This window comes from Molossus molossus, unplaced genomic scaffold (genome assembly GCF_014108415.1).
Source record: "Molossus molossus isolate mMolMol1 unplaced genomic scaffold, mMolMol1.p scaffold_m16_p_11, whole genome shotgun sequence".
In the NCBI taxonomy this organism is placed as follows: Eukaryota; Metazoa; Chordata; class Mammalia; order Chiroptera; family Molossidae; genus Molossus; species Molossus molossus.
Genome location: NW_023425346.1, coordinates 65,740,675 through 65,812,763, shown reverse-complemented (window position 1 = coordinate 65,812,763; position 72,089 = coordinate 65,740,675).

The following is a 72,089-nucleotide window of genomic DNA, read 5'->3' as shown; positions in this document are numbered from 1 at the left end:
GCTTCTGTCTATTTTATTCTCTTTATTTGTCTTAAACTAAATTTAATTTGCACTTATTTATATTTTTAGGTTTGTGGGTATGGTTTTTAAAAATATTTTTAAAATTTAGTATAATTTCAGGTGTCAAAGCTTGATATATATTCCAATAGAAATATATGAATTCTCCTCATGTTAATTACATGAACTAGTTTTTGTTTCTTTGTTTGTTTAGTCTAAAATTTCCCAGACCAATTACTCCAAACACTAGATAGAAGGTAGATCTTTCCTGAACATGACTGAGAAGATTAAATATCTCTACCTATGTTTAGGGGACAGGGACCATGTAATGCATTTTACACAAATAAGAAAATATAATTCATTAACTTAATAGTTTCTCTCAAATAAAGTAATTTGGTCGTAAGGTTATTTCATGCTGTAATACAGTGTGTGTTGTCTTCTATATGTAAAACTAAAATGTCTCCTTTTCAGGAGTAGAAGCAATGATTTTTTATTCCAGGAAGAAATAAAAAACTGTTACTACTTCAAAGGAGCCTTGTCAATAAAAATTCTAACAGACTCAGATGGCTTGAGAACCAAGCCTTCATGAGTGGGGTTCTGCTCCCCTTTCATTCATAGGTGTCTGGCTTCACCATGAGATGAATCATTGGGCTGAACTTAATAAAAAGATGGTACACTCTCAAGCATGCAGAGATCAGGATTGAGCCATTTACACTTTGAATCTAATGACATATTATTTTTTTCAATAAATCAATAGAAATGCAGCTTTACCCTAAGGCAAGAAATAGGTGTTTCTCCGTGTGAAGTTAATTGGCTCATGTGGCACAAACTGCTGATATTGCCATGATTTATATCAAGGAAGATAGGAGTCAATTTCCCTGCATCATATTTCTACTAACAAGTGAAAAACTAAACAAAAAGATAGTGTCTTTTTTTTAAATTGCTAATTGAGAAGAACATACAAAAGAATGTCTGTAAATTCTTTCTTATAAAGAAAATTTTATATGCAGAGGATTTTAAACTTGCAATAGTTATTCATTAAGAAACAAGATTCAGGTAGATAAAATAACATTTTTAAAAAGAGATCAAGTTTGAAAAATCATATAGAAAACATTGATATACTTAAAATAGATATTTGGGGATAGTTAAAAGAAGAAAACAATAGCATTTTATCTGTTTTACTGAGATTAAGCAAGTTTTAATAACTTCCAAAATAATATATCAGATAATCTTTCTGAATACAACTACAACTAAGTCATTAAGATTTTGCCTTTTAACATGGAACAGACGGTGAGGGCTGTTAGAGGGGAGAGGGTTTGGGGACTGGATGAAAGAAGGTGAAGGGATTAACCAAAAAAACATAACATAACACATAGACAGAGACAACCGTGTGATGATAGTCAGAGGGAAAAGGGGGTGGGGAGTAGGTGGAGGTGGGCAAAGAGGGGAGACTAGGGACAGAAAGAGACTTTGCCCTGGCCAGGGTTTGGCCAGCTATTAGAGTGATGGCCTGCAGACCAGGGAGTTCTGGGTTTGATTCTGACCAAGGGGCACGTACCTTGGTTGTATTTCATCCCCAGACCCAGTTGGGGTTGTGTGGGAGGCAACCAATTGATATGTCCCTCTCACATCAATGTTTCCCTCTCTCTTCCTCCCTCCCTCCCTCCTGCTCTATCTGAAGATAAATGAAAAAATATCCTGAGGTGAGGATTAAGAAAGAAAGAAGAAAGAAAGAAAGAAAGAAAGAAAGAAAGAAAGAAAGAAAGAAAGAAAGAAAGAAAGAAAGAAAGAAAGAAAGAAAGAAAGAAAGAGACTTAGCTTCAGCCCCTGGGTGTGCGATGCCATGTGCAGGTGACGTTTTATTGAGTTGTACTTGAACATGTACAGTTTTGCCAACCAGTGTCACCCCAGTAAATTCAATTTAAAAAAAAATTGCCCTTTAATGTAAAATTAAAAGGATGTCTTGACTCTGGAAGTACTTAGTAATGAAATCTTGGAAACTGGGATAGTTGTTCTGTCCAGAAAATACATAATATATTAATTCTAAGCATTATATTTCTCTCACTCATATAGTAAATTAGTGTTCTCTACTAATTTAGAAAGAATAAATCTTATAATCAGATATTTTACTTTTAATAACAAGATTTTGGCTTAGTATTGCATTATGGTAGGAAGTCTGAATTAACATTTGAAAAACTATCTCTGATTTTTAATAGTTACAAGACTATAAAAATGAAATATTTCATTAAGTCTACTACTTTACACTTGACATTTGATGGATATCATTCACTTCAGATTCAGATATTTATAGACATAACACTACCCATTTATTAAATTTTCTGATAATCCACTAATAGAGTATCACTTTTTTGTATTGCTCTTATGAATTTTTTGACTTCTCATTTAAGAAAAACAGCATCTCCTAAAATTATATGTTTTTCAATTAAAGTTGAATATGTGTGTGTGTGTGTTTACATGCATATGCATATGCACACACAAAAATTCTTTTCTAAAGTGTTTCTTAAAAACAAATATATACTATAATGATTAGAATAGTAAATGCTTTAAACATTTCTCAAGGCTACTGTCATTAAGACGTCTGATGTGAGCTCAGTATGCCTCTATCACTGTAAATCCTTAATTTTAACATATAATTGAATGTATTTATCAGCTAAAGTAGTTGAATTTCTCTTTATTTTATCTAATGCTTAATTCAATTTATTCAAGAAGTAGGATTTTGAAAAATACAATAAAGAATAAACAAGAATTTCATTTACCATCATGGCAAAAAAATTAAGATACCTAGGAATAAACTTAAGCAAAGAAATAAAGGACCTAGTCGCAGAAAACTACAGGTCATTGAAAAAAGAAATAGAGGAAGATATAAAAATGTGGAAGCACATACCTTGTTCATGGATTGGAAGAATTAACATAATTAAAATGTCCATATTACCCAAAGCAATCTATAGATTCAACGCAATCCCCATCAAAATACCAACGACATACTTCACAGAACTAGAACAAATACTTCAATAGTTCACATGGAACCAAAAAAGACCTCGAATAGCCACAACAATCCTGAAAAAGAAGAACAAAGTTGGAGGGATCACATTACCAGAATTCAAGTTATACTACAAAGCCACTGTAATCAAAACAGCCTGGTACTGGCACAAGAACAGGCAGATAGACCAGTGGAACAGAACAGAGAACCCAGACAATGGACCCAAGGCAATATGCTCCATTAATATTTGACAGAGGTGGCAAGAGCATACAGTGGAGTAAAGACAGCCTCTTTAATAAATGGTGTTGGGAAAATTGGACAGCTACATGCAAAAAAATAAAATTAGACCATCACTTAATACCATACACAAGAACAAACTCAAAATGGATAAAAGACTTAAATGCAACTAATGAATCCATAAAAATCCTAGAAGAAAATGTAGGCAACAAAATTTCAGACATCATATGCATCAGAATTTTCACTGATACATCACCTAAGGCAACAGAAACAAAGGAGAAAATGAACACATGGGAATACATCAAACTCAAAAGCTTCTGCACAGTGAAAGATACAATCATCAAAATGGAAAGGCAACCCACAGTATGGGAGAGCAAAATTGCCAATAATATATCAAATAAGGGGTTAATTTCCAATATATAGAGAGTGTTCATACAACTCAACAAAAGGAAAACAAAGAAGCCAATTAAAAAATGGGCAGAGGAAATAGACACCTCTCCAAATAAGACATACAAATGGCTAAGAGACATATGAAGAAATGCTCAACATCACTAATCATCAGAGAGATGCAAACTAAAACAACAATGAGGTATCACCTCACACCTGTCAGAATGGCCACCATCCACAAATCATCAAACAACAAGTGTTGGTGAGGGTGTGGAGAAAAGGGGCACTAGTATACTGCTGGTGGGAATGCAGACTAGTGCAGCCACTATGGAAAACAATATGGTGTTACCTCAAAAAAATTAAAAATTGAACTTCCATTTGACCCAGTGATCCCACTTCTAGGAATATACCCTAAGAAGCCTGAAACACCAATCAGAAAGAATAGATGTACCCCCATGTTCATAGCATCAGTATTTACAATAGCTAAGATCTGCAAACAGCCCAAATGTCCATCAGTAGACGAATGGATGAAAAAGCAGTGGTGCATATACACAATGGAGTACTATGCAGCTGTAAGAAAGAAAGGTCTCTTATCCTTTGAGATGACATGGAAGGACCTGGAAAGTATTATCTTAAGCGAAACAAACCAAACAGAGAAAAGACAAGTATCATATGATGTCACTTATTTGTGGTATGGGGTAATCCCAGAGACGTGGAAGTCAAGTACAGACTGACAGTCCCCAGGAGAAGGAGGAGTGGGGGAGAGATAAACCACAGAACTTACATGCATGTATGCATGAATATGGATATGGACAACAAAGTGGACAGGGTGGAGAGGGGAGGGTAGAATCAGTGGGAGAAAATGGAGAAACATTTGTAACAATAATAAAGTAATTAATTTAAAAAAATAAAATTAAAAAAGAAATAAATAAAAGAATAAATAAAGCCCTGGCCGGTTTGGCTCAGCGGTTAGAGCGTCGGCCTGCGGTCCGGAGAGACCCGGGTTCGGTTCCCGCTAAGGGCACTACCTCGGTTGCAGTTTGTCCCCGGCCCTGGTTGGTCGTGCGGGTGGCAGCCACTCGATGTGTCCCTTCACGTCGATGTTTCTCTCTCTCTCTCTCTCTCTTCCTCTCTCTCCCTCCCACTCTATCTGTACAAAAAAATGGAAAAATGTCCTCGGGTGAGGATTAAAAAAAAAAAGAAGAAGAATAAATAAGAAAATGTAAAGTAACAGATCCCATCTCAAAATAATAACCAACATTATCTTTTGGTTTGGCTCTTTATTAACATATATAATTATTATATAAAACAATCTACCTAAATTTATATAAAATAAAATATATAATTACAGAGGTGGTAGACAGAGAGCTAGAGCTAGAATGCAACTTGGTGTCACATAAGTACAGCAACAAGGTTGGAACTAGACCCAGCTTCATTCTCTCTTTCCTGCCTCTTTCTTCTTTCATTTCATTGCTGTTGCTCTTCTCCTTGCTCCCCTCATTGTTCTTATTTTTATAGAGCAGTATGTGGTCACTCAGCTACGTTATAGTCCACCAACATACAGAAGTGAACTGGCTCTGTGACACAGTTCAGAATTCTAAAGAAAGAAAATCAAATTGGCTCAGCCTAAATAAAGTTTCTACAAGAGTTTTAATCAATTCTGTCACAGACTGCAGGGCAGAGGTATGAATTTGAATCAATTGTGTCACAGAGTCAGGGGCAGAGATATGAAATTAGGCAAGTAATTTATACTTGCCAGTCTTTATTCTGACTGAAAAAAATGAGAATCATGATCATTCCTCATATAATTGTTCTGCAGACCTAATGAGATTATTCTTATAAAGAATCCAGCAAAAGACCTGATTAGGCGTTTTTCCTAAGAAGAATACAAATGGCCAACAGGTACATGAAAAGATGCTCAGCATCAATAATCATTAGGAAAAGACAAATCAAAACCACACTGAGGGATTACTTCACATCTGTTAGAATGGCTATCATCAAAAAGACAACAAATAACAAGTATTGGTAAGGACAGAGACAAAAGCAAATCCTTCTTCAGTGTTAGTAGGTATATAAATTGGTTCAGCCACTAAGGAACAATGTATGGCTGTTCCTTTAAAAATGAAAAATAGAACTACCTCATGATCCAGCAATCTAATATAAATTAGATTTCAATAAAACTTTTACAAGAAAAGGAAATGATAGAATTTAGGACAATGCTTGGCACAGAGTAAGCACTAATTAACTATTAATTCTTATTACTATTAATTTAATTGTGTCTACTAATGTTGTTTTTAAGACTCTATTCTCTGAAATTAGACTCCATGAGGAACTCACGTTTCAGCAATATCATTTTCACTTACTAAAGATCACAGCAAAGCCTTGGAAAACTTATATATTCTGTCTAATCACTGACATTTATATCTATAGACTGAGGGCAATGATACAATTATTTAGTGGAATAATGTTTTATTATTATTTCTCTGATTATAGTTTCTTGACTTTCTTCTGAAAGGGTAAACCTTTTGCATCCTATCTCCTTAAATGCAGAGAACTATGTGCCTTTATAATTTGCCAGAAGTTTCTGGTATTTTCCATCCGTGGCCTGAATGGATAAGGGTGGCAGAGAAGACAAATGGTGAGGACATTCATCACTGTTGTTGGGACAGAGGGCAGAGTGGACAGGTGCGTCATGTCTGTTCATGGCATGGCTCAATCTATCGAGTCAGATAGCATTCTAGAAAGGCACAAGAAATTAACTACCTTTGTTCAAGCTTTCTTTTTCATGAGGTAAAGCCATACTTTGTTAACTCTGGTTAAACTTGTCAACATCCTGCATTGATTGCTTTAAAATTACTGTCAGTTGTGGCATAACGCATAATGTTTAGTCTTGATGCTCAGTGATATGTGCCTTTTGCTCTTCATTTCGCTCTCCTGTACTTTCATGTTAGCGAGAAGTTGCAAGAGGAAAAATTAGCAATTACTATTCAAATTCTACTTCAAAGTGAACCATTTAATGCATTTTAAAGTCATTACTTCTTAGCTAGTGAGTTTCAAATAGATAAATGTCAATGATTATTACAATTTTAAAACTCTACGTAGGATGACTCAGTCAGTATATTTTGAATATTTTAAAAATTTGACTGAGTTTGTATTTCTATCATCAAATCGACAGCTCAGAATGCCTTATAGAATTAGGTTTTTAAGTGATAACATTTAAAGAGAAAATAATCATCAACACTAAATGAAAAATAATGAGTATAATATTCATATGGGGGGAAATGTGTTTTTTAGTTATATTTAGTTAAAGGATTCAGAAAAAAATCACCATGGTACGTGGTCAATTTTAATTCACAGAAAATTCCACAAATGCTTTGTCATGTTGTTGTTGTGAGGATGTATTGGATAAAGTGGGTCAAAGGTGCCGAGGTAGGCTAAGTGAGACTCCCAGGGAAAAAGGTATTATCTGATTTGTACACACATAACATTCATCAACATTCTGTGTGGCTGCTGCTGAGCTCCCATCTGTCAGATATGAACAGAAAGAACAAAGACTAGAGATCTGAGTAATTCAATAAACATCTTTTAACTAGCTGGCAAGAGAAATAAAAAAGAAGAGCAACCTTCTTTCCTGTTATATGTTATTGATATATGTTCTACCTGGCCCTATCACATTTTATACAAAATGCTTTCACTCACTTCACTGTCAGATTCCTAGATGATCTCATTTCTCCAAAGTTCTTTGTAATAACTAATATATATTTCAAATACATGTTATGGCCTCTAATCATTTGGCAATGTGCATTTTTAGTGGTTTAGTATATTTGAGTCTTCAGTGAATATGCTTTCAGGCATTAAGATAAAATTATTTTTCAAAAAGATGTAATTATTTGGTAGAGATCTTGGGAAATGCAGTATTGGTCTTCTATGTTGATTCAAGCAGAAGAAGAATAGGCTTTTCTCACGATATGAGTTAAATTTAATATTTGCATATACATCATACATGAAAAATAAATTCTTCACTCAAAATGTGCTATTAGAAGAAAAAAAAAAGCTCAGCAAAATAGTATGTGGGAAATTAAGCTGAAAGAATTCTCTCCAATTTCAAGAAAATTAATGATAATGTGCCACATGTATTTAGATTCTACATTTTATATTCTAGTGTCACTTACAGTGGGCCAATGAGCAGTGTAGAAGTGTTCTGCTTTTAACATATTTTATGACAGCTAAAGTAGCATTGATTTACTCCTGTATCTTACGTGAACACCTGAAATGTTTATACAAGGCATACTTTATGTTAAGACTGAATACAGAAGAAGTGTTTTGACATAAATGGAACTAAATCCATAAAAAATTTCACACAGAAAATTAATATGCCTCTGAGTTATGGCCCATTGTGTTATAAAAAGTGACTTGTTCAGATTGAATTACTCTTCTACATATGAAATAGCAAGAAGTTAATGTTTTATTCAGTAAGTACAGAAAATTTGCTGTATCAGACACTTAGCCATATACTGGGACGGCCAAAAAATTAATAAATTAGATAGATATAGACTTTATTTCCTCAAGGAGCTCAAAGTTAAGTAGAGTGAAAAGTTGAATTTACTAAAATAGATATGTGGAAAGAAACATATTACATGACTGTAGTAATATAGTGGAGGATTAGAAATATATAGTTATCTAACTATGGGAGTTTTTAGTTTGGAATCCTTTAAGAAGCAATTCTTTGCCTGTATCATGAACAATGATTATTAGTCAGGTAAAAGTTGAGGATGAGTTTGGGGCAACATAGAAACATGTGTTTAATATCTACAAGCAACAGAGCTTTGCGTTTAGAATCTATGAGCAATTTCATTGTGGTTGAAATGAATTATATTAGGCAGGAAGTGATAATAATTGACTTGTTGCATCAGAAAAATGCATGGAAGTCCTCACCTTATATGTAATAGTAATATACTAAAGAGTTTGAAATAGAAAGGTAATGTGGGCATTGCAGCCAACTCTACCACTGCCTCATTCCCATGCCCTTAGCCCAAACTGTTGGTCACCTGTGGCTTCAGTCACAGTTTCATTACTCACTAAATGGTTTTCTACCTCAAGCACCTGCTTCTCTCTGTTGGACAGCTTTCCCTGGCTATAGGACTGTACTCAGCTTTCACAAGGGCAGATGGATATGCCAGGAGGTTGACTCACCATATAAGTTATCCTCTAACAGTGAGAGATGAGAATCAGTGAATGAATTTCCCAGCTTTCGTATTCCTCAGCAGGGTACTTCTGAGATGTTATACAACTCTTTTAGAAGGTTCTCAACAGGGTTGAGCCCCAGTTTTTCAATGTAATAATCTGCTTATTAATACATCATTTAGTAACTTTCCTCCATCTCCTATCTCAGTTCACTTCATAATAGTGCTTCCTGGGATCACCTTCCATGTAAACTATTTTCACTCGAGAAAATTCAAACAAAGACAATTAGGTTTATGTTTTAGATAAATTTTTCAAGTAGAGGAGTTAAGGATGTCCTCTTGGTTACTAGGGTAAATAACTAGATAGAGAGATTATGATTCCAGTTTTAAAAATTTTTTGTTAGCTATGAGTATAAAATAGATGGATACAAGAGGAAGTTGGATATGTGAACCTAAAATCCATGAGTCTGAAATACAGATAGTAATGGTGTTTAAGATCTTTAGAGTAAATGGGGTCACCAGAAGAGAATGAGTAGTATCTCTTGGGCAGGGAAAGACAAGGCATGAAATATACATTATCTAAGCAGTCAGAGGAGGAGAGTCAACATCCAAATAGACAGTCATCGAAATTTATTGTTTGTTTTGGCTAATAAATCATTGAGGACCTAGCCATGGTACCTTCAGGATCTGAAAGAAAAATAACTCAGACTATAACAAATGAGATGCAACAAAGTAGACAGGATGATTATTTAGGACTCTCTTTGACAAGTTTTTATGCAAACATATACAGTACAGGAGTATTAGGTAGTCACCAGAATGCTTGCAGGGTCCAGGAGTTTTTTCTTAAGATGTATTTTCTTAAGGTATAAATTTGAGCTGCGAAAATACAGGAAAAGAGTCAGAGAATGTATGACTAATGCATAAAAGATGGAGATGATAGAAGTAGAGGGGTTATCCAGGAATACCTCATCATCTGACACCACAGGAAAGGTCATGAGCAAAGTCATAGATAGAAATAATATTTGAACTTGGGAACAGAAACCTGAGAACACCCATGAGTACCTCAGTTTTAAATTGTTTAATAAATTAACAATGGAAGCAGAAGTTAGGGAATTATTATGGACTTAGAATGTCTATATATATATATAAGTGACTGTTGACCAAGAACAGTCAACCCTCCCAAGAGTCTCATCTCTGTTTTTCTAATGCTTCTCCCTCATCTCATACCTATAAACTCATATGTACTACCTTACAGATAATCAGTGGGGGGTAGGGTACTGTGCTTGTTGAATTAATTGGTTAATTGAATGTAATTTTTAAGCCACAAATCGACTGCTGTTTCACTACATTCTCTCTCAGGCTTTCTCGGAAGGACAGTTGTAAGAGAAATAATTCTGTGACAGAGGTTTGGTTTATGCATCTGGCCATCCACCTGTGTGAGTGAGAATTGGCTGAAATAAGAACATACATAGCCCTGGCCAGTTTGGCTCAGCGGTTAGAGCGTCGGCCTGCGGTCCTGAGAGACCCGGGTTCGGTTCCCGCTAGGGGCGCGTACCTCGGTTGCAGTTTGTCCCCGGCCGTGGTCGGTTGTGCGGGTGGCAGCCACTCGATGTGTCCCTTTCACATCGATGTTTCTCTCTCTCTCTCTCTGTTCCTCTCTCTCCCTCCCACTCTACCTGAACAAAAAATGGAAAAATGTCCTCGGGTGAGGATAAAAAAAAAAGTACATACACACCTTTGGGTAATAATTAATACTTAATACTTTGGTCAGAGACTTTGAATAACAGAGATTAGAAGTCCATAGAAAAGGACATCTGAATAAAATTATAAAATGTACCTATAGGAATGAGGACAAAATATGAGGATCTTTGTAGCACTCAGAGGAGCTTCCACTGCAGAAGCAGTGCTCAGCTATCAAGTGGTAGAGATGATGTGCAGTAGATAGTTACCAACTAGCCTCTTTCCTCCACCATCTTAGTGGTTGCACATAAAAGGAGTAGCCATAGTGGCAGATACACACACTGTGCAAGAGAAAATATGAGGGCTTTTTCTCACTAAAGCTGATGTAGCCACTAGAAATATCCACCCTGTCAGCAGTGGGCACTAAGGGCTCTGTGGCCCCGATGTACCTTGATCTGTCATGGAGGCCAAGCAGCCCTTTAATATTGAGTTGTTTCCTTAATATTCATTTTATCTTAGAAGGAGCAATAATTCATCCTTATCAGGACTAATATGTATTTGGGTGTAGATTTGCTTTTCTTGTTGGCAGGACTTTAATCAGCATCAATATATTTGAGGGTTCACAGCATATTGAATTTATTAGTGTGGTATTCCACATGATATTGCCTTAGACTAAATAACTCATTTTATAATAAGGAGGTATGGCAACAGGTACAGAGTCATGGGCTCTAATGGTCTTACCTATCATTTCAGAATGGGGAATAAAAGTGGTATCTACCTTCTCTGAAAATACACACACACACATCCATATAACTGATTTTCTTTATTAAAAAAATTTATTTCAGTTCACAATATGTCTTATATCCATCTGTTTGGGTTGTCATAGAGAATGAAAAGCATTCAGTAAAATCTGAATTTCAAATAAACAACAAGTAATATTTTAGTGTAAGTATATTCCCAATATTGCATGGAGAATACTTATAAATACTTATAAATAAATTAAAAATGTTCTTTTTCTGAAACTGAAATTTAACCAGATGTTCTGTATTTTCTTTTATAATTCTAGAAACCCATGCATTCTACCTACTAGAGAGACAGTATCATAAAATATCATTCCAACGATTCATCTGGTCTGCAGTAAATGGAGTAGTGAAGAAGATTTAACCAAGTATTAAAATCAGGACGAACTGTTTTCATGCCAAGGAAAGCAATATATGGCATATGAGGAATGCAATAAAATGAAATAGAATGTGTATCTTTTTTAATAGTCTAAGGAAAAGTAATCTGAGATGGTGTTTTTTTGGAGAACAAGAAAGAAGTCAAATTTATTTCCCATCTCAAAGATTACGGTAGCCTGAAAATTTAGCATACTCAACTCTTCTGCAGAGGAAATTCAGGACTGACTTATTTCTAGGTTTTCTTAGAGTGTTTTGATATTCCAGATGACTATTAAACCACTAAACAGAGGTCCCTGTGGACAAATTTTCAAGGAAACTAGTGGGAACTCGGATTGGGGAAAGAGTGGTGGCCGGGAAGCATGCACATGAGGAGAGAAACCAGCAGGGCGTTTCTCATGTGTAATCTGTGACCAAAATTACAGAAATATTAGGCCAGATGTGGTAAATGGACTTCAAAATTCCAAAGAGAATTCTAATAGAATAGTGCCATTGACAATAATGTAAACTGAAGTCAGAAAAGTTAGAGATCTAGAAAAATTAGAATGTGTTGTTCTGGTCTCTCGATGATGTAGATGGCCTTGGGCAGAGCAGCCCTTGAGTCAGGCTTTGCCTGAAGGTGCTGAGGTTGGTGCACATAAATTCCTAAATTTGTAGAGGCTCTATATGCAAACACTGTAATCCAGCACTGGACCGGACTCTAGCTTCATTAATTTGATAGTAAAATCAGTGCAACATATACTAATGTGTTTACTAAATTATTTCCAGTACTCACATTGATTAAGAAACCATTAAAAAATATCATCTTGGTTGTGTAACCTCTTTAACATTCTCATCTTGTCCTTTCAATATGCAAATCTGTGTATATTAGATACCAATACACAGTGTGTAAAGTAGGTTTACAGTTCTTCATATGAACACCAATACAATAGTAAGTAAATAAAAATACAAGAATAAACTGTTTTATGTCCTCACAATTTTAACCTACTTTTGTCCCACCCTGTATATAAATCAATTCTGTTTCTATAGTGCCCTGATATCCTGGAATCATAAAAACGGAAGAAACAAAAGATACTTAGAGAACTTCTCATCTAGCCTTTAAATTTCCAGATGAAGCAGAAACTCAAAACTAAGTAACTTGTCCAGAGTCCAGCAAAGGCACTGAACACACTAAATGCTACTCAGTGAATCCCCAAAATCTACTTCCTTCTCTACCTATGGAGTTCCTCAGCCCCGCTTTGTTCTACATCGCAGATAGTTCAAGAATTGACATTTGGCCCTGGCCGGTTTGGCTCAGTGGTTAGAGCGTCTGCCTGTGGTCCAGAGAGACCCGGGTTCGGTTCCCGCTAAGGGCACGTACCTCAGTTGCAGTTTGTCCCCAGCCTTGGTTGGGTCGTGTGGGTGGCAACCACTCAATGTGTCCCTTTCACATCGATGTTTCCCTCTCTCTTCCTCCCTCTCTTCTTCCTGCTCTATCTGAAGATAAATGCAAAAATGTCCTCGGGTGAGGATTAAGAAAAAAAAAGAATTGACATTTGTTGTTGTGACTAATAACACATTATCTGCTGCAAGACTTTTGTAGAACCTTAGATAAGTTACTTCATTCTTCTGGAGGAAAAATGATTGTCACAGAAATGAAATGTAATAAACCTTTATAGGTATACATGGATTCTAAAGAAAAGTACAGGAGAAATACTAAATCTCCTTAAGTTTAAGTTAGAAAACATTTTATAAGTATCCATTTAACTGATGCTTAAGAATGGTTTAGAGCAGGAATTAGCAAAGTCCTTATTTTTCTGAGGCTCACATGCTTCCAGCCAGGAGTAATTTTTACATGTTTAAATGGTTGGGGGGGAAAAAGAATAATGTTCTATGACATGTAAAATGTATGATATTCAAAAATGTCATTGTCCATTAAAAACAACAACAACAACAACAAAATTCACTTAAACACATAGTCACTTAGGTATTGCCTATGGCTATTTCTATGCTATGCCGCAGAGTTGAATGTGTGCAGCAGAAGAAACTGTACGACCCACAATCTAAAGTGTTTACTATCTGACCCTTTACAGAAAGTTTGCTGAATGCCGGAGTAGAGAAATGCTCCTCAAAAAGCCAGTCTGTGACAAGGTCAGGGGCTTGTGCTGTATGTGAATTAATTATATATATAGGGTCATGCTGTGGAAAATAAAGGAGGGCAACTGAACCATGAGTTTGGTCATGTGGTAGATTCACGTTCTGACTCAAACTCTTTATTTTATCATAGATAAAGAGCTCACAGTCTGAGGATCTCCTGGTGGCTGAGGATCTGAGCATTTTGAGAACCACTTGCTGGATCTGAGAGCTGTGGACATGAGTTCCAGACAGAAGGGTGTGTGCCTCTTAACGTTATTTGAGAAATAATTATAATTATACTACTTGTGTTTGCATGTAAATGGTTTTCTTTGTGTTTAAAATGTAGAAATAAGCTGTAAAATATGTATTCAGCATATGTAAATGTTGAAAGTTTATAAGAAGCAGGTCCAAGTAGAGGAAAAATTAGTAATATAATAAGCAATATTACTAATTTGTCCAGCCACAGTGTCCTACAGGCTGTCCATCAAAGAAGGAGGTAATTTTGAAATAAATTGTATGCAGGGTGAAAAACATGCCACCAATTTCAAAACTAGCTATAGGGCTTTGTATAATCAATTATCCTCAGAGATTTTAGCAATTATGCCCGGTAGCCTCAGCTTGTTCTAACATGTCATTTTAAATCATCCTTATGAATTTTTGAAACTCAAAGATTGGCCCAGCTTGAAATAGGAGACTCAGTCGTTAATATTTTGACCCTTAACAGTCTCAAAATTTACAGTGGCATTGATACTAAAAGGGCAATAATCCTTCTTTTGTTTGTTAATAGTATTTCAATTATCTTCTTATTTACTGACAGAGTAAATAGATACAGCCGTAAAACATTAACGTTTACTGCTTATATTGAAAAAAAAAGACAATGAAATTGAAAAGTGATTGCTTCAAAAATTACCTTTGCTATCTATTTATAGGGAACTCTGATTCTGAACCACAAAGACAGCCACATTAAATACCACATATTATATACTTCTCTCACATTGTCAAATATTGCTTTGATTTAAAGGTCTTCATTAATTTTAGTAAGCTCTTATATTAAATCATCATTTTTCTCTTTCAAATTTTTAAAGCATTGCAGTGTTGCCATTTTATTCTATACACTTCCTCTTGTAGATTAAACATACAGAATTAATTCATTTTTTCGAGTTTTTAATTGTATGTCTTTCAAAGGATATGACTCATTATTATATGCTTAAGAGTAAAGCATTGCCTGAAATAGATATTTTGCAACATTTCATTTAGGTACATTTCATCATATTACTGCATGCTACTTCACTGTATCTATTTATTACTAGTCTTTAATGAAAGTATTTTCATCCTCTGCAACTATAAGATGTCCATAGAATCTGAAGGCTTGTCATTAGCAAGACAAATAGTCTGGAGCCAGGTTAACAAACGTATACACTAAATATAGAAGAGATAGCAAGGATGTTAAACTGCTGATGTTTGTGTGTGGAAGATTTGTAGACATGGTTCAAAGGCGAAAGAGAGGAGGTGAGCCAGTAGAAGCTGTGTCTGCCTCAGGGGATCCTTTCATAACATAACTGCTCCAAGTGGATACAAAACATGGCCTTCCATTGACTTCTTCTGCACACATTCTGTGAATAGCACAACCTTTGAAACAGCACGTTAAGTATGTCTGTTGAACATAATGCTGAGTGACAGAAAGCAGACCAAGAACACATACCATAGGATTCCATTTACTTGTGGTTCTATAACAGAAAACCAAATACCTAATCGTGAAAAATATTTTTTTAAAGAAATGATTGCTGCTTAGAGGAACAGACTATGGAAACATGAGAAATCATTTTGAGGATATGAACATATTATTAATGGGGTTGTGGTTGAGTGAATATATATTTAAAAAAACATTAAATTGTATTCTTAAGATCTGTATATTCACTATTTGCAAATTAAGTTTTATCTTAAAAAAATCAAACTTTAAATCAATATTGAATGCTAGTTAAAAGCTTTGATTTTTATAGTGTTATAGGATAGCAATTGTTAAACTAATATCTGCACATTGTAGATTTGAACAAATGAATACATATATTGAGGATAGTAAAAGGGTTCTCGCTGTTGTAAAAAGCAATTACAAATATGGAAAGTGAAAAGTCTAGATTGCAGCATATTAATGGTCAAAATTGGAGTAGACTCGCTGAGAGACTGTTAGTACTGAGTACATCCAAATACCATTCTCCACTAGATGAACCATGGATTTTGAAGGGAGAAGACTGATTCCAGAACTGAGGAAGGGAGAAGATGCTTATATTGGGGCTCAAAGTTGACTTCAGTTGGAAGGTGATATTTAATCTGGGAAGTTAAAGATGGACAGGAATTAATGAACTAATAGAAAGAGCATTTGCCAAGGCCACAGGTAGTGGTATTCAAGAAACTTTGTGTCTCAGTACTTTTTACCAATAATGTGAAGATCTCTGCTCTGGGACCCAGCTCTACGGAGAACCAATTCCTAATTCAGAATATGACGTGTCACAGTCTGAGCCTATTATGTTATGAGTGAGTCATGTTAGTATTTCTATTTAAAGAAAACTGTTAGGTGTTTGGAAGTGTGGATTTTAATGGAATAATAATAATAATACACTGATATTTATTATCTTCAAACTATAAATGGGAGCCTGGAGCACAAATAAGTTAATTTGTTTGTTCCTAGGAACACAGTAAATGGTTAATATAGGAAGTGAACCCAGCCAATTTAATCTAGAGTCTGTACTCCTGACCAGTGGACTACACTGGCTCTCGTCCATGTGAATTCACTTCAGAGAGGTGTTTTTGTTGTTGATTGTTCATGGGGAAAGAGTTGGCTAGATCACTGGTCTTCATTGCTACTCACATCATTTTCCCTACAGAATGTGTACCTTCCAATTGTTTTGATGCCTATGAGGGGGGAAAAAGTGTTTAGTGTGAGATTACATGGCACAGTTTCTTTTCTTAGGATATAACTGTTTCTATGCTACTATAAACATCTAATCTTTTTTTCAAGAAAAATCTATAAACAAGTAACTCCAAAATGTAAATACATATGAATTATTATTTCTTTTAAAAATGGAACCACTTCCTAGATTATCTTGCCCTCAATATCTATCATAATAAGTGAGATACTATACATTTTTTTTTTAGTTTATCTTCCTAGAATTGGCTTCAGAATTTGTTCTTTTTTAAAATGTGATCTTAAAAACATATGCTTGCTCCAATTTTTAAAATGTCCTTTAAAGTTTAATATATATTAATATATAATTATTATATATACTCTTTATGTTGAGAATAATGTGTTTTGGATCTTTTCATAAACATAATGTTTCAGCAACATGTCAATGTTAAGAAACTAATTTTTCAGTCTATTTCCCATATGCAGTTTTTGGAGGTAGTTAACTGATCAGTTCTCAGCTGTAATTTTGAGCTCCACTGAACTGTTATGGATGTTCCATTTTAAAACAGAACATATGTGAACAGAACAGTTCCTGTTATGCTTGACTGGTGCCCCTGATTGTGCTCTAAATTCACAACTATGCCTCTAGTTATGAACTAATAACGTTGATTATTTAGGTAAAGTCACATCTTTGAATCTAATCTTGACTGTTTAATTGAAAAGCAACTAAAAAAGCATCTGGCACTCTGCAGTGTCGTCATTTGTTTCCTTCAGTTTAGAGTGATCTCATAGTGTAGGCTGTATGAAATCCATGACATTAACCTACCCGGCCCACATTTATGTTAACAGACAATTGTTTACTGACATGAGAAAATGTGAGCTTATTCTTATGAAATGCTGATATACTTTGAATAAATTTGATGATGTTTAAAAATAGTTTTAGTGTAAAAAAATGCATCTTAAAAGCCTAATCCAAAGTCAGATTTATCATTTATTCCATTTTTTTTTTCTACTTCTAAAAAACATAAAAACTTTACATGGAAAAGCATGATACTGTGAAAAACAACATAAAGCTGTCTTCTCAGGACCTGAATTCTAGCTTCAATATTTGCCAGATATATCTGGCAGCTCATTTAAGGTTTTCATCCTTGGTTCCCACATTTGTAATAGAGGATAATATAATAACTTAAAACTAATACCTGCATCACAGATTATTTAAGATTTACATAAAATCATATATGAGGAAAATATTCTATAATGTGATCATCAATATAAATGCTACTTATTGTTACTTAATTCTGATAAAAGAATCCTTACTATGATAAAGTTAGGGTATTAGCAGATATAAATTCTTAACAATCCCCTAAAATTGCCTGCTCATGGACTTTCCCCAAGTACCAGCATTTTGGTCACAATCCTAATCTTATGATTCAAACTTTCTTACAAGCAACTTCTGCTTTTCGTAGTCACATGAGAATGTTGTTCCGGGCCCATTCGTCCCTTTGGCAGATGCAGTGCCATGTACAATGCTACAGTGCTGAATGAGGCATTCTAAAATGTGTGAATAATGAAGCTGGCAGAGTATTCTGGTCAGGGAATGCAAATCCATATCAGGAATTTGTGAGCAGTTGTAGGAGGACACAAGTGTGTCTACTCCATTATAGGAGCAGTATAATAAAATGAACCTGCTACCAAGTAGATATCTGACCCACCAGGAAATAGTACCATATTAGCATTTAATGGCAGATATGGCCAGATTAGCCGTGACCTAGAGAAAAACCAGTGGACCCATGCGGAGGCAGCATCACTTTCACCGTGGCTACTTGATACATGTTCTCATTGAAAAGACACTGGGATAGCAGAGAGAAACAACACTAACTGATGTTTCTAGGATGGATCATCTTGTCTAGCTAAATATTAAACTTGTTTTTTCTCTATGGATGCTGTCTTGAGGACAATTAAAAAGGACACAAAAGTCTTCATACTCTGCACATTCTGGAAGGCTCACCCATATCATCTTGTCCCCATTGACTCCAATTTTGCTTTCCCCAAGTCCCTGAGTAGCAAGCCAATCTCTTAGCTACTAAACACGTCATTTTAGAACCATACCTCGGGCCACATGAAATAAACAAGAAAATACATGACCTAAAGACCTCCCACAGAGAGGATTTTATTTTATCAGTGCCTTGAAAGTCACTCTGAGGTGAAATTTTTGTATAGAAACAATTTATCTTGACTCATTGTAACCCATCCTATGGGCCCAACCATGACTTAGTCTGAACTTTCTCCTTTATTAAATAGTCACAGCAAATTCACTAAAAAGTAATAGCTGGGAATTGAGAAGAAAGCAGTAAAAGTGTAGGATCACATTTTATAAAGGTTCTGAGCAACTCAGCCTAGTCTGGAATGTGCTACTTCTCTGTTATAATGGGATTATTCTGTGCAAGTCCAATATCATGGTCCAGTGGTCACACGGTCAACTTCTCAGCCTCTAACAGCCTCTGGCAGTAATCCCAGAACTATTTTTCAGACTTTTCAGCAGAGGATGGTATAGATTTCTCCAAAATCATAGTAGTCTCAGCTGAGATTTTTTTGGCACAATGGGGCTTCCCTGAGGATGGAAGCATCATCTCTGTCTGCCAGGGTCACTTCTGATTACATTGTTCTGCTAGGTCATAAAGTCAAGTTATAGGTAGAATTGTGCCAGAGCCAGTGAAGAAGCAAAGCCATTTCTTTCTGTAGATATCACTTTAAACTGGCAGCCTTAAGAGTTCCCAGTAAAAACGTTAATAGAGCAAATATGATATGTTACCTATGAAATTTAAAGAGGCTACCATGTATTTATTGTTCCATTTTCATGGGATTCAGCATAATGTGCATTCCTTTGTCTTTCATTTCCAAAAGTATATTTCCGTATGCCCCAAACCAGGCCCCATAGAAGTGCTATGGCAAGTTATGAGGACAGCCACGGTACAGGTGACTAAAAATAAAGCTAGAAGAAAAAAAGTGGAAATGTTCTCAGATGTATAATTATTCTCTCCTCTTGGGTGGAAGCTTTCTACTGTTTATTCTCATGCATTTAATTAAAAGGACTTGGGTTACAGTCTCTCTCCCAAGATTGGCTGCATCTGAAGGATTCTTAAGAATGTTTTGTTCAATTTCCAATACTGTACAATTTATCAATTTTATGGCTGGGCATCAGGCACTCTTGTTTTAGCAGTAAAAGAAAAAAAAATCAATCTCTTAAAGTTTTACTGCAGTGATAGCAGTTAATATTACTTATAAGACTTCTCCAATCATTTTCAAGTACAGTGCTTTGTTAAGGATACTATCGAAATACCCACCCTACTAACATGGAATTACGTGGTGCTTCTCTGGCAAGAGAAGATAGGAAAACTCTCTGGTTCTCGATTTTTCTTTTTTTTTAGTATAACCAAAATAGAAGATAGTAGAAGCTTCATTTGTGTTTTATCACACAATAAATATATTTCTTCATGAAATATTCTGAGTAGAAATATAATACAAACAATGAAGCCATTAACAAATCTCTAGACATTTAAATTAGTTCATAATTTAATTTATTCATTATGACTATCATGAATTTACCAAGTATGGAAACCTAGAAACAAAGTCTTATTTTTTTACTAATTAATGTATTGCCATTGTTTGTGTCCTTCTGTAAATAAAGCATTGATATATTTTCAACCTGATATTTTCAACTATCATTGAAGCATATCTACATTAATATTTTTTTAATGTAATAAATCTACATGGGCTAAATTTACTCATTGATTTGTCAGATTGAAACCACGTGATGGAGTTTGGGTTTACTGTCTCGCAATATTGAAGAATGAGTTCATCGACCAAGGGTAAGTGAAAGAAAGTTTATTTGAAAATTAGACAGACTCCCATCCCACCAGTGTGGCTCAGTAGTTGAGCATTGATTCCTGCACCAAGAGTTCACCAGTTCAATTCCCATCAGGACGCATGCCCAGGTTGTGGGCCTAATCCCCAATGGGGAGTGTAAGGAATCGGAGGCGCCGCCGAATAAAACAGAGAAGAGACTGGAGAGCCAATCAGCCGAATAAACAGGGATCAGGCTTTATTGGGTACACTCCGGGCGGGTTCACAGACTCCAGGGGTCAAGTCCTAGAAGCCACGCTCAATGTAGGGGCTTGTGTCTTTTATATCTGCCTGTTGTAGCTGGAATTTGTCCCTTAGGGTTTGGCCCTGCGGGGGCTATGCATGGAGCCTCTGGAATGTGAGTCCATAAGAGCAAGATGGGAGTTAATCTACAAGCTCGAGGCAGGCAGTTCAGGGTGGGAGGCAAGGCTGAGCAAGCGAGACAATGGTCGAGCACTTTGCCTGGAGCCAGTCCCCAGGCTATCGGACACGGAGCATGTGGGAGGCAGCCAATCAATGTTCTCTCTATCAATGTTTCTATCTCTCTCCCTCTCATTTTCTCTTTCTCTCTAAAATCAATAAAGAAAAAAATAGAGAGAGAGACAGACTTTCTGCAGCAGGGAGGGGACACAAGTGGGTTGTCTGGGGGTTCTGTTGTCTAGGAATAGATATATACTTTGTTAGCCTCTGATTGGTCCTTTCAAGGAATTCTGCCTTAGAAACAACCATACATTTTAAGCTTGTATTTCCCACCTGACTGGTTCAGCCCCAGGTCATCTATAGGGCCTTACTGGCTTCCCTTTTCATGAAAATTTCAACTTCTTACAGACTATTAGTGACAAGGAGGGGAAATACCCTTGGAATAACCTTATGCTTGTTTCTCCCCCAAATCCAGTCGTTCAGCAATCCTGTTGCCTTGCTCCCAGAAACAGTAGGTATATTAATTAGAATAGGTCAGAATCATCAGCAGTATATTCTTTAACAGTAAATTAAATTCCTTTGCAAGCCCAGAAAAACAAACTATGCACTCAATCACTGTTCACCTCTTGCCTGAAACCAGCCCTTCTGTTTTTTGTTGTTGTTATGTAATTGACCTGGAGCTTCTAATTTGCATTTCTATAAATGGGGGATGGGAGTTTCTGGCCTGGGATGCACAATCTCCCATGTTGATTTTTGTTTTATTTTGAGATCTGTAGAGTCCTAATAAACCTCCAGATACACTGAGTACTGGGTTGCCTGCCTGAGTGCTGAGCCCCAAGTCATCTCAAACTTCCATGTGTCTCAGCTGTCCCTTCTCATGGTCCCGTCCCTCACTGCCTAACCTGTTGCTATCTCCATAGTGTTATCTAGACTTTTCCCCTTTTGTGTTAGATCTATTTGTGTACAGCAGACACTCTTAGAATGTGTATATTTTTATGATGAATTAATTTCCTAAGGGGAAAAAATGAGAGGCGAGAAAGAAGATAATGGAATTTAGAGTGAGCCATCTATAATCAAACATGAAGAGAGTTAAATATTAGAGGCGAATTCTGTTCTTGCAAAATGGGGATAAGACATACCTGAAGTAAAATTAATTTTGATGAAAGATGGAGAAATTGTCACTGTCGCTGACAATTTGGGAACTTGACGATTCTGGTAAAATAGCATGATTAAAGCTGATATTAATCCTCAAAGTACAGAAAAGAAAAAGAGAGATCATCTCTATTAAAAAGTAATCTCCCTTTTATATAAACATTTCCCCTTGAGTGTTTGTGTTTTATTGTTGTTGTTACTGTTGTTGTTTTAGTTTTTGTTCCAGCAAGTATCTCAAAAACACAATTTGGTTATATCTAAAGTTCTCCAAAGTGACTATTGCAATTTTCAATTGTCCTTGGCTGCAGTCATGTTAGAAAATAAAGGCAAAAAGGAGACCACAAAAGCTAGTGCCAAGATGTAACAAATTTACCAGCAAACAATCCATTAGAGGCTTGCTGACAGTCAGAAGCAAAAGTATCATCTCTTGCATGTCTTTGCTCCTCGACCTGAAGGTCAAGCTGCTTCTGCTGCTGACCTGAGAAATCAGAAGTTTTCTTGGCAGGTGAATTTGTGAAGACAAAATATGTTTAAAAGTTAACTTTGTATACATAAACAAGACCCAAGACTGAGAAAAGTGATAATATTTTGTTGATGAATGACCCAAGGCAAAGTTTGTTCTAAAAAAAGACAATGTCTAAGGAGAGCTCTTATTCAAGTTCAGTTGAAAAAACATTTATCAGACCTACAGTGGTCTTCAACTTCACTAATAAACAGTAACACCAACAAAAAATTAACAGAAAAAAAAGAGGATGATTCACAGCCAATCAGATTAGCAAGGAATTTGTGGTCCTTCATCTTTAAGAAGGAAACAAAAAAGAATCTTGAATGGCTCAACGAAATATTTGGAGCTAAGAGTCAGTATTAACGTCTCTTACTGTCATCTGCAAGTTTGCCTCCAGTTGGTTTCACACAAGACAAGCACACTGTAGTTTTAAGTCAAGAGTATTAGTTGTGGCAACCAGGGTCTCAACTAAATCTCCTTGGAAGCTTCAGGATTACCAATGCCCACCAACAAAGACTATCAAGAATACACTTTTATCTAGGTAAAGTTAAAATTAGATTTATTTAGCTTGCTGTAAAGGAGAAAGCATCCAAGCGGAAATTTAGGAGCAATACATTAGGGGGGAAAGAGGGATCTTTGCAAAGAATTTAAGTTTCTACAGATGATTCTCAAGAGATTATGAAAGCAGGGCCCAGTTCTAGATTGAGGGCTATCAAGAAGTGGAAGCAATTCGGTGATGCTTATCTCAGTAACATAGCAGGGTTCCCCACGTCTTGGGTGTATCCCCTTGTTTACTTCATGTTTCATTATTTTAATATATTCCCATGTTTCATTACAGCAATCTCCTATAATATAAAAAACATCATTTCATTTTTCTTATTCACAAAGTAAATCAGCACTGAAATAACACTGAAATGAAATAAATATGATTTTCTACTAGATTTGAAAAGGAGTGGTTTAAATTGAAACACCAGTTTATATTATTACTTTCTTTACAAGTTGTATTTACACTGTATCCTGGAGGCACAAGCCAGCAATAGCCAACAACATGTGACATTTTCTCCCTGCAAGGACTGAGGAGTGCTGCACTTTACCGCCAACCTGAAGCCAAAGACTCAGCTCAAGCAGGCAGAGGGGTAAAGAAAAGACAGGAGTAAGATACGGTAAGAAAAATATTTACAGGAGAGGCCTTTCAAGTTATAAGGACAAGTAAGAAGCATGGATTTTTTTTCTGCCAATATAAATGTGACTCTCTAAAAATAATCATATATACAGTATATGGCTTCTATAACACCATAGAAGAATGTACATCTACATATTAATACTATTTCCACTCTTTAAAAATTATATTCCGTATGATATGGCAATGTAATTTTAAAAAAACTTTTTTTCTTTATTGATTTTAGAGAGAAGAAGTAAGAGAGAGAGAGATAGAAACATTGACAAGAGTACATTATTTGGCTGCCTCCTGCATGGCCCCCACTGGGGACCGGGCCCACAACCTGGGCATGTGCCCTGACTGGGAATCACACTGGCGACCTCTTGGTGCATGGGTCGATGCTCAACCACTGAGCCACAGCGGCCTGATGCAATGTAATTTTTAGCACATATGATTGATGCTGTTGGACTGTTATACTTTTTATTTAAAAAAATCTCAGTATATCTCTGTGTCCATATATTTAAATATCTTATTTGAAGTTAGTGTATTTATGAATAGTCAAAATGTGAAACTGAGACAATAATCATAATGATGCCATCACAAGATCCTAATATGCTGCCGATGCTGATTTGAGAGAAAAAATAAAATTACCCAATGCATATGCTCAGCAATAAATTTTGTTGTTTAAAAGCATGAACAGATTTTGAGGCACTTTTACTTTAATATAACAACATTAAAACCTAAATACTTACAAAACTGTGTTTTCTACAACCCAGGTTCTATCCAGAGAATACTAAAAATCAACTAAAGCGATGAGGTTTCAATTTATTGACCTGTAAATTGTAGTCAGACATATGAATTTAAATAATTTGTAAATAAAATATGCATAAAATCCTTAACCCATGAGCCAAGTTTTAATCTGAAGCAACCTGAAGTAAGCAAGCAATATGACATCCTGAAATGTTCCTGTAAGTAAAATGTGAATGAATATATTACAATTCTAGATAACTTTATTTCACTACTGGTTCTTTTTTGGGGGGGTGGGGGGTGACAATATATTTTTTAACTTTTTACTTTGTAATAATTTTAGACATAGAAAATTTTGAAAAAGTAATACAAAGAGTTTATATTTATGCATCACCCAGCTTCCCCTAATGACAATCACTTACATAACCATTGTACAATGGAAAGCCTGGGAAATTAACATTCATAGCATACTATTATAGAAATTATGAACCTTATTGCAGGTTCACCAGTTTTTATCCACTGTTTTTTTCTTTTCCTGTTTTAGGATCCAACCTAGGACAGCAATTTGCATTTAGTTGTGTGTCTCTTTAGTCTATGCAGATCTGTGACATTCTTTAGTATTTCCTGTCTTTCATAACCTTGACACTTTATTTTTTAATCTTTATTATTGAAAGTACTATAGATGTTCCTGCTTTTTTCCCCACTGGCCACATATACCCTGCTCTCACCCTCCCACCCCTTGCCTTCACCCCACTATTGTCTGTGTCCATTGGTTATGCATATATGCATACAAATTCTTTGGTTAATCTCTTCCTACCCTCGTTCTCTCTGAGATTCATCAGTCTGTGCAGTACTGGTTCTCACTAAAGATTTTCAAGTCGTATAGCATCAGAAGTTGATGGAAGGCATATATTAGCACAATTAAAAACATTTACTAACAAAAATGTTGTACCACTGAAACTATTATTTTTCCTTTACCTTCCAAGTCCAAACATTTCAAATGCATCTTATCTAGATGAAAATATTTATTTCCACCACATAGTCTGTGATGTATCACATAGATGTACAGGGTCATCCAAAATATATGATATATCTATTGTTAATGGAAAGTAACACCTACTTCTAGCTCTGTAATGCATCATGTGCCTAAATCAAAGTATTTGTAGTTACTAGTTATATAAAAATATGTAAATCTTTTTTGTTTTATTGTGAAAAAATAGATATACACAAACATTTGTATGCATGTATCGATATACATTTACATACATATTTGGAGACAAAGATATTTAAACCCTCCAAAATATGTAAGTTTTGCAAAGCATCTGTGATCAAGTGGAAATCACAAACAAAAAGTAAGAAGTAGAAGCACACAGCATTGATAGGGTCAGTTACTGGCAGGAATCAGCAAAGGCACAGAGGGCCACGAGATTGACTTTTAGTGCAATGGGATTGGGAACTGAGTTTAGAAGGGTTGACAGCTATACCTTCCCTGGACCTCGCCTGGCTCAAAAGAGAAGATGAGCTATATTTGCATGAAGAATATCTTTATGTCAGTAGAGAAAAAGAGAACCATTCAGTTTTGAAAATTAGCTGGTCTGGAAAATGGTGAGGTTACTCATCCCTATATACTTGTGTCAGGAATTTCTTGCAAATACCACATCCTGAGAACTGTACTACATTTAAAGCTGAATAAAAAGAAAGAAAAAAACGGGCATAGATCAATAAATAGTTTTAATAAGTAATATTAAAAATATGTGGAAATAAATATTAGAAACCTACTGACCAAGAAGAAAAATATTGCCACTGAATAGGGAAGAGAGGATTTGAGCGTTTTACTAAGAATTGAAATACTTTTTATAAAGTAAAAAGTTACTATTGCTATTGTAAATAATGCCATTTGGGAGCAGTCCAAGTGCACATCAGTAGATGAATAGATAAAAAAGCTGTGGTATATTTACACAATGGGATACTACTCAACCATAAAAAAGAAGGAAATGTTACCTTTTGCGACAACATGGATGGACCTAGAGAGTATTATGCTGAGTAATAATCACATCAGAGAAATGCAATTACCATATGATTTCATTTACATGTGGAATTTAATGAAGAAAATAAACTAACAAACAAAGTTAAGACAGTCTAATTGATACAGAGAGCAGACTGACAGCTGTTGGGGGGGGGGGTGGAGGGGAAGACTGAGTTAAAAGGGCAAAGGATTAAGTATAAAAAGACTCGTGGACACAGACAATAGAATGGTGATTGCCAGAGGGAAGGGAGGTTGGGGGCAAGGTAGAAGAGGGTAAAGGAGGGATAAATAGTAATGAAAGGGTGACTTGGTATGGTAAACACACAATAAAATATATAGATGATGAACTGTAGAATTGTATACCTGAATCCTGTTTAATTTTATTAAATAATGTCACCCCAATAAATTCTATAAAATAATAAATGCACAAATAAATTATACCATACATTTCTTAGAGAGAAATACATATGTAGTAAAAGTGTGTTTTTTTTTTTTCGGGGATGATAAATAGCAAATTTAAATAGTGGAGCTACTACGAAAGCTGATGAGAAAGAAATAAAAGCAAAGAACAGACTATAAGGGGCTAATATACTTAATTTCTTATACTAGGTAGGGTAAATATGGGGAGTCCAATGCATTAAATTTTATATCTTTTTGCATATTTTTTGTTTTAAATATTTTACAATAACAAATTTAATCTAAAAAAATAGCCAATTATTTTATTAACTAATGTTACCACAATAAATTCAAAATAGCCAATGATTTTATTAACTAATGTTACCACAATAAATTCAATTTAAAAATAATAATAGCCAACATGTAGAGAAAACACATAAAAATTGCAAGAATTCAGAAAAGATATGTGAAAATTAAATATGAGAAGCCATGATATAATACTTAGGGAGTAAAAACAGAATTAAAGGTAAAAACATGAGGATTTTAATGGAGATCTGATTCTAGGACAAATGTAGTGGGAAATATAGATGTGGATGTGTATAGAAATGAGAAAAGCTAAACAATTAAATATAAATTTTAAATAGCAAAAACTTTTAAAGGATCAGAAAGGGACTTACAGTTCAGATTGGAGAATTTGAAAGCTAGAAAAAATGTCCTTACATTTAAAACAAGAAAAAAATGAACAAACTATAAATTAATGATTGTTTTGAACACGTTAGAGAAATAATGGACCAGATCAAACAACTAACCTGCAATATGAAGAGAGGTGCTTGAAGGGAAGAATTTGGACCAAACATTTGATTAGCATGAATGGGAGTTCCCTGCATGGAAAGGCGGAGGAGGAAGAACCATTAAAATTATTCACTGCAGCCCTGGCTGGTTTGGCTCAGTGGACAGAGCCTGCGATCCAGAGAGACCAGGGTTCGGTTCTCGCTAAGGGCGTGTACCTCGGTTGCAGTTTGTCCCTGGCCCTGGTTTGTAGTGTGGGTGGCAGCCACTCGATGTGTCCCTTTCACGTGGATGTTTCTCTCCCTCTCTCTCTCTCCCTCCCACTCTATCTGAATAAAAAAAAAAAAAAAAGGAAAAATGTCCTCGGGTGAGGATAAAAAAAAAAACTACTCACTATACATTTTTAATGATTTACTTAGTCCAGCATGAGACTGTAAAGGCCTTGGGGCTGAAAACATAGAGCGATCCACAGTTTATGTGGCATTTTTCTCTAGAAACACCACCCAACTTCTCTGAGAGGAGCGTTACCCTCCGGTGCTTGATGGGGAAGAATGGCAACCACGTCTGAACTCCATCAGCAACCAATTCTCTCATCTCTCCCACTGAACAAAACCTTTGGTTTCTGGGAAACAAAAACTGTAGATTGAATGAACTGGCGGAAAATTATTGCAGCAGACCGAAGGAAATAACAGCCACTGTAAAAAAAAAAACCCACTTAAACCCATCTCCTTTATCTCTTCTTCAAAACAAACATTTTAATCTACAGGTAGAGGAGCAATAAAGCTATATCCTGAGGTAAATGATGGAAATCAACAACAGAGACAAACAGAAAAAAAGAACAAAACAAATTTGCTAGTCAAGAGGGCCAAGTATACTGTTAGGCCCAAAGTTATATCTGGAAGAGTACACACCTCAGAGCCAGAGATACACAGTCCTTGTCTAACATTAAGCCTTAACCATAGTATCAGCAAAGGCTGCTTTCTTCAACCCTGCATCACAATGTTAAAAAGCAATGAGTAAAACTAACAGTGGGAAAGATGCATCAGGAAATGCAGTAAGACACAGATTCTCTCTGAAAATCAGTGCAAAGATAAGAGGCAAAGACGAGTGGGAAGACCTACAGGCAAGTGGGGAGGAGATATTGATAAAACTTGTCTGGCAAATTAGTGCACACCATAAACACAAGCTGTCACTAGAGGAATTAGAAGGCTCTTGGCAAACTCTAACCAAAAGGGAACTGGAGAAGCTGTAATAATTTCCGACAAAATAGGTTTCAGAACAAGAAAAGTTTTCATGGCTAAAGAGAGACATTGAATACAGAAAAAGTCAATTCTCCAAGAAGACATAACCTTAACAACTATAAATATTTGTGCCTAAAAGCAGAACTATAACATACAGAGACAAAAACTGATAAACCTGAAAATACAAATAGGCAAACACATAATTATACTTGGAAATGTAACATTATTTTTTCAGTAAATGATAGAATAAGAAGGCAGGAATTCAAAAGGTATGAATACCATAAATCTCACTGTTAACCAGTTTGACTTAATTAATAATAAGAAAACATTCTACTCAACAGCAGAATACATGCTATTCTTACCTTGAGCAATCAGCAAGATAGAGCATGTACTGGGCCATAAAACAAATATTAACACATTTATAACAACAGATCATAAAATTATACATAAGAAAAATAAACCAGAAATTAATAAAAAAGAGATATATTAAACCTTTAACAATTAGACAATTAAACCCTGCATTTCTAAGTAAATCATGGGTAACACAGGAAGTTTCATATGAAATAACGTATATTTTGAATCAACTGAAAATAAATATATATACATATAATTATAAACTACAGCAAAAGCAATGCTTAGAGGGGAATTTATAGCAAGAAATGCTTATATTAAAAAAGAAGAAATAGCAAAAATAAGTAACCTATGTTTTTCCCTTAAGAACCTAGAGAAGGAAGAGCAAATTAAACCTAAAACAAGCAGAAGGAAAAACAATACGGTTAAAACAGAATTCAATAATATGAGTGAAGAAAAACAATAGAGAAAATCAAAAGCTGTTTGCAGAGCAAAGGTTATTACCAGTGATAAAGAATGCCATATCAGCCCTGGCCAGTTTGACTCAGTGGTTAGAGCATCAGCCTGTGGTCCTGAGAGACCTGGTTCAGTTCTCCCTAAGGGCGCGTACCTTGATTGCAGTTTGTCCCCGGCACTGGTTGGGTCGTGCAGGAGGCAGCCACTAGATGTGTCTCTTTCACGTCGATGTTCTTCTCTCTCTCTCTCTTCCTCTCTATCCCTCTCACTCTATCTGAACAAAAAAATGGAAAAATGTCCTCTGGTGAGGATAAAAAAAGAATGCCATATTATAATAGCAAAGTAATCAATTCCTCAGGAGAACATAATTCTAATTATTTTTTATATAACATAACTCAAAATAAATAAAGCAGAAACAAATAAAAAAGAATGGCTCTGTCCAGTTTTGCTCAGTGGTTAGAGTGTTGTCTCATGGACCCAAGAGTCATGGTTCGATTCCCAGTCAAGGGCATATACCTGGGTTGCGAGGTAAATCCCTGGCCCCAGTCAGGGTCTTGTTGGAGGCAACCAATTGATGTGTTTCTCTCACATTGATGTCTCTCTCTCTCTCTCTCTCTCTCTCTCTCTCTCTCTCTCTCTCCCCCCTTCTCCCTCCCTTCCACTTTAGCTAAAAATCAATGGAAAAGTATCTTCAGGTGAGGATTAACAACAACAACAAAAGAATATGAAATACACAAATCCATAATCATATTCAGTGATTTTAATGTTCCTCTCTCAATAATTGATAAGATAAATAAAAAAATAAAAAGTGATATGGATATTTTAAACACACTAGCAGCTAACTTGATCTAATTAAGATATTAAGATAGGGCAACAAATAGCAGAATACATATTCATTTCAAATGCACATAAAATATTTCGCAAGATAGACCATATTCTTGTTCATAAAAATAGTCTCAATAATTTTAAAGCAATTAAGTCAACAAATTTTATTCTTTCATCACAATAAAATTAAAGTAAAAGCAATACTAAAATTATATCTGGTAGAAAATCTCTTGAAAATTACCTAACTAAATAATATCCTTCTAAATAACCTGTGGATCAAAGATAAAATCAAAATGAATTGAACAATTATTTTATACTAAATGAAAACAAAGTCTCAACATATCTGTATGTGAGATATCATCACATCATTTTTGGAGGAATTTATAGCAAAAATAAATTATATTAGAACAGAAGAAAGGTATAATTAAATCAATGGCCAAAGTTTCCACTTTAAAAAAAGAAAACAAAGAGCAAATAAAACATAAAGTAGAAGTAAAAAATAATAATGATTAGAGTGGAGATTAAGGCAATATAAAAGATAAAACCTACAGGTAAAATTAATGAAGCCAAAAGATGATTTCTTTGAAATATTTTTAAAGACTTCATTTTTTTAGAGCAATTCTGGATTTATAACAACATTGATAAGGAGGTACAGATATTTCCCACATAACCCCTGCCCACACACATACATAGCCTTTCTCATATCAACATCATTCACAGAATCGTATATTGTTTTAACCAGGGATAAACCTACACTGACACGTCATAATCATTCCAAGTTCATAGTTTACTTTAGACCTCACTGCTGATGTTGTACATTTTATGGGTTTGGACATATATGCATAATAACATGTATTCATCATATAATAACAGAGCATTTTTACTGCAAAAGGTGATTCTTTGAGAAAGCCAAAAAAATTAACAAACTTAGCTGACATGAGAGACAGAGAGAGAGAACACAAATTACAAATTTCAGGTGAAAGATGACATCTGTATAGATTCTACAAAACAGATTAGAACTATATCTATTAAAGATGTTGTATTTGTGATTTGAAAGCTTCCCACAAGGAAAACTCTAATATTAGATGGCTTTACAGGTAACTTACAAAATATTTAGAAAAAAAAAAATTAATAATAATAGTCAAATGTCCAGGAAGCTGAAAATGAAGGAATATTTTCTAACTCATTCTATAATAAAACCAAAGACCTCAAAAATAAATAAATAAATAAATAAATAAATAAATACCTACATTCCTCTTAAAAAAAGATATAAAATTTATAAAAGTTTTTGCCAACTGAATCTAACATATATATCTAACAATATATTAAAATGATAATACATCAAGACTAAGTACTGTTTATCCCAAGATCCCAATTTGGTTTTCTATTTGAAAATCAATTAATGTAACTCATTATCTTAACCAAATAAAAAAGTAAAACCATATGATAAACAAATAAAACAAACAACACAATAAACAAATAAAAAGATTTTCACAAACTCTCTTCTCCCCCCTCCAAAAAACTCTCAGAACAGGAGGAAAAAGGTAACTTCTTCAATTTAATTATGACTAATAATTGGGTTGGGGAGGGGACTATAGCCAATGTTAAAGTTGATTGTGAAAGACTGAATATTTTTCCTTAAAATCTGGAATAAACAAACACAGATTTCCACTCTCATCAATTCAATGTTATACTGGAGTTTCTAACAAGTTCAATGAGACAAGGAAAGGGAAAAAAGATATTGTGTTGAGAAAAGGATAAGTATTCAAGGATAACATTATGAACTATATAGAACATTTGATAAAACCTACTTCAAAGCTCCTAGAATAAATGAATTGGCTCAGTAAAAATACAAGATAAAGATTATTATAGGCACTATTGGGGGGAATGCAGATTGATGCAGCCACTGTGGAAAACAGTATAGAGTTAACTAAAAAATTCAAAATGAGGATTCCAAAATGGCAGCAGAGTAAATGGAAGCTACACAGACCATCTCCCAAGACTGAACTGGAATCACCACTAAAAGAAAGACAAATTATTGGGGAAAACCAACAGAAAAGCAGCTGGAGAGGACCCGTATAACCACAAACAGAAAGAGGACACTAAACTGACCCTGGTAGGAACTGCAGAGTAATGAGAGGGTGGGCTGGGAGCCCAGGGACAGCAACTGTTTTAGTGGTGAGCTGCTCCTTCGAGATTAAAATCCCAAATTGGCTACACAGCACAGAGTGATGGGGCAGAGCACTAAATTAGTTACAGCCACTCACCTTGGGCTCCAGCAGAGGAAGGGAAGACTGGACGTGAACTGTGTGGAGAGACTAGGGATGTTGGAGAGCTGAGAGAGCAATGAAAGTTTTGTGTTGAATCACTCCCTCACAGGACAGTTGCCATATAACTCAAAGAGCACCTTCCCAGAGCCCTGGGGAGAAGCAACAGCTCCTCCCTCAGGAATTTAACATCACCCAGCCAGGACAGAGAAATGCAAATTGAAGCTCATTCACAGCCAGCAAGCATCTGCCCCACCTACTGGAAATCCTCTTACCCTAAACCCCTGAGGGATTTTTTCATTCAGGTGAGAGCTACAACCCAAGGCTCATTGAGTAACTAAGACTAATAGCCTCCAGGCAAAAAGCTAGAGAATAACTGAGCCTTTCCTGCGTTAGCAAATCTACCCAGAAAAGTAAGACTTGACAGTGGTGTTTAACATGGGTCCTTCCACACTCATCCAAGTCCAGTAAAGGAAGCCACGACCAGCGGAACAGCAACACACACAGGGAAAATTTAGCAGGCTCCAAAACCCACTGAGATAGCCAAAATGGTGAAACAAAGAAACAAAACCAAAATGAAACAACAAGAAAATTCAACAGAAGATGAAATAAGTGAAAGGAACATGAGCAAGATATCAGATGGAGAGTTCAGAGTAATAATCATTAAGAAGCTGAACAGCATGAGTAAAGATATAGAAGCATTGAAAACCAGTCACCTGGAAATGAAGAATGACATAGCAGAAATAAAGAACACATGGGGCCCTGGCCGGTTTGGCTCAACGGTTAGAGCATCGGCCTGCGGTCCGGAGAGACCCGGGTTCGGTTCCCGCTAAGGGCACATACCTCGGTTGCAGTTTGTCCCCGGCCCTGGTCGGTTGTGCGGGTGGCAACCACTCGATGTGTTCCTTTCACATCGATGTTTCTCTCTCTCTCTCTCTGTTCCTCTCTCTCCCTCCCACTCTACCTGAACAAAAAATGGAAAAATGTCCTTGGGTGAGGATTAAAAAAAAAAAAAACACATGGGAAGGAATAACCAGCAGAGCAGAGGAAGCCGAGGACTGGATCAGTGAATTAGAAGACAGGGTAGTAAAAATCACCCAATCAGAAAACCAAAAAGAAAAACAAACAACAACAACAACAACAACAAAAACAATTGATAACAGGAAGACAGCTTAAAAGAACTGTGGGTTACGAAACCTAACAACATCTGAATCATAGGTGTTCCAGAAGAAGAAAATGAAAAAGGGCTAGAGAATATATTTGAAGAAATAGTGACAGAAAACTTCCTAGCTTGGTGAAGAAGAAAGGCATACAAGTACAAGAAGCACAGAGAGCCCCAAGTAAAAAGAACCCAAAGAGGCCCACACCAAGACACATAATAATTAAAATGCCAAAAATTAAAGACAAAGAGAGAATCCTAAAAGCAGCAAGAGATAAGCAACAGATTACCTACAAATAAACCCTCATAAGGCTATTAGCTGACTTCTCAACAGAAACACTACAGGCCAGAAGGGAATGGCATGAAGTAATCAAGGTAATGAAAAACAATAATTTGAACCCAAGATAACTCTATCCAGCAAGGCTATCATTCAAAATAGAAGGTGAAATAAAGAGCTTCCCAGAACAAAAAGGCTAAGGGAATATATAAGCACCAAACCAGCACTGCAAGAAATGTTAAAAGAACTGCTATAATAAACAGAAGAAATAGGAAGAGAAGCATAACCATATAAACAAAAATGGCAATAAGTAAGTACATATCAATAATAACCTTAACCATAAATGGATTAACACTCCCAATAAAAGACTCAGAGTAGCTGATTGGATAAAAAAGCATGACTCATATATATGTTGTTTACAAGAGACCCACCTCACAACAAAAGAATCATATAGGTTGAAAATGAAGGGATGAAAAAAAAATCTCCCAAGCAAATGGAAAGGAAAAAAAAACTGGGGTAGCAATATTCACATCTGATAAAATAGATTTCAAAATGAAGGCCATAACTAGAGACAAAGAAGGCCACTACATAATACTAACAGAATCTATCCAACAGGAGGATATAACCTTGGTAAACATATATGCACACAATATAGGAGCACTAAAATATATTTTAAAACTTCTAGAGGACTTCAAAGGAAAAATAGACAACAATACAATTATAGCAGAAAATTTCAGCACCTCACTGACATCACTGGATAGATCCTGTAGAGAAAATATGAACAAGGAAACAGAAACTCTAAATGAAGCACTAGCTTCATAAGATCATATCAATAGATGCTGAAAAAACATTCTACAAAATCCAGCACCCATATCTGATAAAAACGCTCAGCAATCTATGAATATAGAGATCATATCTTGACATAATAAAGGCCACATATGAAAAACCTACAGCCAAAATCATACTCAATGGGCAAAAACTAAAACCATTTCCCTTAACAACAGGAACAAGAAAGGGATGCCCATTTTTGCCACTCTTATTTAACACAGTACTGGAATTCTTAGCCACAGCAATTAGACATGAAGAAAAAATAAAAGGAGGAAGTGAAACTGTCATTATTTGTAGATGAGATGATATTGTACATAGAAAACCCTAAAGACTACATAAAAAATCTATTAGATTGAATAAATGAGTTTGGCAAAGTAGCAGGAAACAAAATTAACAGTAAGAAATTGATGACATTCTTATGAAACAATAATGAACTCACAGAAAGAGAAAATAAGAAAACATCTCCATCTACCATTGTGGCAAAAAAAATTAAGATACCCAGGAATAAACTTAAGCAAAAAAATTAGGGACCTATTTGCAGAAAACACAGGACATTTAAAAGAGAAATAGAGAAAGATATAAAAAAGTGGAAGCATATACCTTGTTCATGAACTGGAAGAATCAACATCATTAAAATGTTCATACTACCCAAAGCAATCTATAGATTCGATGCAATCCCCATCAAAATACCAATGACATATTTCATAGAACTAGAACAAATACTTCAAAAGTTCATATAGAACCATAAAAGTCCACAAATAACCACAGCAATTTTGAAAAAGAAGGACAAAGTAGGTGGGATCGCAATACCAGATATCAGGTTATACTACAAAGCCATTGTAATCAAAACAGCCTGGCACTGGCACAAGAATAGGCATTTAGACCAGTAGAACAGAACAGAGAACCCAGAAATTGACCCAAGACATTATGGGCAATTACTATTTGGCAAAGATAGCAAGAACATACAATGGAGTAAAGACAGCCTCTGTAATAAATGGTGTTGGGAAAATTGGACAGTTACATACAAAAAAAAAAAAAAGAAAAGAAAAGAAACTAGACCACCAACTTACACCATAAGCAAGAATAAATTCAAACTGGATAAAATACTTAAATGTTACTCGTGAATCCAAAAAACGTCCTAGAAGTAAATGTAGGCAACACAATTCCAGACATCACACACAGCAGAATGTTCATGATACAATGCCTAAGGCAAGAGAAACAGAGAAAAAAATTAATACATGGGACTACATCAACCTAAAAAGTTTTTGCACAGCAAAAGAAACAAGCATCAAAATGGAAAGGGAACCCACTATATAGGAGAACATAATTGCCAAGGATACATCAGATAAGGGGTTTATTTCCAAAATACTTAGAGTGCTCATACAGCTCAACCAAAGGAAGGCAAAGAACCCCATTAAAAAATGGGCAGAGGATCTTCAGTGGTTCTTAACCTGTGGGTCACGACCCCTTTGGGGGTCAAATGACCCTTTCACAGGGGCCAGCTAAGAAATAACAGTAGCAAAATTACAGTTATGAAGTAGCAATGAAAATAACTTATGGTTGGGGTCACCACAACATGAGGAACTAAATTAAATCGTAGTGGCTTTAGGAAGGTTGAAAACCACTGAAAGAGACACCTCTCCAAACAAGACATGCAAATTAAAACAACTATGAGGTATCACCTGACACCTGCCAGAATGGCTGCCATCAACAAATCATCAAACAACAAGTGTTGGCGAGGGTTTGGAGAAAAGAAGACTCTAGTACACTGCTGGTGGGAATGCAGACTAGTGCAGCAACTATGGAAACAATATGGTGTTTTCTCAAAAAGTTAAAGAGTGAACTGCCATTTGACCCAATGATCCCACTTCTAGGAGTATATCCTACAAAGGTTGAAACACAAATCAGAAAGAATATATGTACCCCTATGTTCATAGCAGTGCTATTTCCAATTGCTAAGATCTGGAAACAGCTCAAGTGTCCATCAATAGATAAGTGGATAAAAAAGCTGTGGTACATATACACAATGAAGCACTATGTAGTTGTAAGAAAGAAAGATCTCTTAGCCTTGGAGACGATATGGAGGGACTTGGAGAATATTATGCTAAGCAAAATAAGCCAATCAGATAACAACAAATACCACATGATCTCACTTATTTGTGGAATATAATGAACAAAATAAGCTGATGAACAAAATAGACCCAGAGGCATAGCAAGGAGTATGGTTCAGACTGACAAACCTCAGGGGAGAGGGGCAGGGAGAAGGGATGAGACAAACCAAAGAACTTATATGCACATATGCATAAGCAACGGACATAGACAACAATGCTGGGAAGGGGCGGGCAGGATCTGGAGGAGGGTGTCTCGGGAGGAAAAAGGAGAAACATCTGTAACAAAAAAAAAATTAATAAAAATTGCTAAGAAAAAAAAACCCAAAAAAACAAATCAATGTACAAAAATCAAGTGTATTACTATTTATAAGCAACAAACAAATGTAACTTGAAATGAAAATGACTATTACATTAGTACCAACTGTTATTGAAAAAATTAGGGATAAACCTGACAAACCATGCAAAAGAATTATATATGGAAAACGAGAAAACATTGCTGACTGCAATTAAAGAAGACCTAAATGAATGATCACTGATTTATATACTCAATGTTGTTAGGATGTCAATTCTTTCAAATAGATATATAGTTTCAACTCTATCCCCATCAAAATTCCATCAGCCTTCATTGTAGAAATTGAAAGACTGATTCTAAAATGTATAGGGAAATGCAAAGGACCTAGACTAGTCAAGACAACTTTCAAAAAGGATAAAACTGGAGACGCGGTGCTGTTTTGCAGAATCATTTTAACACTAGAACAATTAAGACAAAGAGATATTGGCATGATAGACAACCTAATCAATCAACACAATGAAGCATCCAGAAACAGGCCAAGACTAAGTGAAAGCCATGTTCAACCAAAGTGCAAAGGCAAATTTTAGAACCTATAGTCTTTCAACAAAAGAAACTAAAACAACTGGATAGCCATATGCGGAAAAAACAATTTTTACTCTGTACCTCACAACATTGAACAAAAATTAACTAAAACTGGATTGTTAACCAAACTGCGAAACACAACACTATAAAATTCCTAGAAGAAGACATGAAACATATGACCTTGGGTAGGCAAATATATTAAACATTTTTCATAGATAATACCTAAAGCACATTCCACAAAAGACTAAATTGATAAATTAGACCTCACCAGATTTAAAAACTTCTGCTCTCTAAAGACATTGTTAAGGAAATAAAAAGATGTCACAGATAAAGCGAAAACATTTAAAAGTTTTATTATACCTAATAAAGTTCTTTTATATAAAATATATAAAAAATTCTGAAACTCAATAATGAATCTTTTTAAAAACTGGTAAAAGTTTTGAACATACACTTTACGAAAAAATATATGTAAAGATGACAAACACATGAAATGTCACTAGGGATATCTAAATTAAAACCATAATTATAATACCACAACACATCTGTTAGAATGGCTGACATAAAAAAAGACTGGCTGTACCAACTGTCATAAGGATAAGGAGGAAATGGAGTCTTCTAACATTGCTGGCAGGAGCGCAACACCATTTGACTACTTTAGAAAACAGTTTAGCAGTTTCTTCTAAAGTTAAACATACACGTACATGGCTCAGCAAGCCCATTCCCCGTGCAGTGTTAATTTACGTTCCTACGAAAGCCCTGACGTGAATGCTGATAGCATTTTTCCTGATAATCACCAACACCTATAAACAAGATAGATGATTAATATTGTGAAATATACATTTAATGGAATACTAGTTGGTAACAAAAAGTAATGAATTTTTGATTCACACTGCATGGGGGACTCACTAAACAATTCTGTTTATTAAAAGAAGCCAGACAAAAATGAATACCCACTTTATGGTTTCATTTATACAAAATTCTATGAATTTCAACCTGATCTATCAAATAGAAAGCAGATCAGTGAGTGCATGGGGTAGAAAGTGCTAGGGAGTGGTGCGAGGAAGAATTTACAAGGGATAATGAGATAACTTTTGAGGATAATTGATGTGGTTATACTGATTGCCGTGTTGGGTTTGCAGGTGTCTACATATATCAAAATGAACCATAGTGTACACTTCAATATGTGCAGCTTACTTCATGTAAATTATACCTCACTAAAATTCTTAAAATAAGAAAACGATTCACAAACTGATCTTGTTCAGGCAACACCATTTAACTCATTTAAGTTAATTACTCCAATGATTTTAGAAGTGTCTGCAGCTAGGATACAGGCAGTGATTCAGGATTTTTGGACAAAACTGCCTAAAGCAGTTCCTCAATAGGGCCCCTTTAAATGACAATTGTTAACTTGCTGCCAGGTGTTAGTTAAGCCTGTACTATAGACATATATCAGGTAATGCTCAGCTCTGAAATGGCTATCATGTCTTTGGTAATGCTAGAGAAACATCTAGATATAAAAGGAGCTACTCAGCAGATATCACTCAATAAGCAAAAATGATATAATCAGGAGGATGCAGTGTATGAGGTTCAGATCAGTTCAGGGAGTTCAGCCCAAAACAAACATATGCAGTATGCATGTCTGGCTGTGTGTTTAAGGGTAGAACTCTCCGAGAATCTTCCCATAGCCATTCCTAAGTGATCCGAATCTATGATTCTCTCCAATCCAGGGGAAAAGAAAATGCATGCTTTATGTGTGTGTGTGTGTTTGCATGTATTTGTTTTCATTGAGGATATTATTGCTATTTGAAAATGGGATGCAAAATGTCCTGCAGACTGTAGAACTCTGGGGGAAGAAGGTAAGATGCCTAATAGAGAATAAGGGCAAATTCATGCCATCACTAGAGCTGAGAGCCACTATTCAGTAATACAGAAAAAATTAAGCTTGTGTCCTCACAGGGGACTTTTGATGTTCGTGGATGCTAGTGACATAACCAATATTGTCAGGTAAATGGGCTCTGGATGATTATGCAATAAAACATCGCCACATTTGTACACTCAATTCTGGAAATACCTATTAGAACTTAAAAAAAATTAGAGGAACCATGGAGACTCTCACTAACAAAAACAAACAAACAAATGGGTAGTCCATTTAGAAGTATTTTGGAATATACCCTAAGAAGCCTGAAACACCAAACAGAAAGAATATATGTACCCCCATGTAGCAGCACTATTTATAATAGCTAAGATCTGGAAACAGCCCAAGTGTCCATCAGTAGATGAATGGATAAAAAAGCTGTGGTACATATACACAATGGAGTGCTATGCAGCGGTAAGAAAGAAAGATCTCTTGTCCTTTGAGACTACTTGGAGGGACCTGGAGAGTATCATTCTGAGTGAGGCAAGCCAAACAGAGAAGGACAAGTATCACATGATCTCACTTATTTGTGGACTATAATGAAAATAACAGTCTGAGGAATGGGGTAGTCCCAGAGACGTGGAGGTGGGGTACAGACTGACAATCCCCAGAAGAGGGGATGGTGGGGGAGAGATAAACCACAGAACTTATATGCATGTATGCATGAACAGTGGACATGGACAACAAACTGGGGACAGGGAGGGGAGGGAGGGGGAGGAGGGAATCAGTGGGGGAAAAAGGAGAAACATCTGTAACAAAAATTAATTAATGAAAAAGAAAAAAAAAAGTAGTTTGGGAGCCTTAAAACACTGCCTAAGTCAGATCCCTAAAACTGGGTTAAGATCTAAATTCATAAAATACATAGACTCAAGCAATGCAAAGATTGGTCAAATGATTACATATTTGCTTCCACATATTGAAGTAAGGAATGTGGGTTAACTGACTGTACTTTATTAACAGCATGAAGGTAATTGCCTGAAGATGGTAGGAGGCACAATTCCCAGAGGAAAAGTGTCTGTTAATAGCTGGCAAGTAGACCATACTGGACCTGACTAGTAGCCCTGGGGGAGCTACAAACGGGTGTTGACTTGAATTGATGACTATTCTATTCTAAGTTTTCCTTCTTCTGAACCAACCATAGTGAGCATAATTTTCATATCACTTGATTCATTACCATTAGAAAGAGAGAAATATCAATCCATGGGTCATGATATCCATACTACTGAATTTGACTGTATGCATGTATTCCTAGGGGAATATAAAGGTAGAATATAACTTTGCCATATAGTTAAACTACAATTAAATTGGAATCTGGCCATGTTACTGAGTTGCAATATCAGACCTCTAATTACTTTCCTATCACATTCTACAGCATCTTCTTAAAAGTAGGTTGAAGAGGAAGCTCTTATGAAACTGACGCACCTGTCTATTTTCCACGCCAGAAAATGCCTCCAGGGGAGGATGGGTATGAGTTAAAACAGGTAATAAGTGGACATGGGAAGAGATTGTAGTGAGTGGGAAGAAAGCACAAAGAGTACATTATAACCAGCTGGGAAATGGAAAAAATGCAGTAACTTTATTTAAATGAGAGGACACAGAGTGAGGAAATAATACTCTTATCTCTTTCTCCCAGGGTGTTACTGATGTAAAGCTGATGCTGATAGAAGAGAAATAGGGCCTCTGAGGATTTATGGGCATAGCTTAAAGACTGAATGTGAATAATTTGGAGAAAATATTTGATACGGAAAACTGGTAGGTAGCAAGCTAGCCTACCTTTGTTTCACCTTTTTTAAGCTATATTTACTAATTTGTTTCTTTTTCTGAAAATCTGAGATAGCAATTACCTTTGATTTGTACAGGGTGGGAACTAATGAACAGCCAGGCATTCACAGCATGTGTGACTATGAATTAAGATGACACCTTGCTAAGACGGATGCCTGTGTATGATGGGTAGCAGATGCCAACCGCATACCTGAGCTATCATTTGATTGACTCTTTCATCTATTCCAAACATAAATTAGATAAAATGCCTTTAAGGCAACTGGCAATGGAACCTCATTACTTTGAGGGCAGTGGACATGGGGGTGGCATGGTTGCCTCATTCCACCAATGACTATTCTTAAATACTTCACAGAAGTATTTAGAAGACTAATGGCATACCCAGACTGAGCTTTGGGGGGGGGGGAATATGACCAAGTGATGGTTTCATGGAGCACACCATATTTTGGTTCATATTGTATAGCTTACTGGTACCTGTGCCATGAATACCAAACAGGACAAATACATGAGGTGGCTGGAAGAGCACTAGCCCTATGGCATTAGATGTAACTTGGGAATTTCCTGAGCAAGTCTAGAATTACCATGATATGAATCATTATCATTTTGAAAAACACTTGCTAACATTCATAATACCATCTGGGAGATAGTAACCTGAAAGCCTTGTATGTTGATTTACAAAGTATGCTCTAAGCTCTGAAGCAGAGACTACAACAACAGGCCTCATTTTCCTATAGTTAGAATGTGGAAGTCTTGGAATCAAGGTGTGGGAGACACCCTTCTTCCTAGTAGACCTGAAGAACCACAGAAATGATTTTTTATCCCTCTGTCTGGAACTTTGGGTCTGACTGAAAAGAATGTTTCCGTCCAAGGAGTAACATTCACATTGAGTTGGGGGGTGAAATTTACTAGTTAACTATTTTGGGCATCTCATGCTAATAATATAGGATAGAGAAAGCAATTTTATAATGGCTGTGGTGGTTGATTTCAAGAGGATATTGGCTTTCAATTTGCCACACAATGGGGACAGGAAATACTTTGTCTGAAATCCAGAGAATTTCCCATATGTCTCCAGGTAACCAGTTACCAATTATCTCCAGTTTTGTTAGGGATTAGGTACTTATATGGGGAGATGGGGATTAGGTACTTATATGGGGAGATGGGAATCTGGCAAAACTAGGTATAGATAGAGGGGAAAAACACATTTTGTTCACATTTGTACCCCAAGGATAATGAAGGTAATTTTTTATTAGTTTAATATTTTTAAATTCATTTTTATTATTGAAGGTATTGCAGATATCTTTCCTTTTATTCCCCATTGACACACTCCTTCCTACTCCTAACTCCCCACCTTCACCACACTGTTGTCTGTGTCCATTGTTATGCACATATGCACGTACATCCTTCTCATACATTAAATTTTAAGCACAATTTGCCCATGGAACAGAAACATTAATTTTAGTTTAGCACAATGTTAAAGGGCCTGGTCTTGGCATCAAACATGAGTCTTCCAGATCTTACATTGTTTATGTGTTAGAATACATTTTTTAATCATTTTCCCTGGAACTGTCTAATTTGCATAATAACTTACATTGTTCTTATCAAGATTAAAGAAGATAATACAAAGTGCTTATCCCACGGCCCCACAGATAAATATTTAGAAAATAATAGCTTTTATGCATATTATTATAATACATTATCAGATAACCATTTATTTGCATATGGAATCTGAAATTCCAGAGCTGGAAGGAGACTTACAACAATTATTTTCTACTCTTCATTTTACAGAGGAGAAAAGTGAGTCAGAATAAGAGATAAAAAACGTTGGCTAAGGTCAGAGTAATAGATAGACAGATGTGCAAAAGTATTGAAAATCAATTACTAAAGCATAAACAGCACCTTTATAAAATTTGTAGGCAGAAACTTGAAGGCAGAAAATAAATAGGATAACAACACAGTAATAACTATAATTTCCAGTTACACATTTCAAAAATTGATGAACCTATATACTTCTTATCACAAACCATGTAAATGATAAACATGAGATTATCTTTTAAACTGGAATACAGGAGTCTGGAAAATAATCATTGACTTGCTAGTTGACATTATTGCTTCAGGTTAAAGGGATTCTTAGGCAACTGTTATATATACAGTAGGCATAGATACAGTCTATCAATGACTACTTACTTTTAAGTTATCTTTCAGCATACTTAAAAAATAGTATATAACTGTGTGTGTGTTTGAGTGTGTGTGTGTGTGTGTGTGTGTGTACATGTGTTGTGCTTGTATTCATCTTAGTAATGAGATGGAAAGCTGCTTAAATAGGTATTTTTAAACAATATAATTATATAATCCCAAAATGTAAACAAAATGTAAATTAGAAAAAGGGATTCTCTTCCTTTCTTGAAACAGCTTGGATCACCGACATTTATATTGAATCCCTATATCCTACATAATCCTATAAAAATCCCTAGCTGATTAGAATGTTTTATCATATTTAGAAACTAATATAAGAATTTGGAGGAAAATATTATTAGAACTGAATAGGGAAACAGTCCATGGCTTTAAAAATCCAAAAAAAATAATAATAATAATGAACTCCAGACTCAGAAAAATAATGACAGAACCTAATATTCTATTAGATTAGTATTAGAATAAAATAATTAAAATTAATGTAAAAATAAGTTGGCACTTATAGACAAAAATATATTGTTTAGTTAAAATAACCCTAAATACAGTGCAAGCTTCACAACACCTTGCCCAAGCTTAAGAAATAAAAGATCAAGATTCACCAAAGCTCAAAACATACTTTGTGTGATTTTTCTTGCCTCAAGGATAGTTTTATCCAGGAATATATTCAAGCTTTCGGCATATGAGTATTTGCCTGTGTTATTCCTTTAGAAGGAAAATTTACTACCTCAGCTTCTTGCCCTGGAAAAACCTTCAAAAAAGTTGTGAAACCTAGATCTTAATTTAGTCTTTGTAATAGGACTGTTATTGGTGGTGGAAAAAAGTCACAGGGTGATTTATTATAGACTATTGACGCACTCTTGTTTTCTTGTGAATTCTTTAGCCCTTCTGTTTCAGTTTGAAAGTTAAAATATAATAGAACTCCTAAGGTATGATTTTTGATATTGGACTTCTTGAAATAGACTCCACTTCTTATTACCAGTTGAGGTACTGATCCTTTAAAGAACATGTCTACATGCCCTCTGTACTTAATTTCAAAAGCCCAGGGCTGTTGCTCTTCTCTTGAAGCCAGACAATCTTTGTATAAGGAGTCAACAAGGATCCGCATAGTAGCTATGTCTTGAATACATTTTCATTTGCATTTATGCTGGGAACACCCCACTGTTCAGCAATAGCACACAATATTTATTTTTGAAAGGTCTTTTTCTCGAACTCTCAAGTGTACATTTTTTTGGTTGCCTTAACTACACACTGATAAAAATCTGCATTTAGCTCGAGGTAGAAGCAATTTTATATGACAAAATAAATAAAATATTTCTGTGAAGCTTAATTTTTGAAATATGAATTCCAATCTGACCTCTTCTACACACACATATACCTTTTTTTAATATATATAAAAAGGCACAAAACAACCAGTCTGAGTACTAACCACAAAATTTCAGTTAAAAATAGCAGTGAAAAGTCAAATGTCATTGCAAAGTGACCCAGTGATAAGAATCAATGCCTATTCATTTTAAAGATTTCACATTACAATGTCTATTTCTGGAGGTCACTGCAATAAGGCAAGAAAAGAATAAATTTTAATCAAACATCCAAGTTATATTAAAGAGGATAGAGTTGAGAAATATTTAGAAGATAGTAAAAACAGAAGGACTTGGTAAATCTGAATTAATATTATATATAACAAAGGGGAGGAATGAATGATGGTGAGGTTTCTCAGTCATAACTATTAAAGTGATGTCATGTGTAGTGGTCAGAGACAAACTGTCATTGCACCACAAAATGGAGATATAAAATAGAGGTTATTGGGAGAAACATGCCATCAGATAATAGTAGGACTCATACAACCCTGCAAATACTCATTAACTTTCAGTTTAAGCAAGCAGATAGTCTGCATGTACTATGACCTAATTTTGTCTCTATTTCTGAAATTTCTAATATTTGCTATTGGACACCTGAAGTATTTCTCAAATTTTATTATACAATCTCCCTTTATTTCCCATATGTTATCTTTCTTTTTAAGAAAATGTTTTCAACTTTATCTTCAAAAAGCTACTAATTTAACTTTTTTTTTTTTCTGGTGTGGTGTGTTTAAATTAAACAGCTCGTGTTCTCTGAGTACTCTTTTTATAGAAATCTATCTTTTGCATCTCTGAGAAAAATGGTCTTTGGTCATTCAAGTTTATTTTTATTGCAGGTTTGTCATTGCACCTGGTTTTATTTTGAGGGGTTGTCCTCAAATATTTGAGGACTGATGGTTGTACACTCATGTTTAAGAAGGAAGTTCTAAAAATGTTGAGCAGAAGCTTGGCATCTTTAGGCAAGCCTTATCAAGTGAAGACTTCAAATAGATAATCTGGAAGCATCTTCCAAAGTTTATTTCAGGCTGGTTATAATACTCCAATAAAAATCTTTGTCCTCCCCACTCAGAGGATATAAGCCTGGATGCAATAAGGGATGAGGTCCAAAAAGGGTGCACCAGGGTGCTATCCATGCACCATGGTGCTGATTGTTCCTCCACTGTAACAAGGAGTCTGTTACTTTACCAAGCTCCACTGTGAGAGTGAAATGGACGTTTCCCTTGTAAAAACCAAGCACTTTCCATATGTAACGAATCTCTGTTTCTTTTTATGGTGACAATGATTACAATTCTCTTTTTACATTTAGAGATGAGTCCTGTCCCAAGCATACGATTTTTTTTGCATTTGTTATAATTATATTGAAATGTAGAACCTCTAAAAAACATTAAATAGTTCCTTAAATTGAAAAAAAATGAGATGAGGGTGGAAAGGGGCTTGTAAATTTTTTCAGTAACTATGTGAGTTTTTAACTTATATTTTTGTTTTCAGTACTGCACTTCTATAATTCAATGTTCCTAGTGTGCTTCATACAGAGGCTATGGGATCACACTCTTCAAAGACCAAAGTTTAGTTTTCTGCTAGTGTAAAGTATGATTCTAAAGAGCTACTCATTTTTTTTTTTAAGAGCCCAACAAGTCAGCAAATCTTTCTGTTTTCAAGCCAATTCTGTCCCCATGTTTAGAATGACCAACTTCTGAGTTTTTGTGGCTTCTGCAGTAGAAATCATGTTATTTTGGGGATTCTTCTGATATAGCTCATGTATTATGTTTCTTAAATTTGCTAAATCAGTTTCCACTAATCTGTGTGCTTTTCAACTTCCAAGATTGTGTTTTTCTATAGATTTCACTTTTATTATGTTTATACCTAAGAAGGTATTATTTAATATGTGGACTTTTAATCATACTTTTACTGAAATTTTAGGAGAAACTTGGGACAAATAGATATGCTTAATTTGTCATCTTTAACAGGAAGTCAATCCAATTAATTACAGTATTTTGAACCTCAATTTTTAAAATAAAACTTTATTAAATTTATTGGGGTGACATTGATTAATAAGGTGATGTAAGTTTCAAGTGTGCAATTCTATCATACATCAACTGTATACATCAATTGTATATTGAACTCCTTTACCCTCTTCTACCACCTCCCACCCTCCTTCCTCTCTCGTAACCACCATACTGCTGTCTGTGTTTGAATTTGTTTGTTTTGTTCATTCATTTGTTGCTTTCTGTTTTATTTCCCACATATAAGTGACATCATATGGTTCTAGTTGTTTTCTGTGACTTATTTTCTTTAGCATGATATTCTCAAGATCCATCTATATTGTGCAAATGGCAGTAGTTCATCTTTTCTTATCTCTGAGTAGCATTTTGTTCTTTATATGAAGCACATCTTCTTTATTCAATTATCCAGCAAAGGACATTTAGTTTGGCTCCATGTCTTAACCACTGTGAATAATTCAGCAATGAACATAGGGGTACATAAATCTTTATGAATAGATGTTTTCAAATTATTCAAGTAGATACCCAGAGGTGGGATTGCTAGGTCATATGGTAGCTTTACTCTTATTTTTTGAGGGACTTCCACACTGTTTTCCATAGTGGCTGTACCAATTTACATTCCCACCAGCAGTGAATGAGGGTTTATTTTTCTCCAAAGTCTCTTGAACATTTGTTTTTGTCTTGTTGACAATAACCATTCTAACAGGTGAGAGGTATGAGCCTCAATTTTTAAAAACAATATTTAGGTCAGCATTATGACAGCAAAAAATTGTTCCTTTTTTTCTTTCCTTGTTGATTTACATTTAATAAGCCATAATAGAACACCTAAGAGATCCATGCATGTCTGTACCTGAAAAGGGGTAGATTGGACCATTGTAGCCAGTGGTGGCAGAATCAGTGATGGCAATGAAAGCAACAGCTGGCTAGGCAGTGAGCCAGCACAACTTTTCTGGCAAAGGAAGTGGGGGATAAAGGCAAGGAGTGGGGCGTCTGCCTGGTCACACATGCTGTAGCTGGAGAGACCAGTTGCTTTCCCTGAAGAGAGACCATAGTGATAAAGGGGAGAGAAAGCAAAAGGAAGTAGGCAGACAAAGAGAGCTGAAGGATGCGTATCTTACTTTCTGTCCCAGGAACCAAGAGGACTACCCCCAAACTTCTGGGACTCTCCATTTTAGGACACCTGCAGGGCCATGGGCACACCCCAAGCTCCACGTGCTAATTCTAAACCTCCCCCTGCTCTGCTGTCATCCTATGCTTTTTTTAAAAAAATTTTATATTTTTAATTAATTGATAACATTTAATATTTTGTATTAGTTTCAGGTATACATCATAGTGGTTAGACAATGATATACCATTACAAAGTGTTCCTTCTAATATTTCCAGATCCCACCTGGCGATATACACAGTTATTACAATACTACTGACTATATTCTCTATGGTGTACTTTATATGCATGTAATCCCAGCCTTAGCTCCTGGAAATAAGTGCCAGTAAAAGAAACCAAAAACTTGTGGTATAATGTCACCTTTTGGAACACAAAAAGAAGGCCCCTAATTACCTACCAGTTGAACTGTGAGAATTGACACGGACAGAGCCTTGCATAATAAAACAGGTGTTTGCTTATTCATTGTAGAGGCAGAGGAATGTCTCACCAAACATCATGAAAAACATGATAACATGACATCACACTCACAAAAAAATGACAACTTTTTAGCAACCAAACCCAAAAACATAGAAAATTTAGATCTAAATGACAAATAACTTAAAATAGCTATTAAGAAGAAATTCAATGAGTTACCAGAAAACTCGAAAAGACAATATAATGATCTCAGAAATAAAGTTAATAAACAGAAAAAGTACTTTACTAAAGAGGTTGACATTCTAAAAAAAAGAACCAAACATAAATTTTGTAGTTGAAAAACTTGGCAAATGAGACGAAGCATGCATTACAGTGCATGTGAAAAAGAGCAGCTCTTACAGGAGAATTAGCAAGCTTGAGGGTAGAAAGATAGAAATAATTCAGGTGGAAAAGGAGATAAAACTAACATTTTAAAAAGTAAAAAGCCCTGTGTGAACTATCTGACCCCATTAGAAAACCCAACATGATAGTAATTGCTATCCCAGAAGAGTAAGAGAGGGAGGAGGGAAAAATTAGCATATTTAAAGACATAATAGCCGAGAATTTCCAAAACCTGGGGAAGAATCTGAATATACAAGTACATGAAGCTAATAGAACACTGTATTATCTCAACACAAAAAGACCTTCTCCAAACATATAATATTAAAATTGTCAAAAGTCAATGATAAAAAATCATTTTAAAGTCAGCCAAGAGGGTGGGGGTGGGGAAAGTACATTCGAAAATACCCATATTAGCTATTAGCAGATCTCAGTAGAAACTCTATAGGCTAGAAGAGAATAGAAAGACAAATTCAAAATATTGAAAGATAAAAACTGCCAACCAAGAATATTCTATCCAACAAAGATATCCTTTGAATATGAAGGAGAAATACTTTCCAAACAAAAAGCTGAGGAAATTTACAACCACTAGACTTGCCTTACAAAAAATGTTAAAAGGATCCCTTTAAGCTGAAACTAAAAGGCAAAAGTACCCAAGACTCTGATTAAAGTGATAAATAGAATTAGAATACTGTAACTCTTTTTTTAAGAATAGTGCATTAAATTCTTAACTATAGTATAAAATTAATGATAATAATTAAAAATAACTATTTTAATAGTTATTATATTATAAAAATAGCTACTACAACTCAATAATGAAAGTAGCACATAAAGAATTATGACATAAAAATATACAAGGGGAAGAAATCATATAGTTTTGTTCTATGCAATTAAAACTACATTTGTTATATATTCAAATAAACTCCATACACAATACAGCAATGCCGATTCATTGTTTCTCATAAGCATACTAACTACAATACATTTGTGTAAAGATCTTTAGCAGGCAGCATTCCTTCCTTCTATCAATAACATTCGACAGAGGAGTCACCCCCTTAGGGATGACTTAAATCCAAGTAAATAAAAATGAGCCAAAAAGAAATCATAACACTTAGTTCTTTACACTTAGGTAACTATTATTTATTTGCAAAGATTGTCTTTAAATTTTTTTTATAATAGCAATCTAATTTTAAATATGTAATTAGTGTAGATTTCAAAATGCATATTAGAAAATGCAGGTACACAAGAAAAAGAAAACTAAAAAGTGATACACAAAAATTTAAGAATGTTTATTTCTATTATTATTGAAACTCCCTACTCAAATGACTGCTATGCAATTAAACTCTCCTAATTCTTCTCTTACGTCCTTGAAATGTTATCTTTTTTTTCTTTTTCTTTTCTGAGATCCTTGTTATTTCATCCACCTGTTAAATATAGGTAATTGGTAAAAGCCACTGATTTAAAAAAATATTTGGTGATTCCCAAATTTCATGGATGAAATTTTGCCACTTAAAGCATAAAATGGCCCCCAGTGGACTTACCTTGGTTTAGCACTTGGGCTTATTCCTTTTAGATAACATTAATCTCCAGCACTTAAAGCATTTGTTGGGTCCCGTACAAATAGTTAAATTTTTCATCTTCCTTTCATTGCTCAAATTGCTCCCTTTCCCTAAAATGTTGCTGTTTTTTTCTAGTTTATTTAACTAATTCAGCTTGCCTAAACTTGCTTCTCCAAAATCAAGTCAGTACCCCCTTAGGCACATTCATATTTCCTTACATCTTAAATCACCGCACAGATTTTATCTTTACCTGTTTTTATGTTCTGCAGTCTTATTAGACTGAATTTGTCATGTCTGTTAGTTCTGTCAACAACCAGAAGGAGCAGAATACCCAACTACAATGCCTTGAACGACAAAGGTATTTGATTGTTTCATGTGATATATTTCTGGGAGTAGGAGATTCAGGGGGGTTTCAGAGAATTATTCAAATCACCATAGAGCCTTATTTTGTCATCCCACTCTACCATTCTTGATATTTTAGTATTAAATGTGTTTCCTCAGGATTCTGATATTTACTGCATAAATGTAGAACATTCTGTGTGAACAACAATTTAGTTTAATTTTTAAGATGTGCTTCATTGAATCATAAAATTCTAATGTATTTAATTGGTCATAATTATAGTTAAATAAGCATATCACAGTCCAAAATAAAGTAACATTTTTGAATTTAAGGTAGTTAAGCCTGAAAATGTGGAAAAAAGATAACTTTAAAAAATCACCTTGTTTATAATGGGCTACACAGTCACATCTCATATAGGACACTGAAAATATTTCTTGCTCTTGTACATTAACTCTTGAAGTTAGTAGAATCTTCGACTATATAATTATATTAAGGGTAAACTGAAACCAAAAACAAAAAGAAAAAACACTTCATTTGATAGCTTGCCAAAAATAAGAATCTATGATTTGATTTCTAGTGCTTAAGTATAGTAAATACCAAACTTATTAATGGCTTATGATAAATAATTTATGTACACAGGTTGTTTGATAATCAGAAATTATTAACCAATAAAAACATTTCTATGTTTACCAAGTTTTATGGTAGACAACAAAATACATGTTGTGCTTAATGTATAATATTTTATCAACGATGTTTTAGAACATGACCAACATATTCAATAATAATATGAACCTGTACTAACGTTTAAGCTTGCAATCTACCTATACCACAATGATGAACTCTCTCAGTGAGCCTAGCCCTGTAGGGCCCCCTGGTCTGTTCTCCACACGGCTCTGACTTGCCTTGTGCTCTGGAAGGCTGATCTTCACAGTCTGCCTTTCAGGCTTCTTTGTTCTGTGGCTTCACTTTGAGGCTGACTATTGTGTGGCTTTCTCAGGAGGTTAGAAACAGAAGAGAGAGGTCAGAGTATTCATTCCTGTGGTTCCTTTCTGGCTAAGCCCTGGTTTGGCAGTGGCGTATTTCTTTCTTTAAGCTACGGTTTCAGTTGGGTATTTACTATACTCCATGGATACAGCTCCCACCATGTGCTGTTTTATGCCTCCCTTCCCTTGACACCTCAGGTGTGAATGTGGCAAAGGCTTTCCAGCATTGCTAGCCCCCACATAACTCCATAACTAGGTCCACTTTGCAAATTGCCTTTTAATCCCATTTCTGAATGTGTCATTTTTTTCTGCTGACACCCTGAGTAATATAGTCTTTTCTTTTTAATTTATAGTGCAGTTATTGCCTTCTTAAAACTATATGTTTACATATTTACTAAGTATAATATTTATTGTCTCTTTTTCCCTATTGCAATATAAGTGAAACATAAGAAGGAGACTACCTTTATTGCTAGAATAGGATCTAGCGTATAAATAATAATTTTAAAATATTGGTTGAATAAATAATTGGAAAATTGCATTTAGGATTTGAATTTGATATACTAAGAACACATCATTTATTGCTAACTTAACAAAGAGACAAGTTGGAGTAGATGTTCTCTTGTATCTGAAGGAACAGTATCTATTATTTTGTCAATAGGAGAAGCTCCAAGATAGTAGGTTAAGTTCAGGAAGATTATGAAAGAATCTGTTTGGAACTGTGTTGAAAGGAACAAAAGAGCTTCAGGGTTCTCAGCTGGTGCAAATCACCAGGCAGCCCTCAGTGATACTTTGAAAAGGAAAGAATTTCCTTCCCTTTTAACTGCAACACCTTCAGTTTTAACCAGGTTCTAAATGTTTTATGTCACAAACACACCTGTACATTTTTTTTTTTACTTTTTTTTCCTGTATTGATTTTTTTTTTTTTTTTTAGAGGGAGTGGGAGAGAGAGATAGAAACATTGATGAGAGACAACATCAATTGGCCGCCTTCTGCATGCCCCCCCTGGAGATTTGGCCCATAATCTGGGTATGTGCTCTGACCGGGAATCGAACTGGTGACCTTTTGGTGCATGGGTTGACGCTCAACCACTGAGCCACACCGGCCATGCCACACCTCTACTTTAAAAAAAAAAATTTTTTTTTTCTTTTATTGATTGTTAGAGAGAAAGGAAGGGAGAGGTAGAGAGAGATAGAAACATCGATGAGAGAGAACATCGATTGGCCACCTCCTGCATGCTCCCCACCGGGGATTGGGCCCCACACCTGGGCATGTGCCCTGACCGGGAATCAAACTGGCGACCTCTTGGTGCATGGGTCGATGCTCAACCACTGAGCCACACTGGCCGGGCCACACCTCTACTTTTTAAATCCACTCTCAGCTCCAGCCACTTCACTAAAGAGGAGAAAACTAAATTAATATAACAACAGAACCAGAATTCTATTTAGAGAAAAATTATATTACTTGAGAAAAATACTTTGTTTATTGCTTGACTTAGTAATAGTGTCACTATAATGTACTGAAGGTGAAAGAGGGCACACTTGTAAACCAGAACTCCACTAGGCAAAGCAAGATGTATGTTGCCTGTAGTTAGAAAGGACTGAGTTGCCAGATACTATTTGGTGTCAAGAGTTATATGTGGAATCTAATGAACAAAATGAACTAACAAACAAAATAGAAACAGACTCAGAGGTACAGAGAACAGACTGACAGCTGTCACAGGGGAGTAGGGTTGGGGGCCTGGGTGAAACTGTGAAGCGATGACGCAAAAAAACAAACAAAACAAAACTTTGAGACTACCCTCCATAATCATAATGTGAGTGGGCCTCAGCCAATCAGTTGAAAGCCTTAAAGAAAAAAGAATGAGACCCTCTAGAGGGAAAAGGAGTAAGGAATTGTGCCTCCATACCGCCTCAGATTCAAGACTGAAATATCAATTCTTCTCTGGGTCAGTCTACCAGCTTGTCCTGCAGAATTCAGACTCGCCAGCTCCCACAATCACGTTGAGCCAGTATCTTAAATGTCTCCATTTATATCCATCAATATATTTATATTGATATCAATATAGATAACAGATATCTATATCTAGATCATCTATATCTGCATCTATAGCTATATCATCTATATCATTTATATCATCTATAATTGATTCTGTTTTCTCTAGAGACCCCAAAATACACTAACTTTTAAAATATAACTTACATGTTCTCTTCCAACCAGGTTTCTCTGTATTTCCCTTGATTTTCTCTCTTGTGTTTTGTGTTTTACATGCTGTGGCCAGGTTGTTGTTGTTTCCTGTGCTTTTCTAAATGCATCGTGCTTAGTCTTGCCAGTAGTTTTCTCACAAGCTCGTTTATCTGAGGAGGACACTGCAACTTCCTGAATTGTGTTCCTGCTTTTTTAACATACATATTTCAGCGTAATAAAAATGTTCTCAGTGAGGTCTCCCAATCCTCCGTGATTAAGAATAGTTACTCTGGTGGAGGCTCCAATGGATTTTTTGTTTTATTAGAATTTCTTTTTCAGAGCCATTCTAGGTTCACAGCAAAGCTGAGCAGAAAGTACGGAGATGGCCCATATTCCTTATGAACACAAACATGTGTAGTCTCCCTATCTCCAACCAGAGTGGTACATTTGTTACAAATCATCAACCTACATTTACACATTATTATCCCTCAAATTCCATTAGGGTTCACTCTTGATGTTGTACAGTATTTGGGTTTGGAAAAATTTATGACAAGTACCTTAGAGTTGGTTTTTTTTTTTTTTAATACTTTTTCTTTATTGATTTTAGAGGGCAAGGGAGAGAGATAGAAACTTCGATGAGAGAGAACATCAATTTGCCACATCCTGCATGCCCTGCACTGAGGATTTGGCCCACAACCTGGGCATGTGCCCTGACTGGGAATCGAACCAGCGACCTCTTGGTGCATGAGTCAATGCTCAACCACTGAGCCACACCGACCTGGCTACCTTACAGTACTATACAGAGTAATTTCACCGCCCTAAAAATTATCTGCATGAATTCTTAATATTTCCTTTAGTTTATTTGTCACAGTTTGTCATTTGAGGAGGTCTTGCCAATTTTGGAAAATTATTTTTTGAAAAGTCCACTTAAAGTAAATTCTTTGACATAAAGTCAAAATTTTATGCTAAATAATAGAGCAAACAAAATGGAATTAAATGTGAGAAAAATTATTTCAGTGAATGTATATACTTAGCATAATGTTTCTCCAAATAATGATTACATATTGAATGGCTGAATGAATAAAAAGAAATCGAGTTAATATTATGAATAAATTTTAAGACAAAATTATATAATTGTAAACTAAATAATCTCTTTACAAGGGGCTTTTAAAATGTGATCACTAAACAGGTCACTTACGTAAAACTGTCTCGGGTTTCATCACTTTTTCCAAGGACCACTCTTAGTCCATTGATAGGACTATCACTTACTTTTGAAGTATATCATCTATCATCATATTTGTACATTTTTCTTTTTCAATTGATAACTAGTCTATCCCTGTCAGATATTGAGGCTTTGATAAGACTTTGTGCAAAATATTTACAACTGGTAGGGCATGGAGATGGAGCATCTGAGTAATTATTGAACCAGTACATATTGGCTGATTATCAGCCCTGGGCTTGCATATGAGTATATCTTCAATGATGTGATTGGCTCAGCCAGTGTGGCTCAGTGAATTGAGTGTCATTCCCATGGACTGAGAGGTCCTAGTTTAATTCCACATCTCATCGATGTTTCTATCGCTCTCTCCCTCTCCCTTCCTCTCTCTCTAAAATAAATAAATAAAAAAAAAAACATTTAAAAAATCAATAAAACATATTTAAAAGGAATTAAGGAATAAAAAACATTGCAATTGACTTTATGAACTGTTTTATCTTCTTAAAAATAAATTATTTCAGCCCTGGCCAGTTTGGCTCAGTGGTTAGATCATTGACCTGCAGGCTGAAGGGTCACGAGTTTGATTCCTGGTCAAGGGCACATACCTGGGTTGCAGGTTCGGGGTCGTGTGGGAGGCAACCAGTCGATGTGAAACATCTCTCTCTCCCCCCCTCTCTCTCTCCCTCCTATTCTGTCTGAAGATAAATGCAAAAAAATATTCTCAGGTGAGATAAAAAGAAAAGATTGTTAAAGGGTACGCTTCATTTTTATTTTTATGTGAAGTAAGAATGGAGCTATCATCATACTCTGAACAATACCATCACTTAAGGGATAGACTGATGAAAAGCAAAGACATTGAACAATATAATATAGAAAGAAAGAATAGATTTCAGTTGGTTCAAATGTAAAGGACAATAAATTTAGACAATTTATTCAAGAAGATTGCTGTGACATTGAAAATATAGAGTGATATTATCTTATTAAAATTATGAAAAATAACCTTTTAAACTTAAAATTTTAAGTTCTTTCATATGATTTAATTAGAGCCCCACTAAAATTAAATGAAGTATTTTTATATTTGCTTTTCAACAAAGAGGCAGAATCATTACATATTAAGTGACTTGCTTAAGTTGACAGTGTTGATTTTCTGAAACAGCCATCTGTAGAATGTACTCATCATTTTACAAACATGTATCAATTATATAAGTTATACGCTACAAGTCTATGTACCCTTACAATATTCCAATAATCATAAACTTGAAACCATTGATTGAAAAACTTAAACAGTTTTGAACTGTATTATATTTATTTCAATAAACACAACATAACTAATAGTTATAGAAAAGTGACATTTATATAACTGAATTGGGGAGGAGTAAAATGTTACATTGCTCTTTTATTTGAAAACATTCCAAGTTCTTGTGAAATGAGCTAGATAGTTCTGCATTATTTAGTCTTCAGCAGAGGGTTTATGACTATCTTTCAAGTATTGTGTTTTATATTTTTAATCTCAGAAAGTGGAAAGAATGCATTATTTGAAGGATTCCTTCCAAGTTGCTTATTGAATATAATTACTTTCTTCCTCTCTTCTTCTATCTGAATAATTTTTGAGCCACTTTTATAAATTAGGAAGTGTATTATATACTAGGTATATAAAAATAGTCATTAATAGATAATGTAAGAGTTTATTAAGTCTTGAAACTGGCAATTACTGCCTAATTTATATAAACATAAATTTACAAAATTATAGACTAGTATTCATTATAATTTATCCGAAAATATTCTAGAATATTATTATTATTTCTATAGGTCCTTAGAAAAGGAAATGATAAAATATTAGCATAAAGTTGCTTAAAAACCATAAACGATATGGTTATCTGATACATTAATGGAAAAATAGTTCAGAAGTTAGTACAGTTCAAATTTGTAAAATTTTGTTGCATGAGACACACACCCCCTAGAAGTCTCTTCTACATCTTTCATAAAAATAAACACTGTGATGTAAAAATGAATAACTAAATGTTGATGAATTTAGTAGCGATAAATGGACAGTAAATAGTTAATCTCTTTTCCCTGCTTAGATAAATATTTTTACATTAGAAAATGAGTGGTTCATCAAGTATTTTACATGATCTTTCTTAGTAGTGCTTAAATTTAAAAACACACAGCAGTACATATATAGATGATCGAATATCGATCTTAGCATTTGCTAATATGAAAAGATTGTCTAGTTTCAGTGATGTTCAAGGGAAGATAGAGTGTTGCCCACTTCGGCAGCACAAGCACAAAGCTGGCAGCCATCCCAGGGTGCGGCTGTCACATCCTGTCAGCAGGCTCGTGTTCAGGTAGGGGCCTCATTTACAATTGAATATCGATTCGTGGGAATATGTCAGCATATAAATTAGGAAGTAGGACAGAAAATTGCATTATATGCTGCCATATGTGAGGTGGTGAAAAAGGAGGACTGTGAAGCACATCCAGGTGATATGGTTGCATGTAGGAACAGGTAATAGAGAGCACCTGGATTGTTCAGGTCATTGATGCTAATTTGGGATGTGTATTTATGGGTTTTGTGTTTATTTCTCTATTATTCTCCTCTTAAATTTTCACAAATTCCATGTTTTTCGTATTGTCTTAGAGAATGTATGTGGCAGGATTGAAAGCACAAGCAGATTTCACTGTTTGGCTTTTTTATTCCAAAATCTTAAATCCTTGAATGACAGAGGGTTTGTAAAAAAAACAGAAAGACAAGAGAATAAGGTCTGGGAAAATCATGAGGTCTAACAACACTTCCTCAGCCCATAGCTTAGGGGAGACATAGGTGAGCGAGAGAGAAATCTGTGAGTCAGTTTGGAACCATTTCTGCGAAGTGACAGACTCCAGAGAAAATCTACGCAGAGCATAAGACGTTCTATGGATGGCCACTGCAGCCGTTCCCATTCCCCAGGCATGCTAGAGAAGCAATTTTTGGTTGATTAATGAAGACATTGTTTTTTCTTTCCCCTTGTCCAAACACATACCTTGGCTCAGCATAAAATTTTAGTTTTGACATAACGTCAGAGAAAAAGGATAAACTTAGGAAGCATATAGATTAAGTGTTTCGTAAATTTGGCCAGATGGTGCTCAATGTTAGCCATGAAGCTGCTTCATACAAACTTAAGGGTTATTTTTTGCACACCCAACTTCAGGTATTGATTGAATCAATAAAATGGAAGTTAAGAGAAGAAGGTGTATTTCGCTAAGAGTGCTTTGGGACATACAGATGCATTAAACAAAATCTCTGTTTCATAGGAATATTAAGATTTCTTTCTTCTCTCTTCTTCTCTCTCTCTCTCTCTCTCTCCTCTCTCTCTTCTCTCTCTCTCTCTCTCTCTCTCTCTCTCTCTCTCTCTCTCTCTCTCTCATCTCTTTTCTAGAAGGGCTGAATTGCCCCACCGGTGTGGCTCAGTGGTTGAGCATTAACCCACGCACCAAGAGGTTGCCGGTTTGATTCCCAGTCAGGACACATGCTCAGGTTGTGGGCCTGATCTCCAGTGGGAAGCATGCAGAAGGCGGCCAATCAGTGTTCTCTCTCTCTAAAATCAATAAAGAAAAAAAAATTTTTTTAAAGAAGCCAGAATCTTAATAATCTTATAAATAATGGAAGGGACAATAAAATGTACAGGCACAAATGAGACAAGAGAAATTTTCCTGAGGTCACTTCATAGCTGTCCTTTCTCTCACCTCATATATGCTCATTGAAAATTTTAGTCTTCGGTCTTAACCCTCCTCAGAGAGTTCACAGAGCTCAGTGCTCAGTGCTCAACAGGCAGCTCTCTGAGACTGATCCTAAAATCCACATCTCCAGCTCTAATCTTTCTACTTAGCTTTCAATCCTGGGTCTCTTAAGAGCCTTCTGGGCCTTTCCACTTCAAATTCAACACACCGAAAATCTAGCTCTTTATTCTCCAGAAAATCATTTTTGCCTCCTGACAACCCTTTCTGTAACTTGTGGCCTGAAACATCTCTTTGACTACCCTCTTACCTGTCCCCTTACACTCAAATAGTGTCTACCTTTAAATAATTATGCAATCTTTGATTAATCATTAGACTTCACAGAACTGTGTCCTTATCTGTTTAGAGTTCATGACTTGTAACTTATCTTCCCAAACTAAATTTGCTTGACTTAATAAGCTGACATAAATATAAAACTCACTTGAAGTATTGCAATAAATAGTGTCTAATATCACGGATCTATTTTATGAATGTGGGGGGAAATAGTAATTAAACCACTAACTGCTCTCTCCCCAAGAGAACTTCAAAGAGAATTTTCCTTTTTTCTTTAGCTTTTATAACTTAGACATGTATGGTACATATGGATTATTTATTATATATGTTATAACTAAAGCACAAGTGTAAGAATTTTTAAAATATGTTTTTATTGATTTTTTAGACAAGAAGGAAGGGAGAGAGAGATAGAAACATCTATGTGAGAAAGAAACACCAATTGGCTACATCCTGCATGCCTCCTACTGGGTATCGAGCCTGCAACATGGGCATGTGCCCTGACCAGGAGTCAAACTGGGACCTCTCAGTCCATGGGACAATGCTCAATCCACTGAGCCATCCTGGCCAGGTACAAGTGTAAGAATTTTAACTAAAAAAATTGCTAAGAACTTAGCTATTAGGTAAAAGAATACTTAGCAAATCATGCACAATGAGTTCCTTCAAGGATATGTTTCTTGCTGAATTAATTCATTTAATAAAGTATCCTAAAGCAATTAAATAGCAATATATTGCAATTAGGAAGTTAGCTGAGATTATGACTAAAAATGCCTCTAAGCAATTTTTACTTAATTAAGAAAAGAAAGTATGTCTCATTATGTTGGTAATGGGGTAAAGAAGTGACCAAGCTCCTATTCCAAAGAGTTGCTGGTCACCTGTTGGTAGCTCAAGACAGAGGATTGAATATTCAATTGACAGCTGTTGCCACAATTTAGGTCAGGTCACTTTGGACTATAAATCCTGTGGCTACCCCTTGCTGCTTGTTTTCCTGACAATTCTTGCAAGGTTAAAAAAGAAGAAAACTTGCATTTAAAAATAAAATTTAATGTACATGCTATTCATAAATTCAGAATTAATTCTTTTTTAGGAACTGCAGTAAAAATTACTAGAGTTCATTCTTGCATTTATCTATTCATCTATTTACTTATCTAACCATACAGTAGATAGACAGTTATCCATAAAACACAGTTAGGCAGCATATTTGGTATAATAACCTATCAATATATCTTCTAAGTTTTGTTTGTGAAATAAAACAATGTGTGCAATATTACCATGAAATCTCTAAAAATATTTAATTATTTACATTTTATAAATATATTTTATTTTTTAATTTATTTAATTAAGGACATTTTATTAAATTTCTACTATGCATTAAACATTTTTCTAGTCATTAGGGACAAAGTGGTGAAGAGTTATTTTCTTGCTCTCGCTAAGTTTATATTCTTATGAGGAGAGAAAGAAACAATGCATCTTTAAAATCAATAGCTAATATAATGTTTTATAATATATGAAGTGCTTTCCACTTATCAGCATAAAATATACAATAGTCGTACATAATATTCTATTCCTACATAATATTTTTACATTACACAGAGCATTAAAAACACATAAAGAAGTGTGGTACAGACTGACAATCCCCTAAAGAGGGGGGTGGGGGGGAGAGATAAACCACAGAACTTATATGCATGTGTGCATGAACAGTGGACATGGACAACAAACTGGGGAAAGGGAGAGGGAGGGGGAGGGGGGAATCAGTGGGGGGAAAAGGAGAAACATCTGTAACAAAAATTAATTAATTAATTTTTAAAAAAACACACATAAAGAGGTAGAAAATATGGTACCCTTCCTCCAAAAACTATAATCTACTTGGAAATATTACAATATTCAGGTAAAGTGATGCAAATGAAAGTTAATTTGTCTCACATGACAAGAACCCTAGTTAGGCTGCTGCTTCCTTTATTTCAGGGGCTGGTTAAGATGGGCCCAGGAGTCTGAGAGCCTCTGGGTTAGGAAACCATAACTTAGAGGCTATAAGGAAAGTAGGGAAATGGAATATTTAGCTTCTCTAAACTTCATTAGTAAAATCAAGACAAGGAGAAGGAAGTTGGAATTAGGTGTTGTTTTAAATCGTATTCCACAGAATCAGGCCTGGAAGTTTTGTGTGAAAATCTAATGGAGATAGGGGTTCAGACAGAGAAAGGCAGGAAGCCAAGCAGAGTGGAACATCAAGTCTAGTGCCCCAGGGGACCATTTGATTCAGTCCCACAAGGGACTCAATGGCAGGGTCACGTCATTGTCTTGTTTGGGGCAGAAAAGCAGAAATACCTACCTTCCCATCCTCACATGTTATTGGTTCGGGGCACATTCCTGGATATGGTATTTCCCATATGGCACATCTGAGCTCTTTCACCCTGGGGGGAGCCCTCTGAACAAGAGATGTGAGTGTCGGCCATAGGGAATGAACCCGCCTCCGGAGCCCTGTCCGGGAAAATGGTAAGTCCCCAAGGGAATGCTGTCAGAGCACTGATACACATATTAAGTGAGCTCACCTACGTTCTGGGAGGGGTCAAATTATGCAAACATTAAAAGTTAAATAGTATGGAAAATAACAAGATTAGAGATAAAAATATAATTAAGAATCAATATGTAGATAAGTCATTAAATAATGAAAAATTTTGAGAATTGGTTTTATTAAGTCAATTTTGATTATATTTATTAATATTTGTGCCCTGTCAGATTTGTTAACTACATGAAGTGGAATGTGGAAAATGAATCAGTACAATCATTCTGAGAAATGGTGTTCTATCCAGGGCCCTGAAATGGGATTATATAAGCAAAATGAGAAGATGGTATTTTACTGGTCAATAGTGAAGACCAATGTTTGGACTCAAGAAAGTGCATTGGTTATTTTTTAAATATGTCAAAATATTCACCATGTCTTTGATATTTTTCATGTTTTAGTGACTAGAAAACCCACTTAGAAAACATGACTTAAAAATTAAAAAACTATATTTTGACTAATTATAGTCCCCTATATTACATAACGTTTTGCTCCTTAGTTAAATTATAATGAAAGTAAACCTGAAAATAAATCAATAAGGGGATTATTAATAGTAATATATTTTCCCCCATAAAAGGCTTAAGTTTAATAAATTATTATTTTTGAATCCACTTTAATAAAGATAATCCCCAAATAGGTGTTTGATAAATGAATAGATCCCACTTAACAGGAGTGATTCTTATGTTGGCAGAAATTAGCCCTTTTATATAATCAGTTGATTTGTTCTCACCATTGAATTTAAAGCCCTTCAAACAATTTTTGGTGTTGTCTTTCATCCTGTTAATCACGGTCACTTGAGATGAAGGAAGCACATGAAATAGTTGATTCAGGCAGAAAATTGTCGCAGCCGCGCTCTGAACAGTGTGCTTGGGCAGGACCCAGTAGACACGACTGCCATTTGTTCCAAAGACACCTTTGCCAAGGAAGGTCTGCATGTGCGGGGAAAATTCTAGCTGTAAAAAAGTTTTACCTTCTGCATAGCTCCCTTTCGTTGTGAGCATAAGATCAAGTACCAAAATAATTAAATGGGATAACTCTTTCGTAAGTGAAAAAGGATGCATTATGTTTTCTAGTTTTAGAAAATTAGTGTTATTTTAATAAAGTAAATATCACTCAGTTCAAAAAACTTGTATAAGGAAACTAATACTTAGTAGATCCTTTGCTTCATTACTCCCATTACTTTCCAAAAAGCACTAAGAAACTTTATAAATCAAAGTGACATTTATATGTGTGTTAAAGTGAAATTTTAGGAAGTTTCACTAGAGTATGGGGCTATTTTCTCTCTCTCTCTCTCTCTTTTTAATCCTCCCCAGAGGATATTTTTCCATTTATCATCAGATAGAGTGGGAGGGAGGGAGGGAGGGAGGAAGAGAGAGAGAGAGAGAGAGAGAGAGAGAGAGGGAGAGAGGGAGAGAGACATCGGTTGGTTGCTTCCCGCAAGACCCGACCCAAGCCTGGGAGAAACCACAAATGAGGTACATGCCCTTGACCAGAATTGAATCCAAGACTCAATGGTCCACTGAGCCAAACCAGCCAGGGCAGGGCTATTTTCTCTTTTTCCTGCTTACCACTCAAGGAGCATGATAGTTTCTTCCTAATTTCATATGTAACAAACCTAAATAAATTTTTTCAGTTATTTCTTTAATAATTATTTTTATGGCAATGTTCATGGAACAGAATTGCTTAAATAGAATATTTCACATACTTTAAAAAATATTTTATACGTGTGAGAATATAATTAAATTTCCATGATGACTGTTTTTGCAATCTTATTTATCTATGTGCATTAGTAGTATTTCACCTTGTACCTTGAATCAATTGTTGCCTATGTTCAGAAATCAAAACAAAATGGTGATTATGAGTTCCAATTTGAGCCCTGCTTGTTTCAAATAATTTATACTTGACACTCCAACAATAACTCATGAAGGCTGAATTCTGCCTGCATCATATAGCTTATCCTACAACACAGAAATGGCTTCAAATCCTGGATAAAACATAATATTCACTTTTAAAGGTTGTTACTGCATTTATAACTCATTATTGCGCTATTTCATTTATGTCAAAGTCATGGGTCACAGAAGTGAAAGGAGGTAGGTGTAGGAAGGAAACATTTCCTAGGGACCTGCTCTTATATCAGATACAGTGTTGGCACTAAACAGTTTTTTCCCCCTTTTCTCACATGTTCCTGTGAGCTAGGTACGAGTATTGTTAACATACTATGCTGGATCACCTCCAGTGAGAATTAAGGAGGTTAAATACTTTTTCCTAGATTCCCACCGCAGGCAGGGGGCATAGCTGTTTTGTCTGATAAAACTCACTTCGCCACCTCACAGTCCTCACTTTTTTAGGTGGTGGCCTTGAAGGCTCAGAGACCGGTTCTAATGACTCCGTTTGTGATAGATAACGTCTCTGCCCATCTTGCAATTCTCACTTTCTCCAAATGCATGCCCATTAGGCATTTGGCTATACCTGTCTGGGGTCAGGAGAAAAGTCTGGGATGAGTGTGTGGGTAGGAACTGGCATTGTCTGGAAAACAGCAGGTACCCAAAACTGTTAGAAAGTGGAGACACCTAGTGTGTTTTTGAAACACTGCAATAACATTTACCATGGGCTTGTGTTCCTATTGCTATAGATACTTTATATTCACCAGGTCAATGATCTTCACAACGACTCTACAAGTAGTCGTGGAAGTTAGCTTTCATTTTCAGGTGAGGAAGTAGATTTGCAGAGATAAAGTAAGATCCTGACTCTATGAGTATGGTAGGAAGGCAAAAGTGAAATTTATCAACAACATCAAAACCAGAGGAGGATGTTGCTGGTAGATTACAAAACTGTATCACCAGTTTAGAAAATGGCTTAGAAGTTATTTTATATTAATATGATATATGTCATATTTATAATGTTATTTTCACACATACTTTTCCTAAGAGCTCTCAAAATTTATGTCTTTAAAGAAAAATAGAAATACATTTTTAAAAGCTAGAAGAACATGTCATAATTGTTTTGGTGATAGAAAGTAAGATCTGGTCAAGTCTGCCACAAAGACTGGAACACTTCATTTTGGGAATGATACTTAAGTTATGCCTTGAACAGTCCATTGGTAGCAAGTGAGCTGGGGTCTTTACAAGGCGGTGTAATGATAAAGCAGCTTCACAGAATTCAATGAATTAGAAATTTTCAGGGAATTGTGAACAATTCAGTCTAATGACAGCATGCTATGTGACTGGAAGTTAAGAATACAAATAAGAACGTGATATCCTGGGGAAACTGGCACAGTCAGGAACATCACTGATTTAAGTCAAATAAGTCTCCAATAAGATTTCTCCTGAAAGTAAACAATATTTATAATGTTATTACCATGGTCAATGTTGCTCTGACCCCTGGAGGGTTTATTTAGAGTGTACAAAACCATATAATTTTCTTTTTATTTATTTATTTATTTTTTTAATCCTCATCCGAGGACATTTTTCCATTTTTTGCACAGACAGAGTGGGAGGGAGAGAGAGGAAGAGAGAGAGAGGGAAACATCGATGTGAAAGGGACACATCGAGTGGCTGCCACCCGCACGACCAACCAGGGCTGGGGACAAACTGCAACCGAGGTACATGCCCTTAGCGGGAACCGAACCCGGGTCTCTCCGGACCGCAGGCGGACACTCTAACTGCTGAGCCAAACCGGCTAGGGCAAAAACCATATAATTTTCAATTCAAACATATTACCTCAAAGAAGTAGCATTAACTTAGTCGAGCTCAATATAATTATTGTCAGGACATTAACAAGTATAAACCTTTATTAATTTTTATTGTTCTCAGAGTCATCAGGAACCATTTACCACAAGTTTAACTCAAGTGGTTGCTAAGATACCTAGAAGCAATGTCTACTGTACTGATAATATTATAATATACTATTGCATGATAATGATTCAGACATTGCATACTCTAGAAAAAGTTGGATCAGCTAGGCATGCTGCTTTTATTACTTATAAAGTTTTTCATAAAGAACACATTTGAATATGATTCTATTGGTGACAAAAATTGAACAATACTTACAAAATGTAAATGCTCTTCAGTAACTCATAATTATCAGATTACGATGGTCTAATATTGAAAATTATAGAACAAAATTTAATTATATTGTTCACATTGGCCACAGAAATACTTTAGACAACATTGATCTAATATTATAATTAAGCAGAGCATAGTGTTAGATGCACTAGATTTTCATTCACAGAAAATGACTATGAAAAGAGAAATATAATGTTTGCTGTCAGAAAGGCATTTGATTATAACATTGTGTTTCTTAGCCTAACCTGTTTTGTAAAACTATAAAACTGAACAAATTATAGAAAGAAACTTTTTTCACATGTTGAAAAGCAAGCAGTGTGAGATATTGACACCTGGGAGAATACAATGGAAGAGCATCCTTAAAGTGTTGTCAAATATATACTCATTACCAGGTGCAAGTATTTGTTAAAAATAAAGACCAGTAGCCTGGCCAGTGTGATTCCGTGGTTGAGCATCCACCCATGCACCAAGAGGTTGCCGGTTTGATTCCCAGTCAGGACACATGCCCAGGTTGTGGGCCCAATCCCCAGTGGGGGACATGCAGGAGGGGACCAATTGATGTCCTCTCTCATCAATGTTTTTCTCTCTCCCTCTCCCTTCCTCTCTCTCTAAAATCAATAAAGAAAATAAATAAATAAAAAATAAAGACCAGTAAAGGTATTTGAAGATAAGTCAAAACTCAAGGAATTTGACATTAATAGTTCTGACAGCAAAAAAATACTAAAAATTTTCATTTCACCAAATGAAAACCAAAACCACTAGGAAAAAAAAAATCTTGAACTAGTAAATATGTGGATAAACATAAAGGTCATTTTTTAATACTTGTTTTCTTTTTTTCTTTATTGATTTGAGATAAAGAAAAAGCTACACCCAAAAAGACAATAGATGTTTAAAAATTATTCAATTACTCATCATGTGAGAAGGGAAAGAGAGAAAAAAGGAACAAAACTCTGATTAGGTAAATAGAAAGCAGCAATTAATAGTACAGTGAACGCCTGGGGTGGGGCAGGGGCTGAATGGAGGGGGCAAAGGGCTGGGGAATGGGGGACATCTATAATACTGTCAACAATAAAAATAAACTTAAAAACACTTAAAAAGCTGGTATTACTGGAAGATTAAACAACAACAAAGAAAGTAGCTATTAATACAGTTGACTTGAATTTTTCACCATAACTGGATTATATGTAAATGGAATTAACATAATAACTAAAAGACAGAGGTTGTCAAATTAAATAAAAAAGCAAGGCATAGCTATTTATTATTTGCAAAAATGCACTATAAATCCAATAAGAGGCAAATATTTCATAGTAGAATAGAAAAAGAGAATCACAACATTTTATCAAATTGTATCTGCTCAAGGAAAAGAGATAATAAAAAAATAAATATGGAAAGCACAGAATATGTAGTAAATATTCAAAATACATCTATTTGACAAGAATTTGTACCTTTCATATATAAAGAACTCTTACAATTCAATAATAAAGTCTAAAGAGTAATACAATTAAAAATGAGCAAGAACCTCAAAAGACACTTTGTAAAAGATGAGATAGACAATAAGGTCATGAAAAAGTATTCAACATTATTAGTCATGAGAGAAATGCAAATTCGTATATCAGTGAGATACCATTACAAGAGGAGTGCAACTTCTGATTTAAAATCTATGTGTCTTTGGAAATTGACTCCTTATCAGATATATCATTACAAATATGTTCTTCTATATAGTGGGTTCCCTTTTCACTTTTATGCTTGTTTCTTTTGCTGTGCAGAAGCCTATTTGTATGATATAGTCCCATTTGTTTATATTTTCTTTTGTTTCTCTTTCCTTAGGAGATGTATGGGTAAAATTGTGCTACATTTTTGTCTAGTATTATTATGGTTTCACAACTTACATTTAATGTTTTATCCATTTTGAGTTTATTCATGTGTATGGTGTGAGTTGGTGGTCTAGTTTTATTATTTTGCATGTACCTGTCCAATTTTCCCAACACCATTTATTGAAGAGACTGTCTTTAATCCATTGTATGATCTTGCCTCCTTCGTCAAATATTAATTGAATATACTCTCTTGGGTCAATTTCTGGGTTCTCTGTTCTATTCCATTGACCCATATGCCTGTTCTTGTGCCAGTACAAGGCTGTTTTGATTACAATGGCTTTGTAGTATAACCTGATATCCAGTATTGTGATTCCTCCTACTGTATAAAATACTCATGCAACTCAACATAAGACAAACAATACAATTATAAAATGGGCAGACAGTTCTCCAAAGAGTACATACATACAAATGGCTAAAAGATATTATGAAGCAATGCTCAACATCTCCTAGTACACTGTTGGAGGGAATGCAGACTGGTGCAGTCACTATGAAAAACAATGTGGAGTTTCCTCAAAAAATTAAAAATAGAACTATCATTGGACTTAGTGACCCTACTCCTTGGAATATATCCTAAGATGCCTTAAACATCAATCAGAAAGAATATGTGCACCCCTATGTTCATAGCAGCACTATTTACAATAGTTAAGATCTAACTCAAGAGACATTGAGTGAGAAAACAGCTCAAGTGACCATCAGTAGATAAGTGGATAAAAAAGCTATGGTATATTTACAGAATGGAATACTATGAAGCTATAAAAAAGAAGAATCTCTTACCCTTTGAGACAGCATGGAGAGACTTGGAGATAATTATCATAAGTGAAATAAGCCAGTCAGAGAAAGATAAATATCACATGATCTCAATTATACGTGGAATTTAATGAACACTATAAACTGATGAATAAAATAGAACCAGAGGCATGGAAACATGGAACAAACTGATGAATGTTGGGGGCGGGGGGCAGGAAGAGATTAACCAAAGAACTTACATGCATATAGCATCACCCACAGATACAGACAATAGGGTGGTGAAGGCCTGTTTCAGAGTGGGAACTGGGTGTGGGGTGCAAGTGGGAAAAAGGGGGATACCTGTAATACTCTCAACAATTAAGAATTTAATAAATAAATAAATAATATATTATCAATGCTAGTTTAAAAAAGAGAAGAACCCTAGGTGCCATCTCCAGGTCTGGGCACGGGCAGTTACAAAGGCTTGACTAGCAGGCCGCGTGGGAAAGCTGCCCTCCAGACACCAGACGTGGTCACAGTCAGTGCTCTGCAGTCTTTGAAGGGAGCTGCAGTCAAGGACTCAGGCCCCTCTGACAAGTCACATATACATTGAATTGCGGTACTGGCCCTGGTTCACTCCTGCATAGGTCTCTTTACCTGAGGTCGTGGGCAGAGGTCTTCTTCAGGTACATGTGCTCAGACCTACTTACAGAGTGGAAAGAGGAGGGGAAACTCTGAAGACATTTTTCCCTTCTCTGACTCAGTACCCAGTATTTCCCTGTCCTAGCCCTTTGCCCTCAGGCCACTCCCCCTTCCCCAGGGTCCATAAAACTATCACAGACTGTAGTTCAGACTCTCTCAAGTGCAAAAATCCCCACATCTGTGTTGAACTACCTGACTCTCAACCAGGGCGCAGTTTAATGGAAGGAAACATAATCGGGGTAGTCAGGGGGCTTTTTCTGATTTTAGCCATTTGCTTACATAAGCTCAGTGAGTGACTAAAGATAAGTCTTTTATTTTTGGCTTGTTTCTTTACTTGGCTACTCTAACATCTGACAGCTCAGCTTTCTCTCTCTGAGCCCAGCTGAGCTCCTGATACTACGATATAGTAGAAAGGCAAAAACTAAAATTAATCAAGAACATCAAAACCAGATGAGGATGTTGCTGGTGGATTGCAAAATTGTATCACCAGTTTAGAAAAATGGCTTAGAAGTTATTTTATAATATTATTATATAATTTTATAATATAATATTTAAAATATTAGTGATCTAACAATTATATATCAAGGTATTTACACAAGAAAAATAAATTTAAACAAATTGTGGTATATATGTAATACATACAACATAAAAGAATGTTGTTGTTTTTTAATCCTCATCTGAGGACATTTTTCCATTTTTTGTACAGACAGAGTGGGAGGGAGAGAGAGGAAGAGAGAGAGAGGGAAACATCGATGTGAAAGGGACACATCGAGTGGCTGCCACCCGCCCGACCAACCAGGGCCGGGGACAAACTGCAACCGAGGTACATGCCCTTAGCGGGAACCGAACCCGGGCCTCTCCGGACCGCAGGAGGACGCTCTAACTGCTGAGCCAAACCGGCCAGGGCAAGAATGGTTTTTTTTCTTCATTGATTTTAGAGAGAGAGGGAGAGAGAGATAGAAAAATCGATGAGAGAGAACCTCGATTGGCCGCCACCTGCATGCCCCCCACTGGGAATTTGGCCCACAACATGAGCATGCACCCTTACTAGGAATCAAACCATCAACCTTTTGGTGCATGGGTCAACGTTCAACCACTAAGCCACAATGGCTGAGCTGAAAGAATCTTTTAAAAAGTTATGCTGACAGAATAAACTCAGATATCAAAGAATACACGGTATGACATTGCACTGATGTGAAGTTTAGATCTGGAAGATACCATCTTTGGACAATGAAATTAGAATGTTATTTGGTTATGGTGAGTGAGGTTCAGACTAACAATAAATGCACAGAAAGGACCCTTTGGGGACCATGGAAATATTATGCTTCTTCATATGCTTCTGTGAATAAATAAGGTCTATGCCGTTTATGCTATGACCCCCAATAAAAAATAATTGTGTGTCAGTCACACCCCTTCACTTGTGAAACATTATGAACCCTGCAACTAAAAGATTCAAAGAAATTTCTAAATATTTTATTTTCATTTTATAAAAGAATAGCAATCTCCAAAATTATATTCATTCATTGAGCTTCATAAGTATTTGACAGTCCATTTTAACTTTAAATATCAAATAATTTTATAAGATAAATTTATCCTAAAGATAAATTTCTCTATGTAAATAATTTAGAGAATAAAATGTTTATGTGATTTTCAACTATAAAGAAAAATTATAGTATAAGAGTTTTTGAGGTGACCTTGATGAGTTTTTAGGTTTCCTGTTTGCAACAAAACTATCTTATAATATTGCTGTATGTGCACAAAATGTATTCCTTCAAATTGGTAAAATCTTTAGAACTGGCTCTGACTAGTCAGGTTTCATTAGGTATGAACTGTTACCTAAGCCTAAAGCATCAATGTTAGAAGTGTACTCCATTAAGAACTAGAATTAAAACCAACTAAAAAGATGTAGTGATGCAAATTTTCCAATGACTAATTCATATTTCATTCAACAAGACAGTATAAAAAATTTAAGACAGGAATAAGGGATTAATTTAGCTGTCAGGTCACATCAGCCTTTTGATTATTTAAGGAGAACTTGTACTTGACTGCAAACTGGTCTTTACTTTCAAAGTATCAACAATTATTATTACATATAACATATACACGTTTAAACCTTGGCATCTGCATTTGAGATGTGTGTGCCTTTATGTGTGAGTGTGTGCATAAGGATGAGATTTGGGACATTAGTTTAGTTAACTGTATTAATTTCTATTTCTGTTGTACTAACAGACAGATTGGCTGCAGGTGGCAATAATTGCTTTGGAAAAGGATCAAAAAACACATGATTTCAAATAAAAATGTATACAATTGAGCAATGATTAAACAACTATACCACTTTACCATTCACAAAGTATCTACTGTGAATGTCAAAGAAATATGCATATATTAAAATTTTTTGTCTCAGCTTTACTATTTACTACATGGGTAGTTAATTTACATAACCTTTACTATTTATTAAATAGGTAGTTAATTTGT